The sequence below is a fragment of the Pteronotus mesoamericanus genome, unplaced genomic scaffold (genome assembly GCF_021234165.1).
Source record: "Pteronotus mesoamericanus isolate MK-2021 breed Mesoamerican mustached bat unplaced genomic scaffold, CSHL_Meso_final contig_37, whole genome shotgun sequence".
NCBI lineage: Eukaryota > Metazoa > Chordata > Mammalia > Chiroptera > Mormoopidae > Pteronotus > Pteronotus mesoamericanus.
In genome coordinates, this window is record NW_026555144.1 from 2,580,876 (window position 1) to 2,652,964 (window position 72,089).

The following is a 72,089-nucleotide window of genomic DNA, read 5'->3' on the forward strand; positions in this document are numbered from 1 at the left end:
GGACACAGCCACGATCTCTTGACTGCATACTCCACATGCCAACCAGATCAAAAAGCGGTTAGCACTGTACTGCAGCACTTATGCACTGCCTATGGTTAACCCTTGATCATTGGAAGTGATCAGGGAATGTACTTTAAGGGGGCCTTGGTGCAAAAATGGGCCCAAGACATGCAGATTAACTGGAAGTTCCATGTGGCCTATCACCGTCTAGCTGCTGGGATGATTGAATAGTACAATGGTCTCTTAAAGTGAGGCCTGTGAGCTGCGGCTGCTATCCCCATGCTGGGGAGTGGACAAAATGCTTATGGACTGTCCTCCAGACTCTAAATTAGAGGAGTTGGGGGGGAAGCTCTGGCAGAAACGTTACTTTACCAGACTGCAGCTCAAATTCAGCTACAAATAAAGACTAGAGATGCTTTGCTACAACCAAGCATGGGGAAACAAGGAAACATTATGTTGCCTGTACCTAAGGGTCTAGAACATTGGCAAATGGCCCCTTGGATATGGCCTTGGGAGATAAAGCCCCCTGCATGTGATGAAACCCTTGTTTCACCTTGTAGAGGTGGAGAGAAACTTGCAAATATTGCCTTGGGTGATCAGGACATGGCCCCCAATCTTGCAGGTGACATACTCAGGGCCAGCAGACCATGAAATACTTTTCCGTGACACCTTTGTGATTTCCTTACAGCCCATTATGAGTTCCTCACTGTTGCTGCAAGTAGATGCTGAGCCCCCAGTCAAGGTATGAAAAGTATGGTATTCGCACCAAGGAAGGCCCCTCTGCCAGCCACCATCCTGTCGACTGACCAGAAACTTGCTTGTATACAGCCTGAGGGTCATGATTTGCCATTGTTAGTTCCAATAACTGTTTTATTTTTTTACCCCTAGAGTACAAACTAACACCTTAGTGGACTGGGTACATGACTATGCCTCAGTAACTAACCAATCAGCGTGCTGGATCTGCACTGATATCTCCCTTACCACAGCAGCTGGTCTCCCATGGCACATCTCTCCAGCTTCCATTGCAAACTGTATTTGGTCACACCCGTGGAAAAGCGCACATTCCTTGTGGAACAGAACCTGGATTGACATCTATGCTGGGGTGGAGCAACGGTATGACAAGCCCCAGCCATTAGTCAGCCACGCCATATGGAATGGCTCGGCTTGGCTCACAGTTGAGGCCATGGAGCTGGCTGGACCAGCCCCTCTCTGTATTGAGAACCTCAAAGGACAACCCCAAGTGGGCTGGACTCTGATAGATCTGTGTCAGAAGCATACTCTTAAGCATTATTGGGATGCATGGAATAACACTTGGGCTGCAGTTCCCACTGGGGCTCTCTGGGTGTGTGGCTCACATGAGTGGCCTTACTTGCCCAGAAATTGGACTGGCCATTGTACCTGGAGGTGGCCTTATTGGCCTTCCTGAGTTCAGAAAACCCTTATAAACCAGCCACTCAACTGGGAAGCATTTAAAGCGTGGCACCAGGTAAAGAGTACCCCTTGGTGATACTAACCATTAGCCATTTTTTCTCCTCAAGCTTCTTCTATAGTCACTGAGGCTGAGATGATTGCTTTAGTTTGCACACTGTTCATGCGTTGAATGTAACATATGATTCCTTGAGCCTCTTAAATGAGGAAGTGTATCAATTAAGAAAAGTTACCCTAAAAATCACATGGCTTTAGACATGCTCACATCACAAGGCATGGTATGTGCTCTAGTTGGGGCTGAATGCAGTGTGTGCATTCCAGATGTTCATCACAGTGTTAGCCAACTCTACAGGAATTAGTTTCTGAGACCCATGTTATTCAATGCCTGACAGGTTATTGTTATTCAATATTCCCTGCAGGAATCGTGGGTGTCCTTAACTACTGAACGTCAGTGGGTCTTTACTGTCTTGGGCACCAGTGCTTGTGTATTGCTTGCAACTTGTACTGCTGTTGCGGCATTTGGGTGTAGGGCTCTGCCCTCATTGCCAAAGGACCCTCACAGAAGACACCCTCACATAGATTGCATGGTGAGGAACCCTGAAAAGGTGGAATGTAGGGAAAATGGAGGAAGTCAGGCTCTCTCACCCAGATATCCGGGGAACTGGAACTTAGCAGTGTTTCTGTAACTGTGCTTAAAGGCCTGCATACATAGAATGAAGCTCTGTTATATAACCAGAAGGTCAGTATTAGTACCTTACTGGCATTGTGTGCACTTAGTATATAAGGGATTCAGGACTTTGCGTGCTCCAACTCATGGCTTGTAATGTGCATGGATCACTTCACCCCAGAATAAAGGCTTGTCAGACATTCTAACACCTCCATGTATTTTCTTACATCTACCCGAATCCCGTGTGAACCTGCCTGGCCCTGAATGCTTGCAGGACAATGGGATGTACACATTAAAATCCTTTGGTAAGCTATTAAAAGAAGAATCTTAGCAAATATTCTCTCCACTATTTTTATTTCTTTGTTGGAAATATTGTGCATTCATTTTATTCACAATAAAAAATGGGCTTTTAAAAAAGTTGAAACCCTTGTTTGGTGATACTAATAATACTTGATGTTTTTAGCTACAAACCATATGGTAACATGGACTATAGATTATAATCAATTCTATTATTCATAAGTTATTTACATGGTTTATAATTGAGCGGATTGCTATCTCACCGGTTACCTTTTCAGGTACATTTTTTCTTTCTTTTTAAAGTATTGCTACCTAAGAATTTGCAGGTAAATTGATGGGAGGTAAAATATGTATTACTCAGTTCTGCTTTTTTCAGTAATTAGCTGATTTTACTGAAAGAATTTTAGGAAAAGGTTAAAAATTAAGAAATAAAACAGGATTTAGAGACTATCTTATGACTCCAGTTATCTGAGATTACACTCGGATAAAGTCATATTATATTATATATGTGCTAAGTCTCCAAAAGTTAATCATTAAATATAAACTTAGTTCTTGGTCCAGGTCATACTACTCACTATATTATCCATCATTTTTACATTGTTATGTTGATAACATTTCTAGCCCTAAGTTTTAACTTTCTTTTATGTTTAAGAAATAAAAAGTAGAGTTTGAAAAAGAAAAAAACATTTAAACCTAGCCACAAATCTATCTCTAAATCCTTGTGAAACTTTAAGAATAGCCACTTGAATTATGTGGCCTTAATTTCCTTATTTGTAAAATTTGCAAAATAATATTCCCACCTAATTCCTATATAGCAGTGGTTCTTACACTTAACTTCATATTAGTGTTACCTGGAGAGTTTTAAAAATTACTATACCTAGCATTATTCACAGTGGCTAAGACATGAAAACAACCAAAATGTCTCTCAATAGACAATTAGATAAAGATGTGGTACATATGTATACAATGGAATACTACTCAGCCATAATAAAATATGAAATACTGCCATTGCAACAACATGGCTAGATCTTGAGAATATCATGCTAAGCAAAATAAGTCCAACAGAAAAAGTCAAGAACCATATGACTGCACTCACATGCGCATGTAAAACTGAAAAGAAAAAATGAACAAACAATCTCAGAGACACAGACAATGCTATGGTGATTACCAGAGGGAAGGGAGGTAGGGGAGTAGTAAAGGGTAAAGGGGATCAAATATATGGTTATGGAAATAAGTTTTAATTTGGGTGGTAAATAAACCATTCAATCTACAGAGGATGTATTATAGAATTGTACACTTGAAATCTATATAATCTCATCAACAGATGTCACCCCAATAAATTTAATTTTTAAAAATTACTATGCTGAAATATTTCCCAAAATTTCTGATTTTGGGGTATAGCCTGGGCATCAAGATTGTTAACAGCTCTTCAAGTGATTATAATGTGCAGACATGTTTCAAAATTACTGGTATATCATATTTCAAGCACTTGTTATATTTATTAAAACTCAAGCTCTGCTCAATATTTTGAACTTACCTCCTATAGTTTCATCTACTCTCAGTGCTTTATCATGAATTGTGCCGACAGGAAGAAAAACAAATTAGTTTCTAAACATTCTGACCTAGAAAAGTCCTGATAAATAAATTCTAATCCAACCTCTTTGTGTGTGTGTGTGTGTGTGTGTGTGTGTGTGTGTGTGTGTGTGTGTGAAATAAAGAAAAATAAAAAAGTCCCAGAGAGGTTTTTTTATTTCCTAAGGACACAGTACTAACTGTTGTAGAATCAGCACTTGTACAAACTTTTGGTTTTTAAGATACTTCAGAAATGTGCAGAATACCACCTAAATTACAAATAAACATCAAATATTTATAGATATGGAAATTGAACAACAAGGAGATTGAAATAAAATGACAGCAGCTATTCTGTCAAAGTTAGAAGTAGATTCCGTACTATTCATCATGTAAAATTTGTTTCATCTAAAGGTTTTAAATTATAAAGTACATAAGAATTACCTGGAGAGCTTATTTAAAATGTGAATTCCTAAATATTTCCCTCAGATTCTGATTCAGGATGACTGGACGTGGGACCCAGGAACTTTAATTTTCAATACACTCCTAAGTGAGTTTAATGTAGGTTCCACAGACAAAAATTTAACAATGCTGAAAAAGACCTAGACCACTCATCCTCAAGCAACTTGCCTTAAGGGTTAACAGAAAGGTTGCATTAATGGGTATTTATTGTTCCAGGACCAATTTTACTTAACTGCAATTTTTTAATATAGAAAATTATTTCTTTAAGTTATGACTCTCCCTCTCTGAAAGTCACCAAAGGAAACATAAAAGCACTTATATACAAGGTATATAATGCTGGTTATCATATGAAGTCATACACTTCAACTGCCATAGCAATCTGAAATAGTTTCCAAAGTTCTCTTTAATACACAAGCATTGCCACAAAGTGTTATGGGAAAGTCATCATTTTTAAGGCATATAATGATTTAACTTATTCAAAAAAATAATGCGAAGATTTGAAACTACTGTATTAATAATATTTAACAAAATTCAACTTCTATTGGATTTAGTTAACTCCTCACTAATCTGTTTTTAAACTATTTTAAGAAAAGAGTTTCCTTCAGAAACAATTTAATAACTGGTAGGAAGAGGTTAAATCAAATTTCTAGGACCTTGCCAATTATTTGCATTTTGAATACTGATGTTGAATTTATTACAGTTGTCTATTAGCAATCAGCAAACTAATGATTTTGACAATAATGCTTCTGTTTCCAGTTTGACAGTTTTTGTGTAGTGAATACAAGCTTTATTATGAGTTTTAACATCAAGATGGTAGTACTAATAGCAAAATAATAAACTTTTTGCATTTGCTCTTAAATAGACCATGAGGTAATATACAAGACCTTTAAACTTTTCAGTTCAAGTCCATGAATAATTATTAAGTGATTACTATGTGTAAAGTGCCACTAATGCCAAGGACTGTACGGAAGGGAATACACAGATACATAATTCACAGCTATAATATGATAGAAATGTTTATATTTACATTGTGCTTCTGTTGGGATTTATTCATTAGATTCAAATGAACATTCCCTGAACTCCTCACCTCTGCTGAGTAGTGTTAACTGCTGGTTCCCACCTTCAGGGTCCAATCCAAAGTTAATATCTCAGATGCCTATGAACAAACGAGAAGTAGGAGGAAGAAGTGGCCTTATTGATCATCTCCTTCAACAATGTCTCTTATTTTTCTATTTTTTGTTATTTTGTCCCCTTGACTCTAGTAGTCTTCCTGATTCCAGACTGCATTCCTTGTACTTCAGGTTACCATCATGTCCACCCTTTTTTTGACCTGGTGTCTTTCTGCTTCTGTGACAGCCTAATGTGTGTTTTGCTGACTCTTGACACAATCAGACTCCTGATATCTCTGTTTGTCTTCTTATCCATTTATCTACTCCTTCACCAGCCCTTGGCACACACTGAAATCTCCCTATCCCAGGAACTTTCCCAGAGCAATTGACCACATGACAATGATCGAGTACTGCTGGTGTTCAGTGCACTCCATGTTAAAAACAGAGTTTACAACAAAGAAAGCACTGAAATAATCTATACATTTGAAATAATGAGAATTTAAAATTCTAAATGTTAAACCTTGAATAATCTTGTTAGAGTATAACACATGGGACATAAAAACTAATGGAATGCAATAAGTCCTAAGTATCAGTCAATCAACAAATATTTGAGTATCTACCATGGGCAAGGCACAGTACTTTAAAAGATTTCTAGCCACTGAAATACATTTACTTTTCAATGAATAAATGAGGTGCAACAAGATATTCCTTGGGGAGCCTGTTAAGAACCATTCAAAAAAATAAAACTATGGTACATTTACAGAATGGAATACTATGCAGCAGAAAGAAAAAATGACCTACTACACTTTGCAACAGCATGGATGGAACTAGAGAGCATTATGCTAAGTGAAATAAGCCAGGGGGCAAAAGACAAATACCATATGATATCACCTATAAGTGGAACCTAACCAACAAAACAAGATGCAAGGAAATAAGACCAGCAACACTGAAAGAAAAAAGAAAGCAACAGAGACAAGAGGGAAGGAGGGAGGGGTGGGTGGGGAAAAGGAAGGGAAGGGGTAAGTTGAGGAGCATATAGCAAGGACTCATGGACAAAGCCAAAGTGGGGAAAGATTTAGGGAGGGAGAGGGGTGAGGGGGGCAGGGGAAAGTGGTGGGGTGTAAGCAGAGACAAATGTATTGGAAAAATAAATAAATAAATAAATTTTAAAAATAAAAAAAACTCAACAGCAAAATAAACACTTGTGATAGTGAGGAAAGGCTATGTAATATCATTGTGAAAATTAAAAATAGTAATTAAATTCCTAAAATAAAGAACCATTCAAAAAATAAATATGAGGGCAAGAGTATGTAAAACCAATTCTAGTAATGCCACAGCAATTAAAATTGTGGGTCTTAACTTACTCTTGGCTAAACTGGTTGATAGCATATTTCAGCAGGGCTTGGAAAATCAGTTTGGTCTTTTAGATATTCTGAGAGAGGAAACTTTCAAACTGGTCATGTGGGATTCCCAAGAATCCAGTTCCTTGTACCAATCCACTCCCTGTTTATGAAAGTGCACTAGCTGGTACAATAGGGGAAAAAAAATGTCAGCACAGGAAGTCATCCAACCCTAATATGTTGACATGTAGTATAAACTCAATGGTGTTATTTTTTTACTAAGGTAGTTCTGGTTTAGGGTTGCGTGTGTGTACAGTTGGAGGAGGGGAAGGCCAAAGGGAATGTAGATAACTAAAGTGAAATAGAGCTGATGTATTCAGAGCTTATGTTGCTTGAGGCGAGATCAGTTACCTGCTTGCAACTGAAATTTCAAACTTCTGCATAGTGGTGACCTGAGTGGACAAATGGTGACTGACAGTTGGAAATATCAGCAGACATCTTAAATTTTATGCTCAAATGAACAAACAATGAACCAGGAGAATAAGTCCAGCTGTTTTCAGTTGCTTGTATTTTTTACCTTTTTATTTAGAATCACATCATCTTTTCCAATGAACGCCTACGTGACTGTGAATTATTACAATGAAACCAGCAACTACACTACAACAGAAACATGTGAATGTGGTGTTTATGGATTAGCCTCACCAGTGGCTAATGCTATGGGGGTGGTAGGCATCCCTAAGAACAATAACTACCAAGCTTGTGACTATAACACTGAGTTTACCAATACTAAGAAGCCCTGGATTGCACTGATAGAAAGAGGTAATTGTACATTTTCAGAAAAAATTCAGACAGCAAGCAGAAGAAATGCTGACGCTGTTGTGATTTACAACATTCCAGAGACCGGCAACCAGACGATACAGATGGCAAATTTTGGTAAGTAGTAATACATAGATTTACCCAAAAGAGTTAATATCTTTGTTTATTTTAAAATGGTATTTCCATCTAAAATTACTCTAGGATCAAGCAATGAGGGTGTAAAACAATTTTATTTTAAATTTTATTGCCTGGCACTACTGGGAATTAATTTACTATTATTTGATATTTATAATTAATTTGGTTCAAGAACAAAAAGAAATTTATGAAGTGGTTCTTGTTTTCTTTCATGATTTTCTTAGCTGTATTAGTTTTCTCAGTGTATATTATGTAATTGTGTTTTAATAATATAGGTTTTTTACCTCTAAACATTAAAGAAAGTAAATATTTTTACTTCGTTGTTAATTTGTACTTTTCAGTTTGATTCATTTTCTCATGCAAAAAAACTGTACGTATTTATGTATTACTATAGGTGAAAATGGACTCATTATGATTAAACAATAGCATATTGTAAGTGTGCAAAATTTTTACATAAATGAGAATTCAACTGTTTGCTGTATGCAGGTGAGACTTGAATTTATTTGTGGAAATAATACATATGAAAGTACTATGTAAGAAACATTATACATTGAAAAGGATATGGCAGAAACAGAATAACAATGTATAATTCACATAAAAGTAAAGGTTCCCTTAGAAATGTTTACTTATGAGTTCTTAAGTAAATATAATCATCAATTTATTAACTTTATAAAAGGATTTACTTCTCAGAATTACTATTTCTATTTTATTTTGTAAAAAATGCCACATTCAAAATACATGATTTTTATACCACTGAAGAAGTAGACTTCTGAATCAAGTTTTCTATACTGCAGGTGGGTATGGGTACTTTTTGCCCCAGGCTTGGTGCCCCTCCAAAATGGTAATAATATCAAACAAGAAAAGAGTTGAGAGAACACAGCATCAGGATAATTGGTGTTATCACTGTCAAATTTGGCCTCTGGAAAAAAATGTAAATTAAATTAAACAGGTGTCAGCATTATAAAAGAGAAAATCAAATTTGCATTAAGAATGTTAGAGTAATTGGAATATTCCAGGTTGTACACATATAATAATGGTAATTTAGTACTAATTTTTGAAAAACAAGCTGCTTGTTTTCCTGAGTATGGAAAAACCAGATGAGATAGTCTTTCTGCAGTATGTAATTATTGTAAATGTACAAAACTCTACTTGCTACCTTTTGTAACATATCCTAGACATTGCCAGAATTCAGACATTCACTTTATTTTTAAGAGCACTTCATAAGTATCCTCTGTGTGTTCTTATATTTTCAACAAGTGACTTTTATTTTTATAGAAATAAATGAGGTAATTCTCTGGTGAAAATTATAAATTAATCTTGTTCTAAGGAAGGTACTTCCTTTATGTTTCAACTTCTAGGTTCTGAGTACTCAAGGCTTCCTTTTACATGGACAATAACATTCTGCTTCTTCACTCCTTGGCTATTTTTAAAGTATAAACAGTACAAACCTAAATGGTAGTCCTGTTTTCTTTTTTTAAGTATATTTTATTGATTATGCTCTTACAGTTGTCCCACTATTTTTCTCTCCTTTATGCCCCTCTGCACTGCAACCCTCCTTACAGTATTCTACCCCTTTAGTTCATGTGTGGGGTCGTATATATAAGTTCTTTGGATTCTCCATTTCCTATACTATTCTTAACCTCCCCCTTTCTATTTTGTACCTACCAATTATGCTTCTTATTCCCAGTACATTTTCCTCCATTCTCCCTCCTCCCCCTCCCTGCTGATAACCCTCCATATGATCTCCACTTCTGTGCTTCTGTTCCTGTTCTAGTTGTTTGCTTTGTTTTTGTTTTTGATTGTTTTAGGTACAGTTGTTGATAGTCATGAATTTGTTGTCATTTTACTGTTCATAGTTTTGATCTTCTTTTTCTCAGATAAATCTTTTTATCATTTCATATAATACGGGCTTGGTGATGATGAACTCCTGTAACTTTATCTTATCTGGGAAGCACTTTATCTGCCCTTACATTCGAAATGATAGCTTTGCTGGATAGAGTAATCTAGGTTACAAGCCCTTGCTTTTCATCACTTTGAATATTTCTTTCCAGCCCCTTCTTGCCTGCAAGGTTTCATTTGAGAAATCAGCTGATAGTCTGATGGAACTCCTTTGTAGGTAACTCTCTCCTTTTCCATTGCTGCTTTTAAGATTTTCTCCTTATCTTTAATCTTGGGTAATGTAATTATGATCTGTCTTGGTGTGTTCCGCCTGGGTACAAATTCTTTGGGACTCTGTGTGCTTCCTGGACTTGCATGTCTAGCTCCTTCAACAGATTGGGGAAGTTTTCCTTCATTACTTTTTCAAATAAGTTTTCAATTTCTTGCTCTTCCTCTTCTCTTTCTGGCACCTCTATGATTCAGATGTTGAAACATTTAAAGTTGTCCCGGAGGTTCCTCAGATTCTCTCTCTCTCTCTCTCTCTCTCTCTCTCTCTCTCTCTCTCAATTCCTGTTTCTTCATTCTGTTCTGGTTCACTGTTTATTCCTTCCTTTTGGTCCAAATCATTGATTTGAGTCTTGGTTTCCTTTCCTTCACTGTTGGTTCTCTGTATATTTTTCTTTATTTCACTTTGTATAGCCTTCACTTCCTCCTTTATTTTGAAACTATACTCAGTCATTTCTGTGAGCATCTTGATTATCAGTGGTTTGAACTCTGTATCTGATAGGTTGGCGATTTCCTCATCACTTAGTTCTCTTTCTGGAGTTTTGGTTTGTACTTTCATTTGGACCATATTTCTTTGTCTTGTTACACCTGTTACCTTTTTTTAATAGCTTAAAATTTTATTTTTAAAATATCATTTTATCTCTTTTTTTGTTCTTTGTCAATCTATTTTTTTATTGTTGTTCAAGTACAATTGTCTCTATTTTCCCACCACCACTTTCACCCTCCCCACCTGCCCCCACCTTCCACCTTCAATTCTACCCACCTTTGGGTTTACATGTTTCTTGATGGTCCTTCCCCTTCTTTCCCCCGTTACCCCCTCTCCCCTCTGGTTACTTAAGTTTGTTCTTTATTTCAGTGTCTCTGGTTATATTTTGCTTGATCGTTTGTTTTGTTAATTAGATTCCACTTATAGGTGTGATCATATGGTATTTGTCTTTCACCACCTGGCAGTGAAACCTGTTACATTTTAAGGGGAAGAGCCTTAAGTATTCTCCAGGGCGGGTCAACCAACTTTGATGTGTCATATCACTGTTGTGGAGGAGGGGTCAGAGAGGGAACAATGCTGCTTGCTTGGCTCTCGGTCCGCTTTCACTCACTTTCCTCACTTCCCACAAGTGGATTGTGCCCTTTCATGTGCTTATTCCCAGGTAGGTGGGCTTGTGTACATTCTAGGATCCCATAGGCCTCTCCAATGGACTCTCCTGTGAGACTAGGATGTCCTCCCCACAACCGCTGTGTAAAAACCCCCATAGTTTTTACAGCCAGAGTTTTTGAGGCTTTAGTTTCCTGCATTGGGAGCCTAGATTGTGCAGTCTGTCTTGCTCCCCAGTTGCTCCTCCTGGCTTATCTACATGAAATGTGGGATCATATGGTCTGCCAGCTGCCACTTCCCCTGCCCAATCCACCAGCCACCACCCTGTGACACATCCTGGCCACCCCTGCTTCGCATTTACATTCCTCCTACCAGTCTGGATGAAAGTTTCTTCTTTAACTCCTTGGTTGTTGGACATCCATAAAGTTTGATTTTCTGGAAGTTCTGGTTGTTTTTTTGTTTTTAAGTTTGTTGTTATCCTTCTTTTATTTGTGTGAGGAAGCAAAGTGAATCTACCTACACCTTCATCTTGGCTGGATGCCCTGTTTTCAAAACTTGCTTTGCAACATACAGTAGGGGCCGACATCTAGTGGAATGTAGGTACTCAGCCACTGAATTTAAAAGACTTATCAAAGGTCACTTATAAGTAAATCTGACCAAAACACGTGCACATAGTCATTTGAATATATGCCTCTGAGTCAAGTTTAAAAATCAAGACAGTTCCATTTATCATTCAATATATACTTCCAACATGTGATCAAAAACATTTTTTAAAACTATGGCATTGCCCCTGTTATAAAATAAGCACGTTGAAAAAATAGTATAATGTTAGTAATTGCAATAGTTAGTATTACCATTTACTATATGTCAGGGACTGTTCTGTGTCCTTTATTTTATTTAATGAATATTGATATTTAACACTGGATGATCTTAAACCCAAAGAATTAAAATTGAAAGTTTAGTGTTTTGCACTTATGACACCTGCTCATTAGTGTGTCACTGCTGCTCTTCCTTACCAGAAATTTCCCTTATACAGAAACTGTTATGAGATGGAGTTGATAAACACAGGCAAACAAGTGTGGGAAAATCTATGATTAGCGTCCAGGTCAGCAATTTTCAACTGATGTACCACAAGAATTTTTTAAAATATGCAATACCTGACTATTTAGTCAGGGACACTGACCTCTTTTTTTTCTTAGATTGTCAAATTAAAAGATTACAATGGCCGGTGTGGCTCCATTGCTTGGAGTATCACCCTGTAACCAAAAGATAATGGGTTTTATTCCCAGTCAGGGCACATACATAAGTTTCAGTTTGGATGCCCCGTCCGGGCATGTACAGTACCCAGTCGGGCTGCATACAGGAGATAACCAATTGCTGTTTCTCTCTCACATCAATGTTTTTCTCTCTCAAAGCAATGAAAAAAAATGTCCTCTGGTGAGAATTTTAAAAAAAGGAGAGAACAGCCAACACAACAATAGCCATCCAGTGTGAATGAATCAAAATTATATGTATTTATTGTAAGAGCAACCAAAAATATATTTTTTTGGTGTGCTGCAGAATTTCACTAATTAGTTTATGTGTTCCATGAGATGAAAAAGGTTGAAAATCACTGCTCTGGGCCATGAATGATTGACTGATTATTTTATAACATAAGCCAAAATTTTGTTTAGTTTTACTGTCTTTTCATTAGTGTTTCTCTTGGTTCAGACACAGGGTGTGGACCAACAACTTCCCCACTCCTATAAAAACTCATGCCTTCACCTTCCAAAACCTCATCATTTATCACCTTTAAAAACCACCTTTTCAGGAGACCACACTCTAGCCCCCTGAGGGCTGTGGCACCTTTTCATTCTTCCCCAGTTCCCCCAACCTCTTCATTTCTTCAGTCCCATTTTCCCATGCTATCTAGGTTTTACTAGATTTTCGACAATGTTGTGCCTCTACTTCTTACTGATGTCAATGCCCTCCAATCAGAGACCACAAGGAAGAGGCCTATATTAGAAAAAGCTGGGTTTATTTCCTGTTGCAGCAAAGAGAGAAATGCATACCAAGGGAAATCACAGGATGTCTCAATAAGAGGGTGATATAAAGGTTTTACAAGATTTGGGGTTGCTTTTCATGATTTGGGGGAGAGCTTAAGGAAGCAGGCTATTGAACCAGCCATCCCATTATGCCCAAGGCTGAGCACTGGAATGTGAGACTTACAGTGCTAAAATCAAAAGATCCATGGGAAAAACAGGCTGAGTTGGTCACTCTAGCTGGCTTTGTTCTGGACAGGGATGCCATCAGGATGTGGGGGTAATTCAGTGATTGGATTTCTAAATAAATCTTATTTTTAAGTGGGAAAAACTAACCCAAAGCTACAGCTATAATTGATAAAGAAGCAACAGTCACTCATGGTAGCCAGCATGACAGATATTTGGTCATTTTTGTGGCTTGGACACTGTTCATGTTTTGACTATGTTCAAACATGATGATGGAGTAGTCTTGTTTTTCCTTGATCATTTATTACAGTCACAAAGTGACCTTTTCCCATGTCGATGTTCTGTAAGATTGTTTATGTTCAACAAGAAAACACGAAGTCCAGATTGATAGTCCCAAGCCAGGTCCCAGATGTCAGGGGCTGCATGTCTCTTTTGTCTCACTGACAATGCACTATACCCATGCTGTTACTTTTGTACAAATATATTCTCTCCTCCTGCTTTATATTTCTGTGTCTCTCCATCCCCTATATTCTGCCTTCAAAGTCTCATACAAGTCTAAGGAATATTTCTGCACCTCTTGCTTCGCATGGTTTCATGTTGTGGGGACAGAATGTCCTTATTCCAGTGCCCAGTCTATTTACAGCCTCCCTAGTAGCAGGATTGTTTTTCTGAAAGAGAGAACTTCTGTCTGAGGGGAGGTCCCAGTGAAAAAGAATAGTCTATAGCCTAGTACTTGGAGGTAAACCTTTAAATCAAAATTTCTTAATTAGCAGTGTGTTTTGACTTGCCATTTGATGGGGTTGGAAATAAAAGGATATGCTTATGGTATCCTTAATTAATCATGTACCTTAACAATCCTTTCCAAATGCTTCAGAAACATCCATCCAATTCTGTCCTAGATGTACAAGAAAAGTTATGACTCAGTTATTAAGACAGAAAATTCAGAACAAGTTTAGTACTTGCTTGCTGAGCAAACAGATTTTGGAAGTTAAATATGAAAATTGCTTTAAGAAATGCTTAAATTTAAATGCAGTTTATTTCAGCAAAGTCAGTAATTTAGGAGAGATGAAATGGTTCTTATGTTTTCACCATTTTAACCATGTCCAACAAAGTGAGATTTGTACTATTTCAGATTCCCCAAAGCTCACCAACTCCAGAGCAATTAAGTGCATGAAAAGGAAGGGTTTAATCAGATATGCAAACTCAAATGTTATTATGTTAAGCGAAATAAGCCAGGGAGTGAAAGACAAATACCATATGATCTCACCTATAAGCGGAACCTAACCAACAATACAAAGATGCAAGGAAAATATGACCAGCAACACTGAAAGGAAAAGAAATCAACAGAGACAAGAGGGAAGGAGGTGGGACAGAGAAAGGTAAGGGAAGGGAAAAGTCAAGGAACATATAGCAAGGACTCATGAACAAAACCAAAGGGGAAGAGCTGAGGGAGGGAAGGAGGGAGGGGGCAAGGGAAAGTGGTAGGGGGGAGGCAGAGACAAATGTATTTAAAAAAAAGATGGTAAAGATAGTGTAAACTTTAATTGAGAATAGGAGAGAAAACAAATGCTTTTTAGATTCATGCTATTTTGAAAATGCTTCTGTATATATATATTTTTCTTTTTTATCAAATATATTGGGGTGACATTGGTTAATAAAATTATATAGGTTTCAAAAAAAAGAATTTGTTTTCTAGAAATGAGAGGAGAAATTTAAAAATAACATAAATGAAGTGAAAAGATAATAAAAACTTCAATAAAGCTTAGACTCAGATATACATATAAATAACAGCTAAAATAAAAAAAACTAATCAGTTATACTTTAAGTGGATCTCAAATATGTCTAGATGTATTCATTTCCAGGGCTTCATCTTCAAACCTCTGCAATAACTTCCTAACTGATCTTCCTGTTTCTCTTGTCCTCTTCCAATCTCACTCTTTAAACTAAAACCAAAGTGGTTTTTTAGGAAAGATAAGTCACATTCTGTTTAAAATACTTCAGTGGATTCCTGTGGCACTTAGAATAAATGAAAACTCTTTTCCATGTTTGTATTTTTATTTTTTAAAGACTTATTTACTTATTTTTAGAGAGAGGATAAGGGAGAGAGAAAGGCAAAGAAGCATCAATGTGTGGTTGCCTCTCAGGTGTCCCCCACCGGAGACCTAGCCTGCAACCCAGGCATGTGCCCTGACTGCGAATCGAACTGGCAACCCTTTGGTTCACAGGCCAGTGCTCAATCGACTGAACCACACCAGCCAGAGCAATTTTTTTTTTTTACAATACTTTCTCCTTTAAAAACATCTAAAGATATAAGTCCCCCTTGTCTGCTCCTTTGCAGATAACATTTCAAGGAATATAATTATGGCTGATTACTAAGAAAACTATTGATATTGGCCTTGCATCATTATTGATGTTGATCTTCCATCTGACCACCTTGTTAAACTCTTATTAATTTTAATAGTTTGTCCACTGATTCTCTTGAATTTTCAAGATAAATGATCATTTCTCTATATAGTTTTGTCTCTTTTTTCTCTATTAATCGTACCTCTTAATTATTTCCAGTGGTTTTATTTCATTGTCTTGGGTGCTGGTAGTAGTAATAGTGTATATCCTTGACTTGTTCCTGACTTTAGAAAAAAATGTTCCCACTATTCTACATTAAGTGTGTTGTTTGATAGAAGTTTCTGAGAGGTAACCCTTATAAAGTTTCAGGACTTCAGTAAGATTTTTGAATTTGTAACTATTACTGGAAAGCTAGAACATAAATATATATGTATATATGTATGTGCGTAGATTGACATACATGGTCCAGCACAAATAACGCTCCTTTTTTTAAACAAAAGGTTTTATTATGAAATCATAACCATGTAATTCTGTAACATAACCATATCACACTAAAGCACACTATATGACATTTTAGTTGAAATGTTCAAATTAAAACTATAAATTATTATATGTATATTATTACCCTACCAGCCACATTCAAGCAGGGGTTACTTCTGCCAGACCCTGTATAAATATAGACACAGTCATCTGAAGCGAGATGATTGTAACAGCAGGAATACTGTATATTCTGAGAAATGCATCCTTAGGCAATTTCATCATTGTGCGAATATCATAAAGTGTACTTACACAAACTTAGCTGGCATTGTCTACTATACAAATAGGCTATATGGTATAGCCTATTGCTGTAAATGCAGTTGTAGTTGACAGATATGTTGTTATGCCGCACATGACTATACATACATTATTATAGCATATGATCCAAAGGGAAGATCCAATGGTTTATTGCCAGGTTAGAAGAAATAATAAAGTGAAACACAGAAACAATAGTTAAAAAAGCAGTTTCTTTCTCTGTTTTCAGATATAATTTTATTGTTGCTCTAAATAAAAGGATTAAAAATATATTCACTTATACATATAACTTCAAGTTGAGTGCCAAGTTTTAAGACATAAACAAAATTCAAAAGCATCTTAAAAATTAGAAATATTGGTTATTAAAACTATTAAGTGCCAGTGTAAATAGTAAAGAATAATAAATGTAGAGAAACATAAAATAGAAAAACATAGGCAAAAAGATTTATAGGTAAAATATTTATTTTGTTCTTCAAATACAGTCTACATTCAATATTATTTTGTATTAGTTTCAGATATACAGCATAGTGGTTAGAAAATCTTATACTTTACAAAGTGTTCCCCCTGATATTTCCAGTAGCCATATGGCACCATAACATAGTTATTACAATATTAATGGGTATACAGCCTATGTTATACTTTATATCCCTATGACTATTTTGTAATTTTCCATTTGTATTCCTTAATCCTTTTACCATTTTCACCCAGTTCCCCAACACCTCCTACCCTCTGGCAGCCATCAGTCAGTTCTCTGTGCCTATCAGTCTGTTTCTGTTTTGTTTGCTTAATTATATTGTTCTTTAGGTTCCACATAAGTGAAATGATATAGTATTTGTTTTTCTCTGACTGACATATTTCACTTAGTACAATACACTCTCTGCCCATCCATGCTATCACAAATGATAAGATTTCATTCTTTTTTAAGGCTAATATTCCATCATATATATGTATACCTTTTTTTATTCACACATCTATTGATGGGCACTTGTGTTGCTTCCACATGTTGCCTACTGGAAATAATGCTGCAATTAATATAGTGGGGCTTATATTCTTTTGATTTAGTGTATTGGGTCTTTTCAGATAAATTGCCATAAGTTAAATCACTGGGTCTTAAAAAGTTCCATTTTTAATGTTTTGAGAAATCTGCATACTGTTCTCCATTAGGCTGTACCAATCTGTATTCACACTAACAGCGTATGAGGGTTCTCTTCTCTTCTATTCTTTAGCAACATTTGTTTGTTGATTTTTTGATTCTAGCCATCTTTATGTCCTCTTTGGAGAAGTGTCTACACAGGACTCTGCCCATTTTTAATAGGACTATTTGTTTGTTTGTTTTTTTATAGTGAGTTGCACGAGATCTTTATAAATTTTGGATATTAACCACTTATTGGTTGTAGCATTGGTGAAAATGTTTTCCCATTCAATAAGTTGTCTTTCATTTCGTGCATTTTTTTTTGCTGTACAATTTTTTTTTAGTTTCATGTAGTCCCATTTGTTTATGTTTTCTCTTTCCCTTCCCTATCTTCCCTTGAGGAGATAAATCAGAAAAAATATTTATATGCAAAATATTTGACAATCACACCATGCCACAAGGTCAATAAAAAATGACACAGTTATTTTAAAAACTGGTATGCTAATGAGATGTACTAACAAGTACATAACACATTAGGTCTGGAAAATATATGAGCTATACTCTAAATTTATGAAATTCTACAAACATCACAAGCTTTAATACAATGTGTCTTCCAATAACAGGATTTTGATAGTTCTTTCTCAAACTCTCACATAAGTATCAGGACCTTTGACAGAACTATGGAGTAATAAATTTGAAAAAATTGTATTTCGGAGCATCCTTCATCACATCATACAACTGATAACCTATGCCACCTATACTCAGAATCTGCTATGATCATATAAACATTTAACAATTTAATAATATTAGTCAAAACTTTTTAGAGTTTTAGAAGTATATCATACTTTTCATCCAAACTTTAATAATAAACATTGTCACTTAACTTTCTAATGATGTCATCATGCAATGATAGTGGGCAAATAAAATAGTGTCTAACAATAATCAACACATCGACACCTTCTCAGTGGAAAGTACAGATATAAAAAAATGAAAATTTGTTTGCTAATCCACTTGCTTTCAATTTATATTTTAAAATGACTGTCTCTTAGTCTCATTATTACTAATAACCAAAGCTCTATTTTAAATTTTATTTTTCAGTTACAATTTGCTTTCATATTGTTTTGTATTAGTTACAGGTATACAGCATAGTAGTTAACATAGACAATCATACTTTACAAAGTGATCCCCCTGATGTTTCTAGTACCCACCTCCCACTGTACATAGTTATTACAATATTATTAACTCTATTCACAATGTTGTTCTTTGCATTTCCATGATTATTTTGTAATACCAATTTGTAGTTCTTAATCCCTCCACTATTTTCATCAAGTCTCCACAACCACTCTTCCCTCTGGTAACCATCAGTCTAATCAGAAGTATTTTTTTTGCATTAAAATCTATTTTCCTTATACTTTATGAAAGCAGTTGTTATTAGTAAGTATTCTATTAGCTATGGTCAAGAATTCTTCTACATATAGTCATTTCAGTAACTCCATCAGGTACATAATGTTTATATATATAAATATATATATATATATAAATATATATATATATGAACTGAGGCATAGAGAAGTTGACTAACATCCTCATAGAAATATAGTTAGTAAGTTTCAAAGCTAGAGTTTAAACTCTAATATTCTGACTCAAGAGTTCATGCTCTTAATCATGAAAGATAAGATACTACCTTTCTAGTGAGCATATACAATGCAAGGCACTGTCCAAAAAGGGTTTAAAAAAGAAAAAAACATGACCATTGTCCTCAAGGAGGATAATTTAGAAGGGAAAACCAATTTCTAGAACTACTAGAAGAGAGAATGTGAAAAACATCATGGAAGTGTTAAGGCTATTGGAGCTGAACCGATTAAGAAATTTCAGGATGTTAGAACAGTCATCGACATGAATGTAAAGTTATAGAATATGATAGCATAGAAGTCAAAGATCAAAAACGGAAGTATAAAAGGGAGAGTCACAAGGTAGGCAATCAGAAAGTGGAGTACTGGAGATCCAAGATGGCAGAAAAATATATGGAACCTACGCTCACCTCCTATCAGGACCAAACTGAAATTACAACTAAACTATATAACAATGATCCTAAATAACCAAGTAAAGACTAGCAGAAGAGATGTCTTATAACAAAGGATTTAAAGCAGAAGCCACATCAAGACTGCTCCAAAAAGACAACTGAGGGTTGGTCAAGGCAGTGTCTTATATCGGCCTGTACCAGAGTCTCTCCCAAGAGGCCCAGAGCCAACACAGTCAGTGGCCAGCTTTAGACAATCTCAGAGAAGAATTCAATAAGCCTCACATGCAGCCTATCCACAGGGAGATCTTGGCAGGTACTAAATCATGCTGAAGTGAATTCTGCTTCACATGGTCAGCATCTGCATAGCAACTCACACGCCACAGTTGGGGTTGAGCCACACAGTCATCTAGCCTAAGGGTCGCTCCCATGCATGAATAGGCCAATAACAATCAAGATTCAATTACAACAGGAGGGCCCACAGAATGCTCACAGAGAACATTCCTAGAGCACTCAGCTATGGTGATCAAGGAGACTGTACCACTGGACTCCACAAGATACCTACTACAAAAGGTCACTCTATGAACACTGTGTGTCATAGTAGATCTATCTAATACATAGGAACAAACACAAAGAGGCAGCCAAAATGAGGAGACAAAGAAATAGACCCCAAATGAAATAACAGGAAAAATCTCCAGAGAAAGAGCTAAATAAACTAAAGACAATGAATTTATTAGGTATAGAGTTCGAAGTAAAGGTTATAAGTATGCTCAACAGCATTAAAAGGGACATAGAACCCAGTTAGAAATGAAGAATACAATATCTGAAATACAGAATACACTGGAAGGAACTGACTGGTGAGGTGCAGTGGATTGAATGCCAGTCTGTAAATCAAAGGGTCTCCAGTTTGATTCCCAGTCAGGGTATATGCCTGGGTTTCAGGCCAGTCCCTAGTGGAGCGGGGGGCGCATAAGAGGCAACCACACATTCATGTTTCTATCCTTCCCTTTCTCCCTCCTTTTCCCTCTCCCTAAATATAAATAAATAAAATCTTAAAAAATAATACACTGGAAAAATAAAAAGTAGGTTGGATGAAGCAGAGGACCGAATCAATGATTTGGAAGACAGGATAGAAAAGAAAACACAATCAGAGCTCCAAAACAAAGGAATTTAAAAAACGAGGATAGTTTAAGGGACCTTCGGGACAACATGAAGCATAAAAACATCCGCATCACAGGGGTACCAGAAGGAGAAGAGACAGAGCAAAAAATTTAGAACCTATATGAAGAAATAATAACCAAAAATCTAACCTGGTGAAGGAAAAGGACACACAAACCCAGGAAGCACACAGACTCCCAAACAAGATGGACCCAAAGAAGTGCACACCAAGAAACATAATAATTAAAGTGGCAGAGGTTAAAGACAAAGAGAATCTTCAAAGCCACAAATAAAGATAGTTAACTACAAGGGAGCTCTCATAAGAGTGTCACCTGATTTCTCAACAAAAACATTTCAGGCCAGAGGGGCCTGAATATTGTCTTTGAATATTGCTATGAAATATTCAAAGTGATAAAAGGCAAGGATCTACAACCGAGACTATTTTACCCAAAAAGGATATTACATTTGAGAGAGAAATAGCTTCCCAGACAAGAAAAAGTTAAAGGAGTTTGTTACGACCAAACCAGTACTGTAAGAAAATGTTAAAGTGCTTGCTTTAGTGCTCAATTATGCAGCACATATACTAAAGCTGGAATGATACAAAGAAGATTAACATGGTCACTGCACAAGGATGACAGGAAAATTTGTGAAGTGTTCCACATTTTTATATTTCAAAAATGTATATTGAACAATAAATGACCCAGAATAGCCTCATCAATTTTGAGAAAGAAAAAGAAAGTAGGAAGGATCACAATACCTGATATCAAATTATATTACGAGGCCACTGTAATCAAAGCAATCTGGTACTGGCATAAGAACAGACACATGTATCAATGGAACTGAATAGAGAGCCCAGAGATAAACCCATATCTCTATGGTCAATTAATATTTGACAAAGAGGGCAGGAGGATAAAATAGAGTGAAAATAACCTCTTCAATAAATGGTGCTGGGAGAGCTAGACAGGTATGTGCAAAAAAATGAAATTAGACCATCAACTTACACAATATATCAAAATAAATTCAAGATGGATCAAAGACTTAAATATAAGTCATGACACCATAGAACTCCTAGAGGAAAACTTAGGCAGTAAAATGTCAGGTATTCCACACTGCAGTATCTTCACCAATATTCTAGGGCAAGGGATATAAAGGAAAAAATAAACAAATGGGACTACATCAAATTAAAAAGCATCTGCACAGCTAAAGAAAACATCAGCAAAATGAAAAGGGAACCAACTATATGGGAAAACGTATTTGTCAATGATAACTCAGACAAGGGTTTGATCTCCAAAATATAGAAAGAATTAATATGACTCAATGCCAGAAAGACAATCTAGTTTAAAAATGGGCAAAGGACCTGAACAGGCACTCCTCAAAGGAGGACATATATAGAGGGCCCAGAGACATATGAAAGAATGTTCAGCATCACTAGCCATCAAAGACATTCAAATTAAAACTACAATGAGATACCACCTCACACCAGTCAGAATGGCCATCATTAACAAATCAACAAATAACAAGTGCTGGTGAGGATGTGAGGAAAAAGGAACCCTATAATACTGGTGGTGGGAAAGCAGACTCTTGCAGCCACTGTGGAAAACAGTATGAAATTTCCTCAGAAAACTAAAAATGGAACTGCCTTTTGACCTAGCAATCTCACTGCTGGGATTATACCCTAAGGATCATGAACATCAATTCAAAAGAACCTATGCATCCCATGTTCACAGAAGTGCAATTTATAATAGCCAAGTGCTGTAAACAAACTAAGTACCCTTCAGTAAAAGAGTGAATCAAAAAACTGTGGTACATTTACACCACATGGAATACAACACAGCAGAAAGAAAGAACAAACTCCTAACCTTCGCAATAGCATAGATGGAACTGGAGAGCATTATGCTAAGTGAAATAAGCCAGGTGGCAAAGACAAATACAATAAGATCTCACCTATAAGTGCAACTTAATTAACAAAACAAACAAATGTGCAAAATAGAACCAGAAACATAGAATAAAGGAGCAAACTGACAGTGACCAGAGGGGAGTGAGGAAAGGGATAACCAGGGAAAGAAGGAGAAGGGTCTAGTCAAGGAACATATATAAAGGACCCATGGCAACGGACAACAAGATGGGGACTGACTGAAAGAGAGGGGTTGGACAGGGCAGGGGAGAGCAACCAGGGGAAAATCGGGACAACTGTAATTTAACAATAAAAAGGGGGCTTGCTTTAAGAAGAGGAGAGGAAGAAGGAGGAGAAAGAGGAGGAGGAGGAGGAAAAAAAGAAGAAAACAGAGGAACATAAAAAAAAATGGCAATAAATATGTACCTATCAATAATCACTTAAAATGTAAATGGCATAAGTGCTCCAATCAAAAAAGACAGGGTAGCTGAAAGGCTTTCCTCTTGCATCTCTGCCACCAACATGTCATCCAGATTGAGTAAGACCTGGAAACTTCAGGGCCACATGAGCCACAGCCAAGGCCACATCGGCAAGCACGGGAAGCACCTGGGAGGCTGAGGTAATGCCAGTGGCTTGTATCATCACAGGATTAACTTTGACAAATATCACTCAGGTTACTTTGAGAAAGTTGGTATGAGGCATTACAACTTAAAGAGGAACAAGAGTTTCTGCCCACTGTCAACTTTGATAAACTGTGGACCCTGGTCAGTGAGCAGACACAGGTAAATGCTGCCAAAAACAAGACCAGAGCCGCTCCCACCATTGATGTGGTGTGATCAGGCTACAACAACGTTCTAGGGAAGGGAAAGCTCCCAAATCAGTCGTCATTGTGAAAGCCAAATTCTTCAGCAAAAGACCTGAGGAGAAGTTTAAGAGTGTTGGTGGGGCTTGTGTGCTGGTAGCTTGAAGCCACACAGAGAGGAATCCATTAAATTCTGAAAAGTGAAAAAAAAGACAGGGTAGCTGAATACATAAGGAAACAAGATACATATATACGCTGTTTACAACAGACCCACCTCAGAATTAAAGACACACACAGACTAAAAGAGATGGAAAAAGATATTTCATAAAAATGGAAATGACAAAAAAGTAAGGTTAGCAATATTTATATCTGACAAAATAGATTTTAAAACAAAGATAATAGTGAGATACAAGGAAGGATTCTACATGATGAGAAAGGGAACAATCAAGCAAGGGGATATAATCTTTGTAAATATTTATACACCCAACATAGGATCACCTAAATATATGAAGCAAACCTCATGTAAATAAAAAGGGAGATTGATACTAATACAGTCATGAGAGGGAATTTTAAAACCTCATGACATCTTTGGATAGATTTCCAAGATAGAAAATAAACAAGAAAATAGTAACCTTGAATGACACACAAGATCAGATGGATTTAATTTATATCTTCAGAGCATTTCACGCCAAAGCAGCAGAATATACATTCTTTTCAAGTGCAAATAAAACATTTTCTAGGATAAACCATATGTTAGGACATAAAACAAGCTTTAATTAATTAAAACAGATTGAAATCATATAAAGTATCTTCTCTGACCATAATGGTATTAAACTAAAAATCAGTCACAAGAAAAAAACGGACAAAGACATGAAGGCTAAATAACATGTTACTAAACAATAAATGGCGGGGGGGGAGATGGTGGAGGAGTGAATGGGAGTCACGCTGATCTCCTCCCAAGACCAAACTGGACTTGCGACTAAATAGTGGAGAAATCACCAAGAAAACAATGGAAAGAGAGGGAGAGGAGCCTTGGAGCTGTGGACAGACAGTGGAATCAACTTCCACACATCCTAATGGGTGAGAAGTGCAGTGGAGGCTTGAGAGGGTGGGCTGGGCGCCCACGGGCACCAGCACCAGAGGGACATTAAAATGGCCAGTTAGATCCCCCTGAGAAGAACAGAGTCTGAACCATAAATGGGGATGCCTAGACTACAGCAGTTGAAATCAGGAAAACGCACAGACAAAACGCAACCCTGAAAAGCTTAGGGGCGCTCTCTGCCAGAGACAGGTGGCTGGCAACGCAAAGAGACATTTAAAGGGCCAAATCAAAAATTTGCAGTGGCAGCCACCTTCCTTGATCTCTGGGTAGAGATGGCAGCAGGGTGGGCTGGTGCCTGAGGAAAGATTGGCGAGGAAAACTTTGTGAAGGAAACAGAGGCGGTGGCCAGGGGAGCCCCGGTCATAACTCACCTCCCACTCTCCAGCTACCACCTGGCCAAGGCATAAGAGATTCAATTAACCTGCCTTTGGCACGCTCCACGCACAGCTTGTGCACGTGTGGACTAGGGGCTGAGTGCAGACTGGCTGGAAGAAATAAAGGATCCCTGGCCAAAGGGGACACACAGCTGCATAGAGACCCTTGAGGAGAGACTGGAGACAGAGGGGTTGGGGAAAGAACTGGAGGATTATCTGAGATCCCCAGAGCAGGGTCCCTCCCCATTCCTTAGTCTCCATTTGGTAGGCAGGCCACGCCCCCAAAGAGGCAGAAGCATGCACCGGAGCCAGAAGGCCCACGATTACAGTCCGGAGAAATAGTGGATCCCTAGCCAAAGGGGTCACAGAGCTGCCCAGAGACCCTGGGGGAAAGACTGGAGACAAGATTAACCGGAGAGTCCCAGAGCTGACTTCTTCCCATTTCCGTAGTCTTCACTTTAAGCAGGCAGGCCATGCCCCCAAATAGGCAAAAGCAGGGAAAGCACACAATAAAAGACCCTAAACTGACCAGTGCTCGGGTGCATGCCAGGCGCCAGCGGCAGGTAAGAGCGTGAGGTCAGGCGAGTACGCCGGCCTGGGCTAGGGCGAGCGCGCGCCCCCAGGCTGGAGGACTGATGCGCCCAGGTGGGCATGGGATCCTGCTGGGGTGGGGGAGCCCGCTGAAGGAGCCAGTGTGAGAGTGAGGAGCAATCCACAGAAGTAATGGATCCCTGGCCAAAGGGGTAACAGAGCTGCCCAAGGCAGGAGTCAGACACAGACAGTAGATTCCTGGAAGGCTCAAACAAACGACACAAGGTCCGATAGGGTCAACAACGGACATCATCAGAGGCAGACCCGGAAAGAAAACAATAAATAAACAAACAAAAAATAAATAAATAAATAAAAGACCCGCCTACTACCATAGAAGTTTAATCCACAAAGTCAGGAAATCTAGACAGCCCAATTGAAGCAGAAGCAAAAACAAATAAAATGAATGAATGAATGAATGAATAACAACAGACTCTCTCAAAAATGGGAAGAAAAAGAAGATCCCCCAAATGAGGGGAAAGGAGGAATCCCCACAGAGAGAGCTTAATGAAATACAGGCAAGGGAACTATCAGATACTGAATTCAAAACAATGGTTCTAAGGAAGCTCAATGAGCTCAGCCAGCTCAAAGATAACTATGAGAAAATGCTAAGAAACTATCAGGATCTTACAACACATTATATCATCCTGGAAAAGCACATAGAAACTATCAACAAGACTCAAGAGGATATGAAGAATACCATTTCTGATTTTAAGAACACAGTAGAAGGAATCAAAAGCAGGCTGGATGAAGCTGAGGATCGAATCAGTGAGACAGAGGATAAGGTAGAAAAAAGCTCCCAGAAAGAACAAGAAATGAAAAAGAGACTCAAAAAGAATGAAGAGGCATTGAGGGAAATGCAGGACAACCTGAAACGCAATAATATCCATATAATAGGGATACCAGAAGGAGAAGAAGAGGAGGAAGGGATAGAGAACCTGTTTGAAAAAGTAATGACGGAAATTTCCCCAATTTGAGGAGAGAAAAGGTCTCATGGATCCAGGAGGCACAGAGGGCCCCATTCAAGAGGGACCCAAGGAACCTCACTCCAAGAGACATCATCATTAAAATGGCAAATATCAAAGACAAAGAGAATCCTCAAGACAGCAAGGGAGAAGGAGAAAGTAGCATTCAAGGGGGCCACGATACAGCTAGGAGCTGACTTCTCAACAGAAACACTACAAGCCAGAAGGGAATGCAACAAATAACCCAAGCAATGAAAAGCAAGGGCCTACAACCAAGGCTGCTCTACCCAGCAAGGTTCTCAATTAAAATAGAAGGGGAAATAAGGAGTTTCCCAGACAAAAAGAAGGCTAAAAGAATACGTATCCAACAAACCAACACTCCAAGATATGCTAAAGGGATAGGTTTAAGAAGATGAAGAAAGAGAGTGAGAAGAAGAAAAACAGAGGTACAAAGAGAAAAAATGAATAGGTTTCTATCAGTAATAATTCTCAATGTAAGTGGACTAAATGCCCCAATCAAAAGACACAGGATAGCTGAATGGATAGGAAAACATGACTCACACATATGCTGCCTACAAGAGACCCACCTCAGAGCAAGAGACCTACACAGATTGAAAGTAAAGGGATGGAAAAATATAGCAAATAGGCAAGAGAAGAAAGCATGCATAGCAATACTTATATCAGCCAAAATAGATTTCGAAACAAAGGCCATAAAAAGAGACCTGGAGGACACTTTAAGGAAAAATCTATCAAGAATACATAAACATTGTAAACTTATATGCATCCAACATAGGAGCACCCAAATATATAAGGAAAATCTTGGATGACATCAAAAAAGATATAGACAGCAACACACTGATAGTAGGGGACTTCAACACTCCACTTTCAAAAATGGACAGATCTTCCAAACAAAACATCAACAAGGCTATTGTGGAGCTGAATGACATACTGAATCAAAGAGACTTCACTGACATATTTAGAACCTTACATCTGAAAAAGAAAAATACATATTCTTTTCAAATGCTCATGGCAGTTTTTCAAAGATAGAACATGATAGGACACAAAGCAAGCCTCAGCAAATTCAGGAAAATTGAAATAATACCAAACTTTTTCTCAGACCACAAGGTCTTGAAACTCGAAATCAACCTCAAAGAGAAACTTCAAAAATTTGCAAACTCATGGAGACTGAACAGTACACTATTAAACAATGAATGGGTCAATAATGAGATAAGAGAAGATATCAAAAATTTCTTCAAACAAATGAAAATGAACAGACAACAGTCCAAAATTTATGGGACACAGCAAAGGCGGTACTGAGAGGGAACTTCATACCAATACAGGCTTACCTAAGAAAGATAGAAACATTTCAAATAAATGACCTAACACTGCAATTTCAAGACATGGAGAAACAACAACAAATAAATTCCAGGGCAAGTAGAAGGAAGGAAATAATAAAGATCAGAGCACAACTGAATGACATAGAGATGAAAAGAACAATTCAGAGGATCAATCAATCAAGGAGCTGGTTCGTTGAAAAGAAAAATAAAATCAGCAAGCCTTTAAGCAGACTCATCAAGAAAAAAAGGGAGAGGACCTAAATAAATAATATCAGAAACGAAAGAGGAGAAATAACAACTGATACCACAGAAATAAAAAGGATTGTAAGAAACTACTATGAACAATTATATGCCAAGAAATTTGAAAATCTTGATGAAATGGACACATTTGTAGAAAAGTATAATCTCCCAACAGTGAAGGAGGAAGAAACAGAAAGCTTGAACAGATCGATAACACCTGGGGAAATTGAAGCAGTAATCAAGAAACTCCTGACACACAGAAGCCCTGGGCCGGACGGTTTCACAGGAGAATTTTACAACACATTTAAGGAAGAGCTAACCCCTGTCCTTCTCAGACTGTTCCAAAAAATCCAAGAGGAGGGAAGACTCCCAGACTCTTTTTATGAGGTCAGCATCACTCTAATCCCAAAACCAGATAAAGACCCTACAAAGAAAGAAAACTACAGGCCAATTTTGCTGATGAACAAGGATGTAAAATCCTTAACAAAATATTGGCAAACCGCATCCAGCAATACATTAAAAAGATTATCCATCATGAATATGCGGGATTCATCCCAGGGATGCAGGGATAGTTCAATATACACAAATCAACAAAGGTAAGACTTCACATAAATAAAAGAAAAGACAAAAACTACTTGATCATCTCAAAAGATGCAGAAAAAACATTCAATAAGATACAGCAACCATTTATGATCAAAACACTCAGCAAAATGGGAATAAATGGGGCATTCCTCAACGTAATAAAGGCCATATATGAAAAACCTAGAGCCAACATCATACTCAACAGGCAAAAACTAAAAGCTTTCCCATTAAGATGGGGTACATGATAAGGATGTCTGCTTTCACCACCTCTTTTCAACATGGTATTGGAAGTCCTAGGCACAGTGGTCAGTCAAGAAAAAGAAATAAAAGGCATCCAAATAGGAAAGGAGGAAATAAAACTATCATTGCGTGCAGATGACATGATAGTGTACATAGAAAACCCTGTAGACTCCACCAAAGAAACTCCTCAACCTAATAAGTGAATTTGGCAAAACAGCAGGATACAAAGTCAACATTCAGAAATCAAAGGCGTTTTTGTACACCAGCAATGCAATAGAAGAAGAAGAAATCAGAAAGCAAATACCATTTGATATAGCAAGAAGAAAAAATAAAGTACCTAGGCATAAATATAACCAAAGACGTAAAAGACCTGTACACAGAAAACTATACAACATTGAAAAAAGAAATGAAGGAAGACACAAATAAACGGAAGTGTATACCGTGCTCATGGATTGGAAGAATTAATATCATCAAAATGTCCATACTACCCAAAGCAATTTATGGATTCAACACAATCCCTATTAAGATGCCAATGACATATTTCACAGAAATAGAATAAACTTTTCAAAAATTTATATAGAACATAAACGACCCTGAATAGCCACAGCAATTTTGAGAAAGAAAAAGAAAGTAGGAGGGATCACAATACCAGACATCAAACTCCACTACAAAGCCACTATACTCAAAACAATCTGGTACTGGCACAAGAACAGACCCATAGACCAGTGGAACAGAATAGAAAGCCCAGAAATGAGCCCAAGTCTCTATGGGCATGTAATATTTGACAAAGGGGGCAGAAGCATAAAATGGAGCAATAGTAGTCTCTTTAAGAAATGCTTTTGGGAGAGCTGGACAGCTACATGGAAAAAATTGAAATTGGATCATCAGCTGGCACCATACACAAAAATAAACTTGAGATGGACAAAAGACTTAAATATAAGTCATAACACTATAAGAGTCCTAGAAGAGAACATTGGCAGGAAACTCTCAGATATTTTTTCACTGATATGTCTCCTAAAGAAAAAGACATAAAGGAAAGTATAAACAAGTGGGACCTCATCAAAATAAGAAGCTTCTGCACAGCTAAAGAAAACATCAGCAAAATGAAAAGGGAGCCAACTGTATGGAAAAATATATATGCTTATGATATATAAGTTAGAGGTTTTGATATCCAAAATATATAAAGAACTCACTTGACTTCACTCCATGAAGACAAATGATCTAATCAAAAAATGGGCGAAGGACCTGGACAGTCGCTTTTCCAAGGAAGAGATACAGAGTTCCCATAGACATTTGAAAGGATGCTCGGCATCACTAGCCATCAGAGAAACTACTGCAGATCAAAACCCCAATGAGATACCACCTCATACCGGTCAGAATTGCCATCATAAACAGATCAACAAACATCAGGTGATGGCGAGGCTGTGGAGAAAAGGGAACACTACTACGCTGTTGGTGGGAATGCAGACTGGTGCAGCCGTTGTGGAAAGCAGTGTGCAATTTCCTCAAAAAGCTGAAAATGGAACTGCCTTTTGATCCAGTGATTCCCCTGCTGGGACTATACCCTAAGAATCCCAAAACGCCAATTCAAAAGAACCTATGCTCCCCAGTGTTCATAGCAGCACAATTGGCAATAGCCAAGTGTTAGACGCAACCTAAATGCTCATCAGTAGATGATTGAATCAAAAAATTATGTACATTTACACAATGGAATACTATGCAGCAGAAAGGAAATAAGAACTACTACACTTTGCAACAGCATGGGTGGGACTAGAGAGCATTATCTAAGCGAAGTAAACCAGGGGGTGAAAGACAAATACCATATGATCTCACCTATAAGCGGAACTTAACCAACAAAACAAAGATGCAATAAAAATACAACCAGCAGCACTTAAAGGAAAAGAAACCAATAGAGACAAGAGGGAAGGAGAGAGGGGTGGGTAGGGCAAAAGAAATGGAAGGGGCAAGTCAAGGAACATATAGCAAGGACTCATGGAGAAAACCAATGTGGGGCAGGATTGAGGGAGGAAGGGGGAGGAGTGGGCAGGGGAAAGTGGTGGGGGAAGTCCGAGAGAAATTTACTTGGGAAAATATATTAATTAATTTAAAAAATAAAAAAAGATAAAACAAAAAAAAAGTTGCCTCAGGAAAAATGAAAAGGACCCAAATAAATAAAATCATAAGTGAAAGAGGAGAAGTAACAATTGGCACTAAAGAAATTCAAAGGATTGTAAGAACATATTATGAGCAATTACATGCCAGCAAATTGGATAACCTGTACAAAATGGATAAATTCCTAGAAATATACAATCTTCCAAAACCGAATCAGGAAGAATCAGAGAATCTGAATAGACAGATTACAACTCGTGAAATTGAATAATAATAAAAAATCTCCCAACAACCCTGGCTGGTGTCACTCAGTGGATTGAGTGCCAGCCTGTGAGCCAAAGTGTTGCCAGTTTGATTCTTAGGCAGGACACATACTTGGGTTGTGGGAGAGGTCCCTGGTGGAGGGCCCATAAGAGGCAACCACACATTGATGTTTCTCTCCCTCTCTTTGTCCCTCTCTTCCCCTCTACCTAGCAATAAATAAATAAAATCTTTTTTAAAAATATCTCCTAACAATCCAAAGTTCTGGACTAAAGTATAATTATATTTTTTCACAAGGGTCAGAAAAAGCAGTCTGGAAACATCTATGTTGAGGAGACCCCTTAGAAATTTAAAGTATGTGGGGTATAGGAAAGTTAACTGTTTCTATTAAAAATAACTGAAAGATAAGTGGTATCCTCAGGGGTAAGGGGGATCAGGAATGATAAATAAATATCATAAGCCTTAATGTAACCCTCAGTGAAAAGGAAATGAGGGATTTTATCAGTTAAGCATTGTGTCATGTAACTAGAAAGCTAGAAGACAATGGAAACTTTTATGAGGGGAGCACTAGAAGAAGAAAGTAATAAGCAGTATGGACAGAGTAGCACAGAGGTGAATATTAACCAAATTAGCTTTCTTTAGGGCCATAACTAAAGATGACACTAATATGAGACCAGGGAACATTAATGTCAATGTTTCAAACTAAATTCTGTAATAAAATTGTCTCAGACAAGTAGTGGACTTCATTTATCAGTGTAGAAGCCTGGCAGTGTATTCAAAATGTAAGGAGATTACTCACAAATGACTCTTTTTTTAATCTTCACCCAAGGATATGTTTTTATTGATTTTAGAGAGAAAAGGGGAGAAGGAGAGAGAAACATTGATGTGAGAGAGAAACATCGATAATTTACCTCCCTTATACACCCCAACTGGGGATCAAACCTGCAACCTAGGTATGTGCCCTGAGAGGGGATTGAACCCACATCTTTTTGGTGTAAGGGACAATCTTCCAACCAACTGAGCCACCCAGGCAGGGCAAGAGCAGGCACTCTTGAAGGAGCTGAGAAGGGCAGAGCTTAATGGGGTAGAGGTGAATATAGGAAAGGATTTAGATCAGAAGTGTCCTGGAGCTGTGATTGTAGATTACAAGGGTGAAGGAGGGGCATGTAATCTTTGGACAGGAAGAGGGGGTACAGTGGAAGATATTCGTGCTGAATGACCTCAATGTAAAACTAATTGTCCTTAATGTTCCAAATGGAATTGCTTTAAATTAATAAATCAGGTGGAAGTCAGGGCCTGAGTTGAGTATTACCTGCGTATCTGGTGGATGTTGCATAAAAATATGAAATTATAAAGAAAGGGTACATCATAAAATTATTTTGGGCCATATTAATAAATTAAGTTTTCTGAAAAATGATCTATTTGTTTTGAGTAATGCTAATTACCTATGTGTGCATTAAGAAGATTCAGATTTTATTAAAAACTGGTAGAAACTTAGTCAAGGGCTTAGGATTTTAAAACTGAAATCATTAGTCTAGTCAAAATGGAGGTTTAGGTAAACATGGCTCACCTACTCACACAACCACAGCAAAAATTACAACTAGACAACAAAATAACTATCACCCAGAATCATCAGAAAATCAAGCTGTATGGAAGCCCAACAACCAAGGAATTAAAGAAGTTCATTCAGATGGTTAAGAGGGGTGGAGATGTGGAGACATGGAGACACTGAAACACAGAGATGTAGAAATGACAGCCCCACACCTGTGTGGTGGATAAAAATCAGGAGGGATATCTTGGGAGCGAGTGATCCCAGCCACGTACCATACCGCCCAGCCCAGGGTTCCAGTGCCAGGAAGATAAGTCCCCATAACTTCTGGCTGTAAAATCCCATGGGGTTGGGTTCGTGGAAAAATACTGCAGGATGCTCAGGCATCTCCTCTTAAAGGGCCCACAACAGTGTTAGGACTTATGCAGACTCACTCCCTCATGGCTCCAGGGCTGGGGCAGCCGCTTGAAGGGCACCAGTGGCAGATGGGGAGAAATTGAAGTGTCTGACATCAGGGTGAGTATTGGGGGACAGCTTCCTCCCAGAAAAAACACGAGAGGCCAGGCAGTGGCCATTGTCCCTTTTCTGTGCCCTCCCCCAACACAGAGCCACAGGCCAGCAACACCATATCTGAGACTCCATAAACCTAGTTTAAAGGGGTTTCCCTGCCCTGACAATTACCCAAGGCTATGCCCCATCCAAATTATGGGCATGCTTTTCTACATTAGGCCACACTACTAAGAAAGGAATTAAAGCAGCTCTACCTAATAGATATAAACAAACAAAGGGAAGCTGCCAAAATGAGGACACAAAGAAATATAGCCCAAATGACACAATAGAAGAAAACTCCAGAAAAAGAACTAAACAAAATGGAACTAAGCAATCAATAGATGTAGAGTTCAAAACCCTGTTTATTAGGATGCTCAAGGAACTCATTGGGTACTTTAACAGTATAAAACAGACCTAGGTGGAAATAAAGATTACACTAAGTGGAATAAAGAAAAATTTACAGGGGATTAGCAGTAGAGTGCATGAAACCGAGGATCAAATCAATGATTTGGAACACAAGGAAGAAAAAATATTCAGTCAGAACAGCAAGAAGAAAAATGAATCCAAAAAAATGAGGATAGGGTAAAGTGCCTCTGGGACAACTTCAAACGTACTAACATTTGAGTCATAGGGGTGCCAGAAAGAGAAGAGAAAGAGCAAGAAATTGAAAATATTTGAAAAAATAATGAAAGAAGCTTCCCTAATTTGGTGAAGGAAATAGATATATAAGTCCAGGAAACACAGAGAGTCCCAAACAAGATACATACAAAGAGGAGTACAACAAGACACATCATAATTAAAATGCGAAAGGTTAAATATAGAGAATCTTAAAAGCATCAAGAGAGAAAGAGAGAGTTACCTGCAAAGGAGTTCCCATAAGACTATGAGCTGATTTCTCAAAAGAAACATTGCAGGCTGGCAGGGACTGGAAATAAGTATTCAAAGTGATGAAGAGCAAGGACCTACAACCTAGATCACTCTATCTAGTAAAGCTATCATTTAGAATTGAAAGGCAGATAACGTACTTCCCAGAAAAGGTAAAGCTAACTAACTGAGTTCATCATCACTAAGTAACTATTATATGAAATGTTAAAAGTATTTATTTAAGAAAAAGAAGATCAAAACTATGAACATTAAAATGGCAATAAATTCACAACTATCAACAATTGAATCTAAAAAAAAAACAAGCAGAACAGAAACAGAATCATAGATATAGAGCTCATTTAGATGGTTACCATTTGGGAGAGGGTTGGGGGAAGGGGGAGAAAGTGAGAAAAGGTACAGAGGATAAGAAGTACAAATTTGTAGTTACAGAATAGGCAGGGGGATGTTAAGAACAGTATAGGCTATGGAGTAGCCAAAGAACATATATGTATGACCCATGGACATGAAATAAGGGGGGTACCGGGTGGAAGGGGGGTAAACTGGAACAACTGTAATAGCATAATCAATGAAATATATTTTTATAATTACAATCATTAAATGCCTGGATGCCCTGCATTACAGAATTGAATAAAATTCAATCTCCATTTACTTGTATATATATTGAACTTTTAAATGAAAATGTAAATTGAGCTCTTTTCCTCAAAACAGTCTTTTCAGCAGAGGAGGAGGCAGAGGAGTATAGGGTCAAGTCAAATAGGATGTTTGAGATTATTTTAGCATTAAAATAGTCTACATGGACCAAATAACCATTTTTCAAAATAATTTTCCACTGATTATTTTCACTAGCCTCATACAGGATATAACCAGCACCAGTAACTTAGGTACAGTAAGACTAGCTGCAGTTGGAGGCCACAGTGGTTAATTGTAAGAAATTTAGTACCATTTCAAATATACAGGCTCTTAGAAAATTAATTTTATGAAAAAGCCAGGATATACCTAAAAGCCATATTTACCGAAGTGCTTTGTGGAGAATTCTTGATACAGAACTCAGATGGAGAGAGGGATAAATTGGATTTTGGGTAAAGGAAGATGTGTAATTTCAGTGACCATTTCACAAAGAATGCATCCTTTCTCTCCTAAAAACTGCAGCCCTTTGTCTCAACAAGGGAAGCTTTAACAAGACCTAAATAGAAACACTAGAGTTCTAACATGTTGCATATTACCATATGATACCTCACTCGCCTGAGTTATAAGAGGTGAGTTTAAACCCTGGAGGATAAATCCCTAGAGTGCTATTCGTTCTTGTTTACATATCCATAGCTTGGGCCAAGAGAAGTACAGTCAGGGGTTAGGAGATAAACTCTTGGGAACAGCAAGCTCTGGTTGATTACTGGTTTTTTTTTTTTTAACATGGGAACAAAAGAGGACATAAAAATGTGGGGGTTTTATCCACTCATTTACTGATGGGCATTTAGGTTGCTTCCAGCACTTGGCTATTATAAATTGTGCTGCTATGAACATTGGGGTGCATAGGTTCTTTTGAATTGGTGCTTCGGGATTGTTAGGGTATAATTCTAGCAGTGGGATTGCCAGGTTTAAAGGCAGTTCCACTTCTAGTTTTCTGAGGAAATTCCATGCTGTTTTCCATAGTGGCTTCACCAGTCTTCATTCCCCCAGTGAATGGATAAAAAAAAAAAAGTATGGTACATTTACACAATGTAATACTATGCAGCATAAAAAAAAGAAAGAGCTACTACCCTTTGAAACAGCATGGATGGAACTGGAGAGCATTATGCTAAGTGAAATAATCCAGGCTGTGAAAGACACATATCATATAGTCTCACCTGTAAGTGGAATTTAATCAACAAAACGAACAAGCAAGCAAGATAGAACCAGAGATAATGAAATAAAGAACAAACTGACAGTAACCAGAGGGGCAGGTGGAGAGGGATAATGGGGGAAATGGAGGAAGGGTCATGAAGGAACATGTATAAAGGACAGATGAACAAAACCAAAGGGGGTAGGTCTGAGGGTGAGAGGCAGGGATTGGTGGGGCAGAAATAAAGACAACTGTACTTGAACAACAATACAAAAATAAATAAATATTTTTAAATGTGGGTTCTTTTTTCATCTAAAATTCAAAGACTTACTATTCATTCAATAAATATTTACTGATGGCTAACTATTTGTCCTGTCTTTCCAAGTTTTACATTTCAAACTACTCTGAGCCTTCAGGGATACAACATGGATTCTATGAAAAGCAGTGGTATGCAGTAGTGATTTAGGTCATGACCTTTGTAAGAAGACAGACTTGGATTTAAATACCAAGTCTACTATTTGTTTTCTAGCTGTGTGATCTTGGGGACAAGTTATTTAACCTTTATGAATTCCAGTCTTCCCAATTCAGTTGTCTCAGCTATAAAGTGTGGATACTACACTACTATTTTATAGAGTGCTTGTAAGGATTAAATGAGATGACATATTTAAGCAAAGCACTTAGCATGGTGCCTATTGTATAGTAGACACTCAAAAAATTGGTAATAGTAAAAATATTCTGATGAAGTCATCACCCTTCTTGGTTTATTTTTCCCTTTCTTTGCCTATCCATGTCTGTTTCTCACTTTAAAATCTTGGACAAAATTTATTTCCCATTAGAAGCCTTTCTTGACTAATAGTTTACCCTGCTACCTCCTTTATTTGGCACCTATGCAGCAGCTATAAATATAATTTAGGTTGTGTTAATTTGCTTTTTGCATATTTTTTGTATTTTTACATATCCATTTGTGTATTTCCTAGATTCCTAATTATCACTGATTAATAGATTCATAGACCAAACATTAAAAAATATAAATCTTCCACTTACTTCAGTAATCTCTTTAAATGAAATCCTGTCTGATGACCATCCATTTACTATGTGCTCACTTTCAGTGACAGAGAACTCATCACCCTCACAAGCCAGTTCACTTATTTGCTGGACAGCTTGTTTTTAGAAAGTTATTTTTCAAACTACACCAAAATGTGCAACTCTCTAACTTTCACTTATTGTTCCTAGTTGTGCCCTCTTGAAAAATATAGGGCATTAGACTATTCACTACATGAAGTTGTCTTCTATTTATATCATCCATTCAATTTTCACTCAGTGTTATTAACTTTTTTGCTTTTTACTAATGGTAGAATTTGATTTTCAATGTTTCTTACCACTAATATCTATGGGTTTTTTTCTGTTAATCAGGAGGGGTCATTTCCTTTGCTTGCTTGCTTATTTATTTATTTATTTATTTTTATTGTTGTTCAGTTACAGTTCTCCCCGTGTTGAGAAGGACTGGGGAGCCAGTCACCTGTGTGATGTGATTTGCTAGGTCCCAGGAATTCTCCTGTCCAACAATGTCCTCATGCCTATGATATATTATCTGAAATTTCATCCATCATTAAAGAAGGATTTATTTGTGTTTTAAAAGCTATAGGGTCATTGGTCCCTGTTTAAAGGGCACATAGTCCTGGGAAAGGTAACATCTTAACTTTAACATAACTGATAACTGATAACTTTAACTGATAACATAACAGGAATTAATTATTGATAGTGACTTGAGTGCAAAATAGCAGATAGGATGAGGTGTGATCTGGAAGCAGTACTAAACTGCTGGAGATCTGAGGACCTTGTTTCATTTGTATCAGTATACACAGCAAAGTGGCTGACTAACACTAGACCCTCACTAATGAAATAAATGAATATGTCTGAAAAGGAGAGAATATTCTCTCCCAAGTTTTACCTGCTTCACAATTCTGTCTATATCCAGTAGAGTGTGGTAACACTAGAAATATTGGGGTTCCTCAGCTTAGTGACAGTGTTGCTGGCTATTAACAATGTTTTTTTTTTTTTAAATCTCTATTTCCTCTCCCTAAAGCTATTTGGTGTCCCACCTTCAGCTGGCAGTAGGGGACATGACTTCTTTGTTAGGCTGCTTCTATATAAAGCTCTGGCAATATGAACTATCTGGATTGCCAGCTGTGATTCATACACCTACACTGAGTACTTACACCCACACTGGGTCATGGAGTGAAGGAAACAAATTATAGCTCATATCTTGTTTCCCTGCACAATATTGTGAAATTAACATTATTCTTTCACTCATTTGTATAAGCTATTGTAGATTTAGTGGTCTGTAACATATTATATGAGATTAGGTATAGTAAAAAATTATCTTTAATTCTCACCAGTATTTGATCTAAGTTAAATAAGTGGGGTTGACACTTAGAGGAGTGGGGAAATAACTGCCTTGAGAGACTAGAAACTCTTTAAGAAGTACATAATAGCAAATATTTTCCTGCAAACAGTTTTTGCCTAATCATTAAAGGATATCCAGCAGTGCTTCCCTTTGGCAAGACTTTCATAGCAATTCATCTGTGTTATTGCATTGCTTAAAAATAACAAATTTGTATTTTGCATTTTGTTAAGACTTTAAAAGGAAAGCTTATCTGACAGGAAATCTCTGAAATATGAAAGGGCCTTTTAAACAGTAATTGTTCAGACATATACAGTAATGTAACTGAAGTTAATTAAACATAGAAATCTGTTTAAAGAACAATGTAAATGATCTTAATTGATAGTCCAATTGCTTTTATGTAAATGAATATCTCCTAAGGCACTAGAAACATTGGTTTTCTTGTACAAGGTAACTGATCCTAGTGCAGAACTTATATATACCACAAATTTCTTTTCATCATAGTCTTGGCCTTTCTCTATAATAATGAAATATTACAACATTCTACAATTCCAGTTGTAGAACTGGCCAACTTCAAGCAAGTGGATTTAGTAAAGTTTTACTCCATTTGCAAAATAATTTCAAAATGAAAGTAGAGTTCTACTTTCTTTATTCTGTATGTTTGGACTGTACTTCTGGCAAAGAAAAATCTCAAATAATATCCACATTGTTCATTTTTGAAAATCATTTAAACTTTTGGATATCTTATTGATACTTCTCTGAAAAAAATAAAAAAAAAACAGGTGTCCCAGTCTATTATTCCTCACTCTATGAATACTTAAAATATTAGTAAAGCAGAAATACTGATGAAACATGTCACCTTTAAGCAGCAATACTTTAGAAATCTGACATTTTAGGTTTCCATTTAACTGACCTGTGCCCTTAATCTGTAATTGCATTTTAAAAACATGAAGTCATGGTGTTTTGTGGGGTTTTATTTGACATTAACTAAGGATATCTTTATGCTATAACTTCTTATGGAAATATTTTTATTTCATGAAAGTGAGATCTTGGAAATAGTATGTATATTTTTAAAGTGTCTTCTCTAAACAGAAAAGTACCACATTCTACTGAAATATAAAAAATAGATAATCCCAAATTCATTATTAATATGTTTGTTTTCCTGTCCTTGAGTCAAGTTCACCTTTGTCTTTGACATACCATTAACATCCACAGAAAAAGAAAACAGTGAAGATTAACATACACCATAGGCAAATGTATAATGCTCCGAGCATTATTCTGCACTTGTTATTATCTATTTTGTTAATGGTAAAAGCAGTTGAGGACATTTTAGAAAACAATGATTTAATTTACGATGTTGATGTAAATGAGTCCAGAAGAATTTCAGTTTAATAAAATGAAAATCTTTTTTACTTCCAGGGTATAAAAGCTGATCTTGGTGCCTTAGGAACAAATTCATAAAGAAAAGAGCCAGCTTTATTCTGGCGAGTTCTATTTCTGAGTGTCAGTTGGAGCTGAGGAGAGTAGAAACAATAGGCTCTCTACATTCTTTCTAGTTTCGTATTTTGCTTCTTCTGAAGCTATAAGAAAGAATATGTAATCAAATAAAATGTGGTTATGTGTGCAATTTTTATAGCTGAACTTTGTACAACCCCATTTGACTGTGAAGGAAGTTGTTGGGAAGATAATTGATGGCTATTTTTATTACTTCATCACACAGAATTTTGAAAAATATTTTGAGCCAAGAATAATATATAAGTAATTTTGCTAACGAAAACACTGAATCTAATTTTCTGTTCTTCTCCATAAGCAAAAATTATAGTATTGTGTGCTGATTTGTAGAGTTAGGGCTCAGATAAAACCCTTGGGATGGAAGTAGGGACTGGAAATGCATCTTTGCAAACCCTGCAGAAATCTTGAATTAAAATTCACCTCTGCACATATATTTTCTCGTGACACAATTATTTAGTTGGTTTACATAATAATGTAATAATTTTTATAATGTAATAATTTCATAAAAATGGTAGAATAATTTAGTTGGTTTACATGTTTACAGAGAGATTAATTGCCAATAATAAAATAAAATTATCTATTTCATAAAACACAGGGGAGTTCCTAAGCACATAACAAAGTTTTAGTTTCTTTGTGTCTAAATAGCGTTTTAAATCTTCCTTGTAGTTTTGAAACTAGCTAAATGAGACAGACTTATCTGTGCCAGAAATACCTGTGAATTTGTATTTAGGGTTAATTCAACACATGTAATAATTACAGTGGAATTTCTTTTCTCAACCCGCAGTACAACTGGATAATACAGTAGTTTTCTGTTCCAACCTTATAAAATAAAGATCCAGCAGAGGGCGCATTGAGCAATTTCATGGCTAATCCAAACTGCTGTCCTCTCAAGCCTATTTAAAGAGTAACATGAGGGCCCAGAGGCATTTGAAAGGATGCTCTGCATCACTAGCCATTAGAGAAATGCAGATCAAAACCACCATGAGGTACCACCTCACACCGGTCAGAATGGCCATCATAAACAGATCCACAAACAACAGGTGCTGGCGAGGCTGTGGAGAAAAGGGAACTCTAGTCCACTGTTGGTGGGAATGCAGACTGGTGCAGCCACTATGGAAAGCAGTGTGGAATTTCCTCAGAAAGCTGAAAATGGAACTGCCTTTTGATCCAGCGATTCCCCTGCTGGGACTATACCCTGAGAACACCAAAACGCCAATACAAAAGAACCTATGCACCCCAATGTTCATAGCAGCACAATTTACAATAGCCAAGTCTTGGAAGCAACCTAAATGCCCATCAGTAGATGATTGGATCAAAAAATTATGGTACATATACACAATGGAATACTACGCAGCAGAAAGAAAAAAAGAAGTACTAAACTTCGCAACAGCATGGATGGAACTGGAGAGCATCATGCTAAGCGAGGTAAGCCAGGGGGCGAAAGACAAATACCATATGATCTCACCTATAAGCGGAACCTAACCAACAATGCAAAGAAGCAAGGCAAATATGACCAGCAACACTGAAAGGAAAGGAAATCAACAGAGACAAGAGGGAAGGGGGGGCAGGGAAAGGGAAGGGAAGGGGAAAGTCAAGGAACGTATAGCGGGGACTCATGGACAAAACCAGGGGGGAGGAGCTGAGGGAGGGAGGGTAGGGGGAGTGGGGGAGGGAGGGGGGGGAAGGCAGAGACAAATGTATTTAAAAAGTAAATAAATTAATTAAAAAAATGAAAAAAAAAAAGAGTAACATGCCATATTGGCATGAGGTAAAATAACCAGTGTCTTCTGACACCATAAGGCAATTCTTTCAATTAAGAGAGCATCAAGATACTCAGTTAGTCAAGGTCAGCCAAATAGATCAGAAATCAATCTAATTGATTACTTTAAAACCAAGCACCTTGAAGATGTGAATAAATTCCCGGAATGAATAAGACCAGTGAATCTATACTCTCTTTAGTGGTTATATGTTCATGGGAGTAAGGTGATATACAGAATATAAATATAAAGTTATTCCATTAATTTAATTATCTGCATGCAGCCAGTTCAGAAATAGTGTTTAAATTTCAGGCTAGCTTTCTTTGATCACTCAAGGTACTTCAGAGTCACAGTTTATGGGTCTAAAGAAAATGCTTACATAAAACATAAGATGAAAATGTGCTGAAAAATGAATTTCAAAGCCCCAAAGCCAACCCAAAGTGGTTCTTTTTTGTATTATCTACATCACTGCTTCCTGTCTACTAGTATCTATGATTGAGATCAATTCTTTTTTAGGGGACTAATAAACAATGACCCTGGGAAAACTAGACGTTCAATATAACAAGGTGTACCTAACTTTAGGTGGAAAATGAAATTCAATTAAAAAAAAGAAAAAAGTTGATTTCAATATTTGAAGAAGAAAGCCAGAAACACAAGATTATTGTTTACATCATAAGGAGGTAATTTTTCTAATAAGAAAAACATCATCAAAGCTTTGGTAAATGACTATCACTTTAAGCACGAATACATTCTATTCCTAAATACTTAACAAATTACAATGAACTAGAAAGCAATTTGTTGTAAGACACAAGTTCCCTTACTTTTTCTTCACCTTTTTCCAACCTACATATCTCAAATGTTACTGAACTCAACTATTTACTTTTCCTTCACAACACAAAGTCTTGCTCTTTCCTCCATGTATTTTAATAGCATTTTGCCACAGTTAGTAATATATATGTTTACATGGCATTAAAACAAATAAAAAATACAACTTGAGCAAAGCTACTGAATATTTAACTTTTAAACAACTCTTTTAGTATTATGTAGATAAGTCTGACTCTTGGCTAACTCCTAATACTATTCATCTATATCTATTATCCTCCAAAATACTTAATGCACTTGAAATCATTCTTCCTATTTGCAAGTACCAGCCCTGCAATGTAGAATAATTGAAATGATAAAAATTTAGGATCTACAGCCTACATAATTCAAAGGGGATTAAATTAGTCTTTTGGTTAAACCCAATACAAAATAAAACATTTATGGATAAAATATATCTAAGGAAGGTGTTCTTAGCTGGACACCTTGGAAGCACAAAGATGACCCACTCAGGGTCTTTATGCAGCTGCAATAGTCTTGAAGTTATATGTACATTATACTGATTTTTTACAATAAAGCAAATCTTTTTTACCCAGCCTCTCACCACCCTCCCCTCTGGCAATCACCAGTTTGTTCTATGTATCTGAGTCTGTTTCTGTTTTGCTTTGTTTGTTCATTTGTTTTGTTCTGTAGATTCCACATATAAGTAAAATCATATGGTATTTGTCTTTATCTGTCTGTTTCACTTAGCATAATACCCTCTAGGTCCATCCATGCTGTCGCAAAAAGCAATATTTCATTCTTTGTATGAGTGACTAATATTCCATTGTATATATACATGTCTCGTGTTCTTTATTAATTCATTTATTAATGGACACCTAGGTTGCTTCTGTATCTTGGTTATTATAAATAATGCTGCAGTGAACATAGGGGTGCTTATATCTTTTCAAATTAGTGATTGTTTTCTTCAGATAAATATCCAGAAGTATAATTGCTGAGTCTTATTGTAGCTCCTTTTTAAATTTTTTAAGGAACCCCCACACTGTTTTCCATAGTGCCTGCACCAACTTACAATCCCACAAACAGTACACAAAGGTTCTCTTTTCTCGAAATCCTCACCAACACTTGTTATTTGTTGACTTTTTGATAATAGTTATTCTGACTGATGTGAGGGAGTATATCATGGTTCAGATTTGCATTTCCCTGATCATTAGTATGTTGATTCTCTTTTTACTTCTGTTGGCCAACTGTATGTCTTCTCTGGAGAAATGTTTATTCACATTCTCTACCCATTTGTTAAGCAGATTGTTTTTTTTTCTTAGTTGTATGAGTTCCTTATATATTTTGGATATTAACCGCTTATTAGATATATCATTTGCAAATTTATTCTCCCATTCAGTAGATTGTCTCTTTATTTTGTTGATTGTTTCCTTCACTGTGCAGAGGACTTTTAGTTCAGATATAAAATAAATAAGCCACAGAGACATAGTGTACAGCACAGGGAATACAGTCAATAATATCTTAATAAGTTTGCATGGTAAAAAATGGTAGCAAGATTTATCAGGGTGACCACATTGTAAGATATATAAATGCCAAATCACTATGTTGTGCACCTGAAACTAATATTGTATGCAAGCTATACTTTAATAATTAAAAATGAGAAACGTGAAATAAATGGGATACAACAAAAATACATACATACATACATACATGCAATGGACATCTGAATGGTGATGCTCTAACTTTAGCCTTTCCCTTGGCTCCTTTCAGTATGGCACACTAACAGTGATTAGAATATTAAAATTCCAGGAGTACTACAATTAAAAAACGTATTAAGAAAAGCTGATGTTAACAAAGACATTGGTAAAATATATCACCAGGCCACAGGATATTTCAAGATTACAATTATATTCTTATTTCTTTTTTAGAATAAATAAAAAAACTTTTCCCTAAAAGATCTTTAAATCACATTTATAATATTTTGGTGTTCTTGGAACATCCTATTTTATATAGGGTGAAATGATCATAAATCACAACTATCAAATAGGATCATACACCCAGAAAATAATTTTCTGGCTAACTCATTTCGTATATTTTTATGTCTTAGAATATGTAAACACAATCATCTCCTAGAAAGTACTGCTTCAGGAAAAGTCTAGGAAAGTCTCTGAGCTGTCCAATACATAGCAACAAGTCACCTGTGGCTACTGAGCACTTGAAATGTGGCTAATATGACTGAAGAACTAAATTTTTAATTGTGTTTAATTTTAAATGGCCGCATCAGGCTATTGGCTACCACACTGAATAGAATAGCAGTGGAGGAACATTAATATGAGGTCACTGGATAAGCTTTGTGAGGTCCATAAAACTCTTTGAAATGCACAAAATTATGTGTTCATTAATTCTGTACATAGGTGAAATCAAATTTGCAGAAGTAATTCTGACCGCCAAAAAGTTAGGAGGTATCTGCCCTGGTTTGGGCTCTAAGTTTTTGACACCATGATTAAAATGAGAAACATGGAAATTTTTTTTTTAAATTTATGCCATAAGAAAATATCTAAATTTCTCAGCAAAAAACAAATAAATAGAGGGAGATCCAAGATGAAGGAGGAGTGAGTAGAAGATACACTAATCTCCTCTCAGGACCAATCTGTAATTACAACTAAATTGTGAGAAATCACCCAGAACAAATAACTGAACAACAGCAAGAGAGAAACCTTATAACCAGGGACAGACAGAAGAATCAGCTTCAGCACAACATGACTGGTAGGGAGTATAGCAAAGATGCGAAAGGGCTGGCTGGGAACCCATAGGCAGCAGCTGAAGCACCAGAGGAATATTTAAGCAGCCAGTTGGATACGCCTGAGAAATGCGGGGTCTAAACCCTAGGCTAGGATCCCCAGCCTACAGCACCAGAACCCGAAAAGTACACAGATAACATCTATCTGTGAAGAGTGGCAGGGCAGCTCTTTGCCAGAAACAGATGGCTGGAGATGCAAAGAGCCATTTAAAGAGTCAATGCATAAACTTTCAGTTATAGCCATTTGCCCTGGGCTCTGGAAAAGGGGTGGGTCAGAATGGACTAGGGACTCTTGAAAATAGACCAAGGATGGAGGCTTTGGGGAGAGAACTAAGAGAGTAGCCGCCAAGATCCCAGTGCTGAGTCATCCCCCATACCGCAGCAGCCTTTGTGCTCAGTCTGACCACTCCCCACCATGCAGCAGCAGCCTAAGGGAAAATGATAGACCTCAGGAGGAAATATGCCCTGCCCTGTCGTGCTTACCCTGACTTCTGAGTGCAGAGTGACTAGATTAACAACCAAAGGAGTCAGCCACAGACAGCAGATCCCTGCAAGTCTCGAACAGGCTGCCTAAGGTCACATGGGGTCGACATCTGACATCTCCAGAAAGGAAAAACAGTGGTAAATACTATATGCTACCAAGACAAAATCCACCATGGTCTTCTCCATGATTTGTGATATGTTCTTTCCTGCATTGCTTTTTAACATTCATTTCTTATCCTTCAGGTTTGTGCATATTAAGTCACTCTATTTTATATTATAGTTTATTTCAATTCACATCTTTTGTCTGTCCCATCTCTTAATCCATTTTACCTTCTTCTTCCTATTATTATTTTCCTCTTAAGTTTTGTTTTCTCTCTTGCTACAACTTGTTTTCATTCCACACTATTACTATTTCTCCCCTGTCCAAGCTCTCAAAACAAATTTTCTTGTCAATGGTCATCTCACATTCATTTTCCCACTCTTAAAACACCCGCATTCTCTCTTTACCTTAAGCAATTTTTGTTCATTGGTTGTGGATAGGGTAGTTGTTGTTACGTTTTTTTTTCAATTTTACCTCTAGACCCTCACTAATTGTGTATTTTAGATCTCAAATTTTATCTTTCTCCTCTCCTACTCTTTTTTTATTCTCAAATTTCAATTTTGCCCTATTTTAGCCAGTTTTTTTCCTCTTTCATCCAGCACGTATTTTCCCTTTTTCTTTTTCCTTTTGTCTCAAATTTTAATTAATCCCTGTCTCAGCCTGATTTCATTCCTCACTCATACTATTCTCTCTACCTCTATCAGCTCAAAATCACTTCCCTTTCTTCTAGACATCTCTTAAGCTTTTCTTAATTTTTTCTCTTGTATTCCCACCCACATATATCAGTTGTAGCTCATTTGTTCTTGATAGTGCTCTGGTGGATAGTTCTCTCAAATTTGGCTCCTTTTTTTATTATTTATGCACTTTTTTCTTTTTTTTGTACCCTCTCTCACTTTATTTTATTTTCTGTTTAAGCCTAATAATATTCACTTCCCTTCTCTTACTCCATTCTGTTTTCTTCATCCTATATTTTATTTATGGTGAAAATTTTACTTTCTTATTTTCATATTTTTATTTTTTAATAAATATTTTTTAAAATTTTTCAACTACATTTATTTCCATTTACTTGGAACCACTTTCCCTTGCCCAACCCACCTCCACCTCCTCCATCAATCCTTCCCCACATTGGCTTCATCCATGTGTCCTTCACACCTGTTCCTTGATCTGATCCTTCCCTTTCCGCTCCCCGCTACTCCCTCCCTCCCTCCATCTCTCCATCCCATCCCCTTTGGTTTCTTCTTTCTTTTAATGTTGCTGGTCATATTTTCCTTGTCTGCTTGCTTTGCTGATTAGGTTCCACTTATAGGTGAGATCATATGGTATTTGTCTTTCACAGCCTGGCTTATTTCACTTACCATAATGCTCTCCAATTCCATCTATGCTGTAGCAAAGAGTAACAGTTCTTTCATTCTTTCTGCTATATAGTATTCCACTGTGTAAATGTACCACAGTTTTTTAATCCACAGATTTACTGATGGGCAGTAAATGACTGGATCAATATGAGTGGAGTAAATGATGGGCTTCCAGCACTTGGCTATAGTAAATTGTGCTGCTATGAACATTGGGGTGCATACATTCTTTTGAACTGGTGTTTTGGGATTCATAAGGTATAATCCCAGCAGTGGAATCGCTGGGTCAAAAGGCAGTTCCATTTTTAGCTCTTTGAGGAAATTCCAAACTGTTTTCCACAGTGGCTGCACCAGTGTGCATTCACACCAACAGTGTACTAGGGTTCTCTTTTCTCAACAGCCTTGCAAGCACTTATTTGTAATTTCTTTATTATGACCATTGTGACTGGTATGAAGTGGTATTTCACTGTAGTTTTGCATATCTCTGATGGCTAGTGATGATGAGCATCCTTTCATATGTCTCTGGTTCCTGTGTATGTCCTCCTTGGAGAAGTGTCTTCTCAGGTCCTTTGCCCATTTTTTAATTGGACTGTTTGTATATCTGGAGTGGAGTCATTTGAGTTCTTTATATATTTTGGAGATCAAACCCCTTTCTGAAGTAGTATTCCCAAATATATTTTCCATACTGTTGGTTCCCTTTTTATTTTGCTGATATTTTCTTTAACCATGCAGAAGCTTCTTATTTTGATGGTCTCATTTGTTTATTTTTTCCTTTATATCCCCTGCTCTAGGGGACATATCAGCAAAAATACTGCTGCATGCGATGTCTGAGAGTTTCCTGCCTATGTCCTCCTCTACGACTCTCATGGTGTCATGACATATTTAATATAAGTCTTTTTTCCATCTTGAGTTTATTTTTGTGTATGGTGTAAGGTGGTGGTCAAATTTCAATTTTTGCATGTAGCTGTCCAGCTCTCCCAATACCATTTGTTGAAGAGGCTATTTTTACTCCACTTTATGCTTCTGCACCCTTTGTGAAATATTAATTGACCTTAGAGACATGGGTTTATTTCTAGGCTCTCTATTCTGTTCCGTTGATCTATGTGTCTCTTCTTATGCCAGTACCAGACTGTTTTGATTACACTGGCCTTCTCATATATTTTGATATCAGATATTGTGATCCTTCCTACTTTGTTTTTCTTTCTTAAAATTTCTGTGGCTATTCAGAGTCGTTTATGGTTCCATATACATTTTTGGAATGTTTGTTCTAAGTCTGTGAAATATGTCATTGGTATTTTAATAAGGATTGCATTGAATCTATAAATTGCTTTAGGTAGTATGGATATCTTGATGACATTAACTCTTCCAATCCATGAACGGGGTATATGCTGCCATTTATTTATGTCTTCATTAATTTCTTTCTTCAGTGTTGTATTGTTTTCTCCATATGAGTCTTCTACCTCCTTGGTTCAGTTCATTCCTAGGTACTTTATTTTTCTTCTTGCTATAGCAAAGAGGATTTATTTCCTGATTTCTGCTTTTGATATTTCATTTTTGGTATACAAATATACCTTTGATTTCTGAGTATCGAATTTGTATCCTGCTGTTTTCCTAATTTCACTTATTAGGTCTAGTAGTTTTTTGGTGGAGTCTATGAGGTTTTCCATGTACACTATCATGTCTTCTACAAGCAATGATTATTTTACTTCCTCCTTTCCAATTTGGATGATTTTCTTTTCTTTTCCTTGTCTGATTGCTGTGGCGAGGACTTCCAATACTATGTTGAATTGAAGTCATGAAAGCAGACATCCTTGTCTTGTTCCTGATCTTAGCGGGAGAGCTGTTAGTTCTTGCCCATTCAGTATGAGGTTAGATGTAGGTTTTTCATATATGGCCTTTTTTATGTTGAGGCATGCCCCCTTTATTCCCACTTTTCTCAGTGTTTTTATCATAACTGGGTGCTATACCATATCAAATGATTTTGATATGATCCATTGATTTGATCAAGTGGTTTTTGTCTTTACTTTTGTTTATGTGATGTATTATGTTTATTGATTTGTGAATATTGACCCATCCTTGCATCCCAGGGATGAATCACACTTGATCATGCTGGATGATCTTTTTAATGTATTGCTGGATGTGGTTTGCCAATATTTTGTTGAGTGTTTTAGCATCTATGTTCTAGAGGAATATTGGCTTGTAGTTTCCTTTCTTGGTTGTATCCTTATCTGGTTTTGGGATGCGGATGATGCTGACCTCATAAAAACAGTTAGGGAGTCTTCCCTCTTCTTGGATGTCTTGTAATAGTCTGAGAAGGACAGGGGTTATCTCTTCTTTAAATGTTTTGTAAAATTCTCCTCTGAAACCATTAGGTCCAGGGCTTTGATGTCTTGGGAGATTTTTTATTACTACTTCAATTTGACCAGCTGTTATCATTCTGTTCATGCTCCCTGCTTCTTCTTCATTCAGTGTTGGAAGGTTATATTTCTCTAGAAATTTGTCCGTTTCACTCAGATTTTTAAATTTCTTGGCACATAATTATTCATAGTAATTTCTTACAATCCTTTGGATTCTGTGGTATCAGTTGTTATTCTCCTCTTTCATTTCTGATATTATTTACTTGGGTCCACTCCTTTTTTTTTCTTGATGAGTCTGCTTAAAGGCTTGTCGATTTTGTTTATCTTTTCAGAGAACCAGCTCCTGTATTGGTTGATCCTTTGAATTGTTCTTATAGTCTCTATGTCATTCACTTCAGCTCTGATCTTCATTATTTCCTTTCTTCTACTCGCTCTGGTCTTTTTTTGTTGTTGTTTCTCCAGTTCTTGAAGCTGGAGGGATAGGTCCTTTATTTGAAATGTTTCTGTTTTTTTTGTTTTTTTTTTTTTTTTTTTTAGGTAGGCCTGTGTTGCTACGAATTTCCCTGTCTGGATTGCCTTTGCTGTGTCCCATAGGACTTGGGCTGTTTTGTGTTCATTTTCCTTTGTTTCCAGAAACTTTTTGATTTCTTCTCTGATCTCATTATCGACCCATTAACTGTTTTATAGTGTTCTATACAGTCTTCATGAGTTTGAATGTTTTTGAGTTTTTTCCTTGAGGTTGGATTCTAGTTTTAAACTCTTGTGGTCTGATAAACTGATTGTTATGATTTCAATTTTCCTGAATTTGTTGAGAATTGTTTTGGTCCTATCATGTGGGCTATCTTTGAAAATGTTCCATGTTCATTTGAAAAGAGTTTGTATTTTGCTTCTTTGGGATGAAAGGTTGTATATATGTCAGTTAAGTCCATTTGATTGAATGCATCATTTAGTTTCACAATATCCTTCTTGATGTTGTTTGGAATTTCTATCCATTTCTGACAGTGGACGGTTAAAATCCTCTACTATCAGTGAGTTACAGTGTATATGTCTCTTGAAGTCCTCCAAGATTTTCCTTATATATTGGGGTGCTCCTATGTTGGGTGCATGTAAGTTTACAATGTTTATGTCTTCTTGATGGATTCTTCCTTTGAGTATTATAAAGTGTCCTTCTGGGTCTCTTGTTATGGCCTTTGATTTGAAATCTATTTTGTCTGATGTAAGTATTGCTACCCCTGTGTTTTCCCTATCAATTTTCTTGGAATATTTTTTCTGTCTCTTTACTTACAGACTTGTAGGTCGTTTGTTCTGTGGTGGATCTCTTGTAGGCAGCATATCTGTGGGTCATGTTTTCTTATCCATTCAGCTATGCTATGTATTTTCATTGGGGGATTTAATCCACTTACATTTAAAGTTATTATTGATTGGTACTTATTCATTTTTCCCTTTGTACCTGTGATCCTCTATTTCTTGCTCTTTTTCTTCATCTTCTTAAAGCAGATCCTGTAGCATATTTTGTAGTGTTTGTTTGGTGGTGGTGTACTCTTTTATGTTACTTTTGTCTGGGAAAATACACATTTCACCTTCCATTTTAATTGAGATACTTGCTGGGTACAGTAATCTTGGCTGCAGGCCCTTACTTTTCATTACTTAGAATATTTCTTGCCATTCCCTTCTGGGTTGTAGTGTTTCTCTTGAGAAGTCAGTTGCTAGCCCTATTGGGGCTTCCTTGTATGTTGTGAGTTGTTTCTCCCTTGGAGTCTTCAGGATTCCTCCTTTGATATTTGCCATTTTAATTATGATATGTCGTGGAGTTGGCCTCATTGGGTTCCTCTTCATTGGGACCCTCTGTGCTTCCTGGATTTCTGTGGCTTTTCCTCTCCTCCAATTAGGGAAGTTTTCCATCATTACTTTTTCAAACAGGTTCCCTATCCCTTGTTCCTCTTCTCTTTCTGATATCCCTATTATATGGATATTATTACATTTCAAGTTGTCCTACATTTCCCTTAACACTTCTTCATTCTTTTTCAGTTATTTTTCATTTTCTTGCTCCTTCTGGGAGCTTTTTTCTACCTTGTCCTCCAGCTCACTGATTTGATCCTCTCCTTCTTTGAGCCTGCTTTTATTCTTTCTACTGTGTTCTTCAGTTCAGAAAGTTTATTCTTCATTTCCTCTTGCTTCTTATTGGTAGTTTCCATGTCCTTTTTCATGCTGATATACTTTGCAATGAGTTCCTCATAGTTTCTCTGTAGTTTTTGGTAAATGTCTTTGAGCTCACTGAGCTCACTAAGGTTCCTTAGAACTGTTGTTTTGAACTCAATATCTGATAGTTTCCTTGCCTCTCTTTCATGTAATTCTCTTTGTGGTGATTCCTCCTTTTCCTTCTATGGGGGGGGGGTATTTCTTTTTCTTCCCATTTTTGGTGAGATTCTTGTTTTTTGCTTCTACTTCTTAAATTGATCTGTCTTGACTTCCTGACTTTGTGTTGTGAGTTTCTGTGTTAGGAGACCGCTGTTTTATTTCTGTTTTTGGATCTTCCTCTGATGATGTCAGCTGTTGACCCCGCCTGACCTTAGGCAGCCATAAAGAGAGTTCTAGGAATCTACCTTCTCTGTCTTTTTCATCCAGTTGTTGTTCTAGGTACTCTGCCCTCAGCAGTCCGGGTCGGTCAGAGTCCCTTCTGTGGGCAGGGCTGTTGTGTCCTTCAACGCTGCTGCCACTCAGTGGAGTGATCTGCCTGAGCAAGATGATTGCTGCTGTATGGGGAAGGAATCAGGACCAGGATCCCCCTGGCTACTCCTTTGGTTCTTTTCCCAGTGCCTCTGTCACGAAACTCCTCAAGCATCTCTAAACCACTCTGTGTCCCCCTTATCCAAGGGTCTACTATCTGTGACTGCCACTCTGTACTCAGCACTCAAGCCTCTGCTACACCTGGCTAGTGCCGAGCCTCCTGGGGCGGGGCTATTTTGCTCTTTCATGCTCCTGCCACTCGGAGGAGTTGTCTTCCTAAGCAAGGTGGCTACTGCCATATTGGGGAGGAGTCAGAACCGGCATCACCCCAGCTACTCCTTCTGTTCTCTCCCCAATGCCTCTGTATCCAGACTCTCCTCATGCGTCTCTAGGCCACTCTTCTTCCTCTTTAGCCAGAAATCTACTATCTGTGACTGCCACATTTTACTCAGCACCTGGGCCTGTGCAACAGCGGGCCGTGGCCAAGCCTACTGGGAACGTGGTTATTGTGTCCTTTTATTGTCCTGTTGCTCAGGGAAGTGGTCTGCCTGAGAAAGATGCACCTGCGGAATTGAGGGTGAGTCAGCACTGGGATCCCGCCATCCACTCTCTCAGTTCTTTCCCCAAAGATTCCCCGTCCAGTCTCTCCTCAGGTGGCTCCAGTCCACTCTGCCCCCGCATCCGCTAGAGCCCAGTGGAAGTGGCTGCCACTACAAATTTTTGCGTTGGCCCTTTAAATGGCACCCTACGTCTCCAGCTGCCTGTCTCTGGCAGAGAGCACCCTGCCGCTTTTCATAGCTGGCTGATATCAGTGTGCTTAGCTGGCTGCTATTGGAGATCCCTGCTTATGGTTTAGACCCTGCTCTGCTCTTAGGGGTATCCAACTGGCCATTTCAACATCCCTCTGCAGCTGCCACCTGTGGATTCTTATTCCACCTACTCAAGCCTCTACTGCACTCCTTACCAGTTAGGTTGTGCCAAAGCCAGTTCCTCTGTCTGTCCAAGGTTGTAAGTCTCTCTCTTGCTATTTTTCAGTTGTTTGTTCCAGGTGATTTGTCCACAATTTTGTTGTAATTCCAGATTGGACCTGGGAGGAGGTCAGTGTGACTTCCACTCACTCCTCCACCATCTTGACATCCAACTAAATTTTACTTTCTCTCTTCAAATTGCTCTGATTCCCTGCTCTTATGAGTGCCCCTCCCTCTACCCTCTCAAAATCATTTTTTCTTCAGTAAATCATGTCATATTCATTCTCCTTTCTTGAAATAGTCTTAATATCCTTAGACCCTTATTAATACTGGTTTATTTGCTATTGATAGTGGGAGTTATTTTTTGTTGGTGTAGGTTTGTTTCCTGGGCTTTGTAGTGTGTTCTGACAGCACCTGCACAGCAGCATACCAGATGTGGTAGGTGGAGTGACCTTCAATCAACCAGGTGGAGGAAAAGATACAATGAAGAAGAACCCAAAAATAAAATCACAGTTACCTCCAGAGAGCCAACATAAATGGCATAAAAAACATCACAAGAGCATCAAGTTCAGGAGATCAAGGAGATTGCACAACTGTACTTCACAGGTCTCCTACCATAAAAGTTCACACCACAAAGACAGGGAGTCAAAACAGATCAATTTAAGAAGCAGAAACAAACAAGAAGAGTCTCCCAGAAAGTGGGAAGACAAAGAAACAACCCCCAGCCAAAAGTAAAGGAGGAATTCCCAAAAAAAGTGCTAAATGAAAGAGAAGCAAGTATTCTATCAGATACTGAGTTCAATACAATGGTTGTAATGAAGCTCAATGAGCTCATTCAGAACTATAAAAGCCTACAGGGAACCTACAAGGATGTTACTGCAAACTACATCACAATGAAAGAGGACACAGAAACTATCAATAAAAACCAGGAAAAAAATGAAGAAGACAATTTCTGAATTGAAGAATACAGAAGAAGGAATCAAAAGCAGTCTAAATTAATCAGGGGATCAAGTCAGTGAGCTCAAGGAGAAGATAGAAAAAAGTTCTCAGAAAGAGGAAGAAAAGGAAAAAAACCTCAAAAATAATGAAGAGGGGTTAAGAGAACACTGCAGTGCAATAAGAAACATAATAATACCTGTATAATAAGGATACCAGCAGGAATAGTAGAGGAGCAAGGGATAGAATATCTGTTTGAAAAAGTAATGATGGAAACTTCCTTAATTTGGGGAGAGAAAAAGTCACACAACTCCAGGAAGCACAGAGGGTCCCAATCAAGATGAAACCAAAGAGGTTTACCCCAAGATATATCATTTAAAATGGCAAAATTCAAACAAAGAGAGAATTTAAAAGCAGTAAGGAAGAAACAGAAGTAATATAAAAGGGAGCCCCAATAAGGAGAGCAGCAGATTTCTCGACAGAAACACTGTAAGCCAGAAGGGAATGGGGAGAAATATTCCAAAGACCTGCACTCAAGACTGCTCTACACAGCAAGTCTATTAATTAAAAATGGGAGATGAAATAAGGAGTTTCCCAGACAAAAGGCTAAAAGATTACACTTCCACCAAACCAGCATTGCAAGATATACTAAAAAGATCACTTTAAGAAGAAGATTAAAAAGAGAGAGAGAGAGGAACACAGTTACAAATGGGAAAAATGACAATGAGTAAGTACCTGTCAGTAATAACCTTAAATGTAAATGAATTAAATGCTCCAATCAAAAGACATATGGTAGGTGAATGGATAAGAAAACACCACCCAAACATGTGCTGCCTATGAGAGACCGACTGCAGAACAAAATACCTGCATGTGCTGAAAGTGAATGGTTGGAAAAAATATTCTAAGAAAATGGACAGGGAAAAAAAGGCCAATGTTTATATCAGACAAAATAGACTTAAAAACAAAGACCATAAAAAGAGACACAGAGGGACACTTCATAATAGTCAAGGAAAGAATCCTTCAGGAAGACAAAAACATTGTAAACAAAGCTCTAACATAGGAGCACCAAACATGTAAGGAAAGTATTAGAGGACTTCAAGAAAGTTATAGGCAACAACACACTTTTAGTAGGGAATTTCAACACCCAACTGTCAAAAATGGATAGCTCTTCCAAACAAAATGTCAATAAGGATATTGTGGCACTGAACCATGTACTAGATCAAATGGACTTAACTGATATATACAGAATGTTTCATCCCAAAGAAACAAAATACGCATTCATTTAAATGAACAAGGAACATTTTCAAAGATAGATCACATGATAAGACACAAAACAAGCCTAAACAAATTCAAGAAAATTGAAATCATATCAAGCATTCTCTTGGACCTCAACAGCATAAAACTAGAAACCAACCTCAAGGATAAAACTCAAAAACATTCAAACTCATAAACTCTAAATAGCATGCTATTGAACAGTGAATAAGTGAATAAAGAGATCAATGAAGAAATCAGAAAGGTTCTGGAAACAAGTGAAAATGAACACACACCAGTCCAAAACCTATGGGACACAGCAAAGAGAGTCCTGCGAGGGAAGTTCGTAACGATGCAGGCCTACCTGAAAAGAGTGAAACATTTCAAATAAATAACCTAAACCTACATCTACAAGACTGTAGGAACAAAAACAAACAAACAAAAAAAGCCCAGAGCAAGTAGAAGGAAGGAAACAATCAAAATCAGAGGAGAATTAAATGACATACAGACTAAAAGAATCATTCAAAGGAACAATAAATCCAGGAGCTGGTTCTTTGAAAAGATAAACAAAATCAACCAGCCTTTAAGCAGACTCATCACGAAAAAAGGGGAGAAGGCCCAAATAAGTAAAATCAGAAATGAAAGAGGAATACAAAAAATTTTTGTACTCAAATATACAAGAAATACGAAGGATTTTAAGAAATCACTATGAACAACTATAAGCCAAGAAATATGAAAACCTATGTGAAAAGGACAAGTTTATAGAGATATGTACACTTCCAAACCTGAATCAAGAAGCAGAAAGCATGAACAGACTGATAACAGCTAGTAAAATTGAAACAGTAATCAAAGACTCCTGGCACACAAAAGCCCTGGACGAGATTGTTTCACAAGAGAATTTTACAAAATATTTAAGGAAGGCCCAACCCCTATCCTTCTCAAACTATTCCAAAAAAATCCAAGAAGAAGGAAAACTCCCAAACTTTTTATGATGACAGCATCGTCCTAACCCCAAAACCAGATGAAAACACAAAAAAGAGAAAAAACTACAGGCCAATAACGCTGATGAACATAGATGCTAAAATCCTCAACAAAATATTGGACAACCACATCCAGCAATTCACTAAAAAGATTATATACCTTGATCAAGTGGGTTTCATCACAGGGATGCAAGTAGGGTACAATATTCATGTCAATAAATGTTATACGTCATAAAAAGAAAAAGAAAGACAAAAATCACATGATCATATCAATAGATGGGGAAAGGTATTTGATAAGGTACAGCCCCCACTTATGATAAAATCAGCAAAGTGGGACTGGAGGGAGCATACTTCAACATAATAAAGGTCATATATGACAAACCTACAACCAACATTATACTCAATGGGCAAACACTAAAAGTTTTCCCATGAAGATCAGGAACAAAATAAGGTTGTCTACTTTCACCACTTCCATTCAACGTACTATTGGAAGTTCTAGCTACAGCAGTCATAAAAGAAAAAGAAATACAAGGCATTCAAATTGGAAAGGAGGAAGTAAAACTATCATAGTTTGCAAATAACATGATAGTGTACATAGAAAACACTACAGACTCCACCAAAAAACTACTCAACCTAATAAGTGAATTTGACAAAGTAGTGGGATACGAAGTCAATATTCATAAATTGAAGACATTTTTGTACATCAACAATGAAATATATAAAAATTAAATTAGGTTATAATCACATTTGTTATAGCAACAAGAAAATAAGGTACCTAGGAAAAATCTTAACCAAATAGGTAAAGACCTGTACTCAGAAAACTACAGAACACTGAAGAAGGAAATTAAACAAGACACAAATAGATGGAAACACACACTATGTTCATGGATTGGAGGAATTAACATCATCAAAATGTTCATAGTACCCAAATCAATTTATAGATTCAATGCAATCCTTATTAAAACACCAATGACATATTTCACAGATATAGAACAAATATTTGAAAAATGTAAATGCAACCACAAATGACTCTGAATAGCTACAGCAATTTTGAGAGAAAAAGAACAAAGTAGGAGGTGTCACAGTACCTGATATCAAACTATATTACAGGGCCACGGTAATCATAACAGTCTAGTACTGGCTTCAGAAAGACACATAGATCAATGGAACAGAATAGAGAACCCAGAAATAAACCCATGACTCTATGGTCAATTAATATTCAACAAAGAGGGCAGGAGCATAAAATGGGAGTAAAGATAGCCTCTTAAATAAGTGGTGTTGGGAGATCTGATCATCTACAGGCATAAAAATGAAACTTGGCCACCAACTGACACCATACAGAAATATAAACTCAAGATGGAGAAGACTTAAATGTAAATTGCTACACCATAAAAGTCCTAGAGGAGAACATAGACAGGAAACTCAGATATCTCATGCAGCAATATTTTCACCAATATGTCCCCTAGAGCAAGGGACAAAAAGGAAAAAATAAACAAATGGGATTTCATCAAAATAAGAAACTTCTGCACAGCTAAAGAAAACATCAGTAAAATGAAAAGAAAACCAACAATAAAGGAAAATATATTTGCCAATGATACCTTGGACAAGGGTTTGATCTCTGAAATATATAAACTCACATGACTGTACTCCAGGAAGACAAACAATCCAATTAAAAAATGGGCAAAGGATTTGAACAGACACTTCTCCAAGGAGGGCATACAGAAGGCCCAGAGACATAAGTATGCTCAGCATTGCTAGCCATCAGAGAGATGCAATTAAAACCACAATGAGATACCACTTCCCACTGGTCAGAATAACCATCATAAAGAAATCAACACACAAGTGCTGGTGAGGCTGTGGAAAAAGGGAACCCTAGTGCACTCTTTGTGGAGATGCAGGCTGGTGCACCCACTTTGTAATATGGTATGGAATTTCCTCAGAAAACTAAAAGTGGAGCTATCTTTTGACTCAGCAATTCTACTGCTGAGATTATATCCTAAGAATCCTGAAACAGCAATTGAAAAGAACCTATGCACCCCAATGTTCATGGCAGTGTTGCTTACAATAGCCAAGTGCTAGAAACAGCCTAAGGGTTCATCAGTAGATAAGTGGATCCAGAAACTGGTACATTTACACAATGGACTACTATGCAGTAGAAAGAAAGAAGGAACTCTTATACTTCTCAATATCATGGATGGAACCAGAGAACGTTTTGCTAAGTGAAATAAGCCAGTCGGTGAATGACAAATACCGTATGATCTCACCTATAAGTAAAACCTTATCAACAAAACAAATAAGTGAACACAATATAACCAGGGACATGAAAATAAGGAAAAAGAGTGACCAGAGAGAAGGGGGGAGGGGGATAATGGCGGAGAGAAGGGGAAGGGTCAAGTCAAGGAACATTTATAAAAGACTCATGGACAGAGACAACAAGGCAGAGGATTGAATGTGGAACATGGGAGATGGGTAGGGAAAGGGAGAGTAATGGGGGGAAAGTGGGGACAATTCTAATCAAACAACAATAAAAAATTAAAAAAAAACAAGTAGAATCAAATATATTAATTTCTAAAGTAGTTCATGTATGTGAATGTGATCTAGTTTTCTCACATTGTCACCATAATTAAATGCAATTTTTCTTTTTTTCCTTTTTTATTTTAGATTTCTAAAAAAATGATTTCCTAAAGTTAAATTCAAATAATGTTCTATGCATTTCTACATCTGACACAGTATCCTTATCAAAAAAAATAATTTAAGATTACTGTAGATTGATTTGCAATTTTAAGATATACAGATCCTGTATATCATTCACCCAGTTTCCTCCAGTGGTGTCACTTTACATAAGTATAGTATGATATCACACCAGGAGATTGGCATTGATACAATCCACCCACCATATTTGGATTTTCTTAGTTTTACAGATTGCGTGTTCTATGCAATTTTATCATATTTGCAGGTTCATGTGGTACCATCAGAGTCAAGGTTCAGAAGAGTTCCATCACAACAGATCTCCCTCACATTGCCTTTTTAACAACACATATCTCCAACCCATACCCTCTCCTTAACCCTGGGAAACCATTAATGTGTTCTCCATGACTATAATGTTTTCATTTCAAACATGTTATATAAATGGAATCATATTGTATAGCATTTTTGGAGTGTTTTTTTGTTTTTTTCAATTTTTTAAATTGTTGCTCAATTACACTGTCCCCATTTCCCCCCCAGTGCTCTCCCCTGCTCTGCCCAATGCCCACATTCAATACTCCCCTGTCCCCAGTGTCCTTGTCCATGGGATCTTTATACATGGATTGGATTTTTCACTCAGCATAATTCTCTGGATAGACATCCATATTTTTGCATATACTCATACTCCATTCCTTTTTATTTTTGAGTAGTATTCTGTGGTATAGATATATCAGTTGGCCAAAAAGTCCATTTAGTTTTTTCCATAAAATAAAAGGTACATTTTTTATTACCATCAATAACTTTATTGATCTGGATATTTTGAGTATGTTAGCTATCTCCTGAGTGATATAACATTGATTTTTCTCAACTAATGTCTCAATTTGATCGCTATCAACTTCAACTGGTCTACCCGACCATGGAGCTTCATCCAGCCAGACATCTCCAGCATGAAACTGCAAACCACTTTGAACACATTTGATCAATCACTGAGCCTTTTCCATACAGTGCACAAATCTATTTCTTGCATTTAAACGTTTCTTTAGATAATAAAACATAATATGTCAAAAATGCTGCTTATTTTCTTCCATCTTCAATATTAAAATGATTGCAGAAAAATTCACCACTTTTGATAAGTTTTTTTTAAATGCACACTGATATGACACCTGTCACAGCACGATCTAACAAAATTATTTAAAATGAAGTTAAAGACAACTAAGTGCTATGAGAGCCATGTTACAGAAAAACAAACAATCTTTTGGGCCAATCCAATATAACAATTTGTCCAGCCATTAACCTATTTAGGTTATTTCCAGTTTTGGCAATTATGAATGAAGCTGCTATGAACATTCATATACAGGTTTGAGTCAACATAAGTTTTCATTTATCTGAGATAAAAGGCCACAACTGAAATTGCCGAGTAATATGGTAATTGTGTGTTTAGTTTTATAAGAAACTGTCACTTATAGGTAAGATTACAAGGTATTTGTCTTTTGCCACGTGCCTTATTTCACTTAGCATAATACTCTCCAGTTCTGACAGTGACCAGAGGGACAGGGGGAGGAGGATAACAGGGTAAAAAGGGGAAAGGTCTAGTAAAGAAACATGTATAAAGGATCCACGGACATGGACAACAAGGTGGGGGTGGGGGTGAGCGGGGCAGGGGAGAACAATGGGGAAAAATTGGGACAACTGTAATTGAAACAATAAATAAACAAACAAACAAACCCGTCAGACCTTTGGTTTTCCAGGTTGGCTGTTCCATTTTACATTCCCATGAACAACATATGCATATGTGATCCAGTTCCTCCACATTCTTGCAATAATTTGGTCTTATTTTTCTCTTCTTTCTTTCTTTTTTTAGCTATTCTGGTAGATATGAAGTGATAGTACATCGTGGTTTTAATCTGTATTTCCTTAATGGTTAATAATGTTGAACATCTTTTCTATGCTTTTTTGCCATCTATATATCTTCTTTGGTGAAATGTCTCTTTTTATCCCAGAAAAAAAGAGCATTAAAAATAGGAATGTGTTCCTTTTTTAAAAAGATTTTATTTATTTATTTTTAGAGAGAGGGGAGGGGAAGAAGAGAGGGAGAGAAACATCAACGTGTGGTTGCCTCTTGCGTGCCCCCGCACTGGGGACCTGGCCCACAATCCAGGCATGTGCCCTGACTGGGGATCGAACCAGCGACCCTTTCATTCACAGGCTGGTACTCAATCCACTGAGCCACACCAGCCAGGAAGGAATGTGCATAATATCAGTGAATAATTTGGTTTTAAGAAAAAAAAGAAATGCTTTTCAAAAGGAATTTTTATTGCTTATCAGTTAAAACAGAAGCCCTAACATTAATTGTAACCCCAGTGAAGATATTTCTGTGGAGAACAAGGAAAATAGGATTCAGGAACAATAGTTGAGTTTTTGACACCTTGACCATGGAGAGAATAGTGAGAATACAAATGAATGGAGAAAAAAAAGAGAGTCTTTGGTGGGTATTGGATTCAATCATTTAATGAATACATTTTCTACCAAGTACCGATATTGCAGATATTTTATATCCTAAGTAAGCTTTTGATATATTTAGATGGATGTCATTTGTTGCCTTGCTTGAGGGTAAGTAACCTTTGTACACTCACCCAGACAGAGCGCAGTGTGGTGGGGCAGCTGAGTTACCTGCAGGCAGAACTATTGCTCTACTTGTAAAAGAGCTTGAAGCTAAAACCTGTAATGAATATCCACTGTCTAACAAATCAAGACCAAATTCCTAAATATGTCATTTAAGGTTAAGAAAGCCCTAGCCTACCTTCGCTGTCCTGCCTCACACTCCTCCTCCTCTCATGTTCTAGCCAAACTTAATATTCTCCAAATATGCTCTGCTCTTTTTTGATTCAGGGCTTTTTTTTCCTGCTATATATCCTTTACAGAAATATCTTCCCTCACCATGTGAACTTATAAGAGCCCCACCTATCTCTCAAGGCCCTGCTCAAATGTTACTTTCTCCATGAAATTTCTCCTTATTCCTTGAGTCAGAGCAAACATTCCTGCCTATATTTTCACACAGGTCCCATCTCTCTGACCACTCTTTTGTTTAAATATCATGCCAATGTATTAACATTGATGAATCTCAAATGCATTGTTCTAAGTGAAAGAAATCAGACACAAACAAATACACACTGAATGATTTCATTTATATGACATTCTGGAAATGGTAAAATCATAGGGACACAGAACAGATAAGAGGTTGTCAGGGGTTAAGCGTAGGGGGAAGTGTTTTCTTATAAATGCACAGCCAAAGAATTTACAGGGTAGTAAAACTGTTCTATATCTTGATTGTGGTAGTGAATAGATGACTGTACATGTTTGTCCAAACTTATAGATATATACACTTAAAAGGGTGAATTTTATTCTATGTAAATTATACCTTAAAAACAGTGAAAAATCCATACCACCTAGCCAGCAAACTAGCCATTCTGCCAGTGTTTGTCATCGATTTACTTGCTCCTCAAATGTACTCTAACATGCCAGGCTAAGGGCTCAGCCACAAAAACGAAAAATATATGGTTCTTCCTCTCAAATAATGCAGTCTCTGATAAAGGAGAAAGGTATATAAGTAAATAAATGCAGCATAGGATGAAGATGCTATATATAAAACAGGTATGTGTTGGATACAATGGAAGTGTAAAGGGGACAGTGGTCAGATAGGTCTAGATTGTTGAAGGCCTAGCCTTCCAAATTTGGAAATTTATATTTAATTCAATATGTAACAAAATGTGACATAATCATAGTTATGTTTTAGAAAGTATAATATGACGGTAATATGAAGAATGATTTGGAGTAGGGGAGAGGTTGAAAGCAAGGAAATTAATTAGAAGGCTATTTACAATAGTCTAAGAAAAAATAATATTGCTTCTGTATTAGGAGATAAATGAAATTACAATGAGATTACACTATGCTTTCAATTAAAGCTTGTATTGCTGATAATCTAAATGCACATGGGCAAAAACAAAGAGAGGACCCACAAAATTTGTCTTTATGCAATTTTCCCCAGCAGTCTTAAATACTTAATAGAGGGAACTTGTTGCATTCATCTTTTTATCATCCTCTATCATAGGACTCTATAGACATTAGAAGCTCTAATAATGTTTATTATTTTAATGAATAAATTAGAGAATGGGTAAAATTTTTAAAATTACTGGAACTCCAAAAGAAAAAAAATGTTATTCCTCTATGCTCAATAAGGCGTGTCACAATTTTGTATGCCAGACAACCCAGAGGTTAAGGTTACTAAAATGTTTATTTTTAAATTTGTATACTGACTGCACTGATCAGGTGGGATTAGCCTTGCACATTTTCCCCCAGAAAATCTGGTTGTTTTTTGCTTGTTCACTGCTACCTAACAACTTGCAGTGACAGGGGGTAAGATTTTGTTAAAAAGAAAGCTGGATAACAGCAGTCATTGTAAATCCACTTTCCAGTATACTACTTTTAAGAAATTAACAATTATCTCTGTCTTGGAACAGGAAAACCTCTGCTGAAAATGCTTTATGTGAGGCATAACTGAAAGCACTGATATAAGATAGACTGCGTCATTGAATGTGTGTGCTGAAAAGTTTTCATCCTGCCTTGAATCCAACAAAATAGAAGGTCCTAAAACAAGCAGGGTGCTGGGCTCAAAACACTATGTAGAGCCCAAAACATATGGTCTCCTCAGGGTTCTAAATACCACAAACATCACCACCTATAAGAAAAATGAAGACATTTAATAAACTGGTGGGATAACTGAAGGTAAACTTCACAAGCCTCTTCTTCAAACAAATAAGAGCTTCAGGATATAAATTTCTGCTCTTTTTTTCCCCAGAAAAAGCAAACACTGCTGAGCCACCTCATTGCCTCTGGTGGAAGGCTTTCTGTGGCTCCAGAATTGACAGCCTCCTGAATATTAAACAGACTTTGACTTCTGCTCTTGAACTAGTTTTCTTTTTTTATTGTTGTTCAATTACAGTTGTCGCAATTTTTCCCCCATTGCTCTCTCCTGCCCTACCTACACCCCCCACCTTCCACATTCAATCCTCCTCTACCATTGTCTTTCTGTATTGGGCCTTTATACATGTTCCTTGATGTGACCCTCCCCCTACTTTCCCCCATTATCCCCCTCCCCACTCCCATCTTCTCACTGTCAGTTTGTTCTTTATTTCCATGCCTCTGGTCCTATTGTGCTTGCTTGTTTGTTTTGTTGATTAGGTTCCACTTATAGGTGAGATCATATGGTATTTGTCTTTCACTGCCTGGCTGTTGAGGCTTGCTTTCTGTCCTATCATGTGGTCTGTCTTTGAAAATATTCCATGTGCATTTGAGAAGAATGTGTATTTTGGCTTCTTTGGAATGAAAGGTTCTGTATATATCAGTTAAGTCCAATTGATCTAGTGAATAGCCCTGAACTAGTTTTCTATGAACATGAAGTATACTGATGCTAGCTCCACCCAAAGTAACACAGAGAGAACTTAGGAACAAATGTGTACTTACCACCTGCTAATTGGAAGATTGTCAGCTAAGGAAGAGTGATTTTATGGATTCTAGAGTGTGCTGTACTTCAAGGGACCTGAGTATTTTTCCTTTTGATGTTCCCATTAGTATTTTTCCTTTTAACTTTCCTTAAAGTTCCTATACTGCATGATTTGTGGTTTAAGTCAAACCAAAGTAATTTTGATAGCCATAAAATACCCTTTTGTTGAAGACCTGCTTATACCTTACCTGTTTCCTGTTGACCAATATAAGCAGAATAGTTACAAAATACTTACTTACTGTGTGAATCATGGGTGGTAAGCCAGACAATTTCAATTGTCTCAACTATGTGCTAGCACCTTGTCACTTATTGCCAGATGCTTGTTTATTCTGAGTTATTGATCAATTTTGAGCCGACCAGCTGCTGGTAATCCTAATGCATATGGTTGGCAGCTGTGAATTTGTGACTTTGCCCCTTGGAGCACAAAGGCTGCTTTTATTCACACTCAGGCAGACCTCAGCTTCCAAAGGACAAACCTTGGCCTCAGTAGGTGATTGTGATTATGTACTACAATGTAAATATGATTATTCTTAAATTGTTTTTCAGAAGCCCCAGCTTTTCTGAGAATTATCAAATTTGGCCCTACTAAGAAAGAATCCCATTCTGTCTGCACATTAAAATTAACTCACTACACATGTGCATTTTAAGAACTTAACGCCTCCCTAATTTAGTAAACTGATCATATCTGTGCCTGCTGGGCCCACTTTCTACTTCAGCTCTTATTGATTGTCCTAGGTGGGGGGAAGATCATAGATCTTTATTTTACATATACTGTTTGACTTGTTAAGCTTTAATATGAAGGAAGATTAAGTGGTTCAAAATATATATATATATACAATTTTTCATTATTATTATCCCTATTTTGTAGTTAAGAAAGAAGAAAGAGAAATTTCCTCAGTGTCACATAACCAGTCAACAGCATATTTAAAAATAACAGAGACAGGAATTGGGGGGGGGGGTTGTAGATCTAGTCTACTGAGTAGTACGAATGAATTGGAAGTAAATCTCAAATGTGTGGTCCTATCTGTAGGGAAAATTCATTAAAAGCTTTTTTTTCTCCCAGTTTCCCCAAGTTTTTAAAATAACATACACATAACTTTATTGTGGTCACAGATTTTATTCTTTTGAAATCTTCATCTTATTAGAAACCTGAAAAGGAAGACAGTGTGAGACCAAATGAGTTTACCAAGTGGACTGCCCTGATAATGAAATGCAGGGTAAAAACCACTCATGCCCATTGTTCCCTCCAGCAGCTCCCCTGCCTAACTTTTCCCTGAAGCCATTCCTGCTCATACACCTTGGGCCTTTCCCCACCCTTATTCTTCTTTAGCTATCTGGCATCCCTTAAATCATCTCCCCAAACTCAAGATAGCTAACCTGATCCCCCAGTAGCAATCAAGTCAACACAATTTAGCTCAATTTTTTTGTATTGTCCTCCATCAATACAAGTCCTTTCCGTACCAGTTTTCACCAGTGGACATAAAACACTCTTTCTGCACATAACACAGGTTTAGGCACTCCTCTCCACACTTTCATGTGAGCAAGTGTGTGCAACTGAAAATGTAGACATACATACAGGATGATGAAGCACTGGACTAAATATTATATGCCCATAATCTTTGTTATCTACAATTTCTGGGGCTGCTCAGCAGGAAAGCAGAGCTCTTTAGTGAGGGGTTTATTAGTGGTCTAAATTGTGTTACTAGATGTGGCTGAAAAACACCCATTCTTTCCACCTTGTAATAATACCCTCACTATGTATGTGGAAAGCTAGTAAAGAAGAGGGGAAATGACATAGAATTTGGTGTCAAATATATTCCCATGTGAATTCCACCTCTGCCACTTACTAGCTGTGTGAACTTTGGCAAGATACTTCACCTTTCTGAGCCTCATTTTCCTCATCTGAAAAATGGGAATTTTTATGTAGTAGAACTGTATTACCCATTGTAAGAATCAAATTATATAATTAATGCATGTGAAGTGTCTGAATGTGTTTCCTTCCTACCTCTACTTTTGAAGGATATGATGTATAGAGTGGAAAGTGCTAAAATAGGAAGAGAGTACTTTTGTACAAAAACATGGGGTTCAAATTCTAATTGTCATTCAGTTGTCTTAGGTTACCTCAGCATGTTACTTAACCTGAACTTCAGTTTCTTATTCTCTGAGATGCAGCATAATAATACTTATGTAATAGGTATAAAGTACCTAGCCCATAGTAGACTCTCAATGTTAGCTATTACTGTTATGGGTATGAAAAGATTCTTCTTAGTTTCAGATATAACACATCTACTGATGTAAAGCTCCTCTCCGAAAGTTTGCCTTTTGAGTGCATGAAAGCTTTGTTTAAAAAAAAATTCCTGTGTTTGCTAATGGTTGTATACCTACTTGAGCTGACTAAAGTTTACTTGTATTTACAAGTGATGTTATATTATTTGAAAGTATGCTGCAGCACCACATTTGACTTTTCATTTTTTCTTTGGCTGCTTTATCTTTGTACACCCCCATCATTTTCTTCTTAGCATTTGTAGAGCAGCAGCTGCCTAGAGTGAACATTTGTTATCATCCCTTTTCCACAGATTCTCTACACCTATTTTGTGGAGCTGTGTAGCCACAGCATTGCTTAGATGCCAGGACACTAGTTGTCCCAGATGGTGCTTTGCCATTTACTTAATGATAAGAAGCCAGATGTGCCTCATTTCTAGCAAATATATTAAAGGTTGAACATTATAGTCCATCTATGCACTTCTGCAGAAACTCAGTGTGACTGGAAACTTAATCGGCCACAATGGTGCCCTGCTTTTGCTTCTGCAGGATACTGCTCTGTTTTCCACTTCATCATTAAATAATGCATTGCTCAGGACAACTTTCTGTTCAGTATTGCTGATACAAATGTTTGGCATGGCTAGCCTTTGTGGTAGTATTTGAGGAATTCAAAAAGGCTCCTGGCCCAAATACATCTCCCTCGCTGGTCACAGTGCCTGAAATGCATATGTCTTGCAGCTTTTCAAGGCCAGGAAGGTTCAAATGGGATTTGGGCAGATGGAGGAAAATTTGAGGAGCCGTGGGGATGCCTGACATGCCTTTATTCAGGGGTGAGGTAATTGATGCATGCTGAAACATGCCTGTCGTGCCGCAGGAAGTCCCAACTCCCTTATATACTAAGTGCACACAAAGTCAGCAGGGTGCCAAGATATATAACCAAGAGCGTGATTCTGTGCATATGGGCCCATACTCAAGGTTATATAAATACCTCTAAGTCATAAGTGCCCAGACATCTGGATGAGAGAGCCTGATGGACTCCATTTTCCCTACAATCCACCCTTTCAGTGTCCCTCACTATACAATTTACACAAGGGTGTCTTCCATGAGGGTCCCTTAGTGAGGGGGGCAGAGCCCTGTACTCAAGTGCTGTAACAGCAGTACAAACTACAACAGCACATAACCAAAACACAAGCACTGACACCCAAGACAGCAGGGACCCACCACCATTCAGTGGTTAGGGATGCCCACCATTGCTGCAAGGGGATTTCCTGTCAGGCATTCAATAGCACAGATCTCAGAAGCTAATGCCCATACAGCTTGGTTAACACTGTGATGGACATCAGGAATGTATACACAGCATTCGGCCCCTACTAGGGCACACACCCTGCCCTATGATTCAGTGAGCATATCTAAGGCCATACGATTTTGCAAGGCTAATTTTCTCAATTGATACATTTCCTCATTCAAGAAGCTTAAGGAATCATGTGTTGCATTCAATGTACAAGCAGTGTGCAAAGCTGTGCAAAGCCAAAGAAGTTGTCTTAGTCTCACTGACTATAGAAGCAGCTTGAGGAGCAAAAATGGCTAATGGGTAACACCACCAAGGAGTATGCTTTACCCAGTGTTGTACCTTAAATGCTTCCTAATTGGTTGGCCAGATTGCAAGAGTTTTCTGAACTCAAGCAGGCAAATAGGGCCATCCCCAGGTAAAGAGGCCAGTCCAATTTCTAGGCAGGTAAGGCCACCCATGTGAGCCACACACCCAGAGGGCCCCAGTGGGAACTGCAGCCTACGCATCATTCCGCACCTCACAGGAATGCTTCAGAGTATGAGTTTGACACAGACCATAGGAATCCAGCCCACTTGGGTTTCTCCTTTCAGGTTCTCAATACAAAGAGGAGTTGGTCCAGCCAGCTCCATGGCCTCAGCTGTGAGCCACCCTGAGTCATCCCATATGGAGTAGCCAACTAACGACTGGGGCCAGTCATTCTGCTGCTTTGCCACAGCACAGATGTCAGTCCAGGTTGTGTTCCACAGGGAATGTGCACTCTTCCACTGGTGCTGTAACCAAGTCCCATCTGAGACAGAAGCTGGAGATATGCACCATGGGAGGCCAGCAGCCATACTCAGAGGGATTTCAGTGCAGACCCAGCATGCTGCTTGGTTAGTCACTGAGAAATAGGTATGTACCCAGTCTGCTAGGGTGTTATTTTGCACCCTAGGGGCGAGAAAATGGGGCAGTTATTGGAACTAACAATGGCAAATCATGACCCTCAGGCAGTATACAAGCAAGTTTCTGGTCAGTCAACAAAACGGTGGCTGGCAGAGGGGCCTTCCTGGATGCGAATACCATACCTTTTCATGCCTACACTGGGGGTTCAGCATCTACTTGCAAGAACAGTGGAGAACTCATAATGGGCCATAACAAAATCACAAAAGTGCCACAGAGAAGGATTTTGTGGTCTTCTGTCCCTGGGTATGTCACCCACAAGATTGGGGGCCATGACCCTATCACCCATGGCACTATTTGCAAGTTTTTCTCCACCCCTACAAGGGGCAACAAGGGCCACACAACCCATGTGGTGGGCTTTTATTTCCCAAGTCCACATCCAAGTGGCCATTTGCCCTCACTCCAGAACCTCAGGGATGGACAAGAGAATATTTCCTTGTTTTCCCATGCCTGGTTCAGTAAGGCATCCTTAGTCTGTACCTGCAGCTGAATTGGAGCTGCAGTCCGGTGGAGTAATGCTTCCACCAGAACTGGGCCCCACCTCTGGCTCCTCTTATTCAGAGTCTGGAGGACAGTCCATAAGTGTTTCATCCAGGCCCACATCATAGGGGTGGCAGCCACAGCTCACAGGCCCTGCTTTAAGAGACCATTGTACCCTTCAATCATCCCAGCAGCTTGGCAGTGATAGACCACATGGAACTTCCAGTAAATCTGCACATATTGAGCCTATTGTTGCACCAAGGCCCCTGTAAAATGCATCTTCTGATCACTTTCAATAATCCAGGGTCACTCATAGGTAGCGCATGAGTACTCCAGTGCAGTGATCACCACTTTCTCATTTGGGTGGCATGCGGGATATGCAACCAATAGTCCAGTGGCCATGTCCACACACATGATTGTGTACTTATACCCCTCTGAACTAGGTAGGGGTCTGATTACATTAACCTGCTACCTGGTCAGTGGTACCCATCCCCACACCACCTTCCCAGTAATTCCCACAGGATTCTGGGGATGCTCTCTCGAGCAGACAACATAGGTCTGACAAGCTTCATGTACCTCTGCTAAGGTGACATGTAACCCCCAAGTATTTGACAGGCAATCCAGGCTCTTGCAGCTTGGCTTCGTTGAATGCCCAGCCACATGACTTCAGGTGTGACAGCAACTTACGGTACTGCTTTCTCTAACTCTGTAAGGGAATCACTGGTTAGCAAAATATCATCAGTGTAATGGAAGAGGCGAACTTCTGCAGGCCGTGGCCACTTAGCCAGGTCCTCCACCACAAGCCCATGACAGATGGTAGGGCTGTGCAAGTACCCTTGAGGGAGCACTGTAAACGTCCATTGCTGGCCCTCCCATGTGAAGGCAAACTTATCTTGACTCTCTGGAGCAATATCAATGAAGAAAAAAGCATTTGCTACATCAGCAACAAAGTGGTAAGTTCCCAGCTCATTAGTTACCTGGTCCATCAAGTCCACCACAGAAGGGACTGCTGTATGTATTGGGGGAATGGCCTAATTGAGTTCCTGGTAATCTACTGTCATTCTCCACGTGCCATCTGGCTTTCTCACTGGCCACATGGGAAGTTAAAGGGACAGCCCTAATTATTCCCACCTTTTCCAACTATCCTATCATTGCCATAATTTCCTCATGTTCTCAGGGCAGCTGGTAATGTTTCACTGCTGTTGCCTGCCGGGGGACAGCAACTGAACAAGGGGGATGCTCAGCATGTCCTTGTAGAATGGCGTTTACCACTCGCACTTGCAAGCAAAACTCTCCTGCAGTGGTTTGTAGCCACAGTCCTTGGAGAACATAAATACCCAGGATATACTCAGGAATAGGGTACACATAAACAGTATACTCATGAAGAGGCAGTCACACAATACCCAGGGAAAGCCACATGGACTTCACTTTTATACTGTGCCCCACATAAGCATCAACAGAGGCCTCAGGTCTTGGGAACTTCTCAGGGTTCTAATACAGGAGGGTACATTCGTCCCCTGTGTCTTCTAGAGTCAGAACTCGCTGAATATTTGTAGGGGACCAATGGCTGGCCAATTCTACATGCAGCCTCCGGTTCCTGTCTGTCCCCTTTAGATGGGTTCCTCGGCCTGCCCCCTATTCAAAAGTCCAAAGGATATCTCCTCTCTCTTCTCAGGTGGTTGGCACAGCCAAATGGTCTTCCAGCTGGACTGGACTGGCCCCTCGAGTCATGTCCCTGGGCTTCCTCCCTACTGCCTTCTTTTGGGGCTGCAGGAAGCATTGGTCAGCTCACAGCTGCTTCCAGAGCTCTAATAGGTAAACATTTGGCTTCCTATCAATTTTAGTTTTATTTACTGCAGCCCCTACAAGGCCTGACTACATCTGTGTCCTGACCATCCTCAGTAGGGCGCTGTTTGACTGAGAGAGAGAGGAAGCTTGGGGCACCATCAGCACTCCTTTCTGCTTTCAGTGAGTCTCCACCTTCCCCAGACTCTCCACCATCATGGTGATATCATTAATGTAATGGTGACAAGCAGGGCCAGGATCACCTTGAGCTATCTGAAACAGGAGGAAGGGGTGTGTTGCAACGCTAGATCCCACATCCCTGCTGCAAAGCATTCATCATTCGGGCCCTGAGTATTGGGATTGAACATAGCCTGAAGTATGCCCAGCTCCCACAGGATTTGCACTAAGTCTGCGTAGGACTGCCATTTGTTTACAGTGTCAGGCAGGTCTCCTGCATCCACCCAGACTGTACAAATCACAGCCATGACCCATTCCAGCAGAGAATGAGAGCCCTGCCCCCTTCTGTGCCATCAGCTATTCTACAGCTGTTGGCACAGGGAGGGGAGAATTGTGATGGAAGCTAACTTTTACATCTCATTATCAGTGCACATGATACT

At 37.9% G+C, this 72,089-nt stretch overlaps 1 protein-coding gene, 1 non-coding gene and 1 pseudogene across 2 annotated transcripts; all 3 read left to right on the forward strand.

The window, feature by feature from the left end:
• Nucleotides 1–7,252: 7,252 nt before the first annotated feature.
• LOC129073235 (E3 ubiquitin-protein ligase RNF133-like) lies at nucleotides 7,253–40,925 on the forward strand. The gene is made up of 2 exons (XM_054576919.1): nucleotides 7,253–7,805; nucleotides 40,728–40,925. Exons 1-2 carry the CDS (start codon nucleotides 7,400–7,402, stop codon nucleotides 40,772–40,774), a joined length of 453 nt encoding a protein of 150 aa, XP_054432894.1. The 5' UTR covers nucleotides 7,253–7,399; the 3' UTR covers nucleotides 40,775–40,925.
• LOC129073263 (U6 spliceosomal RNA) lies at nucleotides 21,291–21,397 on the forward strand. Its single transcript, XR_008529426.1, has one exon. It is a non-coding gene; the product is annotated as a U6 spliceosomal RNA (small nuclear RNA).
• LOC129073236 (60S ribosomal protein L27a-like) lies at nucleotides 23,148–23,592 on the forward strand (annotated as a pseudogene).
• Nucleotides 40,926–72,089: the final 31,164 nt, after the last annotated feature.

Excerpts from the sequence above, each read along its gene's own strand:
- LOC129073235 (XM_054576919.1), top strand. The coding sequence starts at position 7,400 with ATGAACCAGGAGAATAAGTCCAGCTGTTTTCAGTTGCTTGTATTTTTT. Across the intron at positions 7,806-40,727 it reads GATACAGATGGCAAATTTTG|TACAACTGGATAATACAGTA; the intron begins GTAAGTAGTAAT and ends CTCAACCCGCAG.